Source organism: Netta rufina (assembly GCF_964035555.1).
Source record: "Netta rufina genome assembly, chromosome: 11".
Taxonomy (NCBI): Eukaryota; Metazoa; Chordata; class Aves; order Anseriformes; family Anatidae; genus Netta; species Netta rufina.
The window spans coordinates 6,700,250-6,751,810 of record NC_140134.1 but is presented as its reverse complement, the minus strand read 5'-3'; the positions used below and the strand labels follow the sequence as shown (position 1 = coordinate 6,751,810).

Genomic DNA, 51,561 nt, shown 5'->3' with positions numbered 1-51,561 from the left:
TTGTGCTTTTTATGCATTCTCCTCAGCGTTATGCTGGGGAAACGCTGAAGCATGGAAGAGGAGCGTGCAGGGAGCATGCTGCAAACCAGTGGGGTTATAATTGGCTCGTCACAAGCTTCCATTCTGTTGCCATAAAGTCACTCAGTTTCAAGATTAATTTGCATAAACTAGGTAATTGGCAAAAGCCAGAAATCAGGCACTGTCAGGCCTGTTCAGCTTTAGTTTTTATGGAGTATTCTGAGCTCCTAGGCTCTAAAGGCACAAGGCCCTCCCATGCAAGGACTGCTGCAACACCTTGGGCTGTGATAGTTGTTACTCTCCTCAGGAAATTCAGGCCTAGAAATGACCATTCATTAATTAACCATTTATTTAAGAACTTTTGTTTCTAACACAAATTTGCATAGTAAGCTTCTGCCTTTGGATCTCATTTCACTCCTGAGTAGTTTGTTGCCCTTGGAGTGCTTGTACCCTGTGACGGGGCCATTCCTTAACCATCTCTGTGTCAAGTTAAATAGCCTGAGCTTTCCAAGGGTGTTGCAAAGGTGTATCTCCAGTTCTACAACCTTTCCCATGCCCATGCTTTGACTCTCCTCCAGCTTTTTAGCATCTCCCTTGATCTGTAGGTACCTGAATCAGACTGACAGGTTTTTTCTAAAACACACTCCAGATTCAACAAGAGTTAATTCAGACAGATCCTGCTGCAGGCTGTGGTAGGAGGTGAGTCAATCATTGCAGCCTTTCTTCTGAATTAGTCTCTGACTCCATGTAAGAATTGATAGTTTTTAAGTTTCAGTACCAGCTTCCCTAACAGAAAACATTGTATGTTTATTCTCGAAGATGTTTTCAGTCTTTTTGGGTATAAGATGTGCAAAGAACTCTCATTCAGTTGCTCTTTGACCTAGTCTTTTTCAGATTTCTTACTTCCTGAGCTAAAGACCTCCATCTGGTGAGTAGCTAAGGGTGTGCATTAATTTTTCCTAAATGTCTGACTTAATCTTTATTGTATCAAGCCCATATGGTTTGTTTGGTTTTTGATTTTTACTGAGCAATCTGTACTAGCACCCTATCATGTATTTTTTTGATAGTAATTCTTTTAAGTACTTTTCCCCCGTGATTGATAAAATTATATGATAGTGTAGGGCTGGCCCTCCTTTGAGACACTGGATTGGTGGCAAAATGTTTGATCAGTTAAACACCTAATCTTTTCCAGTAAGCTAAAAAGTTTTGAAAGGGCCTATTTTCTCTAACACAATACAGTGTTTTGTTTTGTTTTTATTTCACCCTTCTTTCATTCTTGATTAAAATTCCATCTTAACCACTTCATTATTTTGCCTATGTTCACAGTACACCATTACCTTCAGTAGTTGTTGTTTGACAGCCTCTTTGAATTGGGGATAAATCAGTGATAAAATAATTTCCAAAACAAAAACCAAAATCTTTCAACACACCTACCTGTTCTGCAGTTCTCAAAGGTTCCATGTGCTTCCATCTATTAATGTGCCAGCCTGCCATTAGGATTTCCTTTATTCCTCATGCAAATGTACTGGACCTAATAGGCAGAAAAGAAGCTAAGGATCAGCAGGGGTTATGGAACTGCTCAGATCTATGCATTTGCTGAAGAGTCTTCTTGACTGATACGACCAGACTAACTGTGCTGAGTATTACAGAAGGAATGGCTTAGAAGAGCACTAATGCTGCTCGGAGATCATTTCTCTTCCCAAAACAAATAGTAGAGATGTTCAAAGAAAATTTCCTCTGAAGCTTAATAGCTTTACATCTGTCTCCATCTTCTGACCAGCAGTCAGGGAAACACTGCTACCAGACAGGGAAGAAGGTTTAGGACTCTGTCACAAGAAAAGAAATCAGTGTGCAACTTGAAGAACTGCAAACTGAGAGAGCTTCCCCATGTAAGAGAGCTTCCTCTATGTCAGACAGTGTAGTGCCTGACAATACAAAACAGTATTTCTTGTGATAGTTTTCTATTGACTTGACTTCTTAAACCAGCTCATTGTGGGGTAATGTGAATACCAGCACTGGCACAAAGGAAGCATTTGGAGTTCAGAAGAAGGGGAGGAGAGTTGCAGGACCGCCTCCCATGTCAGCAAGCCACAGGATCATACGGTCCAGGCACGTTATAAAACATATCCTTCTGATGGGAGAGAAGATGGAGTAATAGCCAGAGAAGGAAGGGTACAAGGGTAGAAAATTATCCTTCTATCTGCTAACCCAAGCACAAGCTGAAAGTAAGTACCTAAACTTGCTTAAAAATAAAATGAAATGCAAAATTAAGCCCTTCAACAGTAGCAACTAAAAATCTTGGTCTGCATGTGGTATGTCTAAAGCACTGTATAAATCTGTTTCTTAAGCAAAATAGATTGCCATTTGAATCAAAAATATTTTGAAATACAAATCCTTGGACTATTTAGTAGAGCTATTTGTGGACATAGCTTTAAATGCTAGTTTTAAGGAATATGGGTCTTTATATATAAGGACATTGTAATATTAAACTTCTCTGCCTGGCTGATTGATGCTGGCATTGTGTTACCTTTATTGCAGTGGTACACAAAATAATTCATCTGTCCTCTTTTTGTATCGATTTAGAGGCTACAGTCATGGAATATGTTCAGTATAATCAGATTTCTGCATCCTTCTAGAGCTATATCAACTCCAACAGTGTTGCAGGAAAAAACAAGGCAGATTAGTTTGCAGAACTGGAATTTACACTCAAGAAACACTTCAGGACTTCCATGGGGAAAGGACAGTAAAGCAAAGTAAGGCAGCTTGTGTTGAAATCTAGCATTGGTTGTCTTTCCTGATTAGCATCCTAACCAAAATCCAAACACTCGGATTCCCTCAGCCTGTGCTAGCTATATGTTTCCTTTTTACTCAGAAATACTCCGGAGGAATACTCAGTCAATACAGAAGTTTTGAAAATAGCATTGTAATTTATGCTGCTCGTCTCTAATCTCTTCTGTAAGAAGATTTGAACAGGAAAAATGGTGCTAGTAAATAATAGCTTCTTTGGGGCCGTACTGTAAAATGGCCGGGCTTTGGGTGAGCCTCCTTCATGGGTGGTTTGCTTGCTGCATAACCACAGAGTCCTCCCAGACAACTGTTACCAGTTACCATCCGTTGGTCTCCTGCTGTGGGGATGCAGGAAGCACTGCTGGTATTACGTACCACTGGCTGCACAGAAAACTGGTGATGGATGCTCATTCTAATGGCATAGAGTGAAAGTCTGATTTGTTAATGAAAGAAGAGGAACTAGCCCACATCTGCAGAGTGCTGATAAAAAGGAATTCTCCTCAGCCTGTTGGCATTCGTGCAAGTGATTCCATTTTTCTTCTGTGGTATTGTTTTCCTCACAGACTAACTAGCATTTATAGTGTTGTGTTTTTGGTTTTTTTTTGGGTAACTTTAGATCCTATTTAAAAAAAAAAAAAAAAAAAAAAAAAAAAGGTACATTAATTTACTAGCAATGTTGTTTAAATGTAGGAGTAGTATCTTTGCTACAGGAAAGCTTTTTACTTCTCTTTTATTTTTCATTCATTTGCATTTTATACAGATGGCTCAGTCAAACTGCATGAGTAAGTGGAAAACATTTCTAAAAAGGAGCTTTTTTTTTTGAGTTCCCATGAGTCAAAAAGTCTAAACCTTGAGATTTGAGATTGATAAATTGCAGGAAAGATTACTCATCAGGTAAGCTTTGCCCCTAGCACTGGAGGGCAGCTCTGTAGCCAGAACAGTTAAATAGGATATAATATACTGCTTATCTGACTCAAATATAATACTGCAAATGTTTCAGTAAATAACTAGCCTGAAAACAACGACAACTAAAAAGGATTTTTACAACATTAAATGTAAGTGCAAACTTGATTTTACTTTATACTTACGTTAAAAAAAGCACAGCTTTCTTCATAACATGTTGCTATACTTTGCAGCTGAACCCTTCTCTAGTGAAGCAGTTACTGATTGCTCAACCTCACTGGAGGTGTTCTCATCTCTCACTGTTCTTACCCTTTATTATTCGATCTTAATTCTTTACTAATCATTTCTGAGTTGTTCTTCATTGCAAATAGTTCTGGTCTTCAGTTTTTACATCTGGCCTGTACTTCCATGGGCTTTTCTTCATGTTCTACTTCCCATGGTCTCTTTGATCAAATCTGTATATCACTGAGTTGTTACCACATTTGAAAGACTCCCTCTACTTTTAGTGTTGCAACATTTTTCTTCATTGCAAAATTTCTAAAAAAAAAAAAAAAAAAAAAAAAAAGTGATTCAGGATGCTTTTTAAAGGAATAATTTGGGAACCTTTTCTCTAGTCTCCACCTTAGATGCTAGGCACAGATAAAGCTGGTAATAGTGCTAAAGGAAGCAAAATGGAAGTAGTCCATAGCTAACACAGGTCTAGAGAAAGTACCAGTCATGTGGGGAAAATGTGTTTTTTCCTCCCTGTTGTAGGGGTTGAGTCTCCCTTGTCCTATTTTGGTGTAAAGACGATTGGTGACAATGGAACTGCACCACTGAAAGTACCTGCACCACAACTGCCAGGTGGGAAGTATGAGCCACAGCTCAGGGGCCTATGTAGCATAAATGGGGAGTACGTTGCAGTTTGCCCTTCGAGGTCAATAATCTAAAAACAAGATAAAAGCCAGAGATGGAGAAGTCAGAGGGACAGAAGGATCCCAAAACAAAAGCAGAAACTGTGGCTGTTTGTGCCAGGTGTGTGTCTCCGGGAGGGACAATGAAGGCTTTGGGGAGAATTGACAGACCTTACAGGGCTATGCCTGGAACTAACAGTAATGTTTAACAAGACTTGCCAAAGGGCTGATCTGAGCTCAGAAGGTGCTGTGAATCTAAGACTAGAAAAGGACAAAAATCAGTTATTACAAATGTCTACCTATATGCAATGTAAGACCTAAGAGAAACCTGACTGGTGAAGCAAAGGCCGTGGTGGCTATCTGAGCTCCTGGGCTTGGAGATATCCCTACATGATCCCTGGCCTCCCTCTCCCTGCCCCATTTTACACTTGCAATTTACACTGCCTGTCTGTGTGGGAAAATGTTAAGTCACTCTGTTCATTCAGGGAGATCACAGAACCACACTAATAGAAAAAACATGTCTCAGTGCTGTGCAGAGTAATAGTGAACTCAATTTCTTCGTTCTACAGCAAATCATCCTCGGAATTATGCAAAGGTTGGAAACTGTTGGAGTGACTGGAATGAAAGCAAAGGAGACCTAGCAAACTGTACCTCTTATGCAAGGTTCAACAGCATGTAAGTTATGGCATGTCCAAGTTCTTTTGAAATTCAGAATCTCACACGTTAGACTTCACCTGCCAATTATAATAAAAACCCTGATCAATTAATTGAAATAAGTAGTAGGAAGGAGATGGGCCAAATGGCAGTGGCTAGTGTAGGACCCAGTTACTAATAGGTGTAAATTAGTAAGTGAATAGATTTACTGCAGGTAGACCTGCCTGCATAAGGCCCTGCCAATGCAGGATGTGTAGGAACAGCAAGTAAGCTCTTTGGTATGGTTAAGGAGAGAACAAGCACCCAGCCTGGCCCCACAAAACCTTCTGCTAACCCTCACGGGTGATGCTGTCCCTTTCCTGACTTCCACAAGTCAGTGTCCATGCTATTTGAAATTACATTGCCTTGAACCGCGCTCCTCCTGAGGCAGATGCTGCCGTCAGCTCCGTGCCTGCCACCTGCTCTGCCCCTGCTGGCTGTTTGGCTGGGAGTTGCCCTGATGCCACCAGGTGCTCCAGCCCCAGGTTGAATGCTGATGAGTAGAGCTTCATGACTGCAACTTATATGCACTTTCTGGTGCTTGTACGTACCACCAGCACGCTAGTTTTGGCACGTGGATAAACATAATACAGAAGAGTTCAGTTAGATTTGAAGTCCAGCTTCTCATCCAGGCCATCAGGACACGTTGTGTCTGCTCTAGGAAGGAACCTGAAGGCAAGCACACAGCACTGGGGTTCAGAAATGACGGGGATATAACTGCAGGGGAAAACTCCTGTGTCTCTCTCCACAGTGCTGATAGGTAACGTTCTCCAGTTAACATCAGTTATGTGAACAGAAGGAGAATCATGAATTTAGTGTGGTATCAGTTGGCTGCAAAACCTATTATTGGCTTCATGGCTTCTGCACAATATTCCGGGAAAACAGAAAGCTGGCAGGAGGTTTGTTTAAAAAATAATGCTTTCCTTCTTTAAAGAAAGCTTTTAACTTTGGAAATTATGAAGAAAAGGAAAGCTGTTTCCAGACAGCGCTCCGTGTGCGTGTCTGTGGGGTAGCCATGGGTGTCGGCGGCAGTGACTCACTGAGTAACCACCTGAGCGCTGGGTGAGCTCCGTGCGCTTATTTCCTGTGTGGCAATGACAGCTATTGCTCTCGGATTGCCTTGCTGGTATTTGCTGTGTGTGGGGCTTAGATTTGGACAGCTGGGCGGTGACTGTGTATCTTACTGCTGATTAAACCTGTACCACAGCCAGTCTGCTTTGCTTTTAGCTGCTGCTGTTCATACAGTGACCTGCTTTTTTGAGGAAATTATCAGAGAAGCCAGAAGCTCATTAGCTCTATCATAAATATCTTATGAATCTGGGCTTCTGAGATTTCTAGACAATACTGCTCTAACACTTCATTATCAAAAGTAATTGGACACATACGAAATATAAATGCTTCAGCTTAACTTTTACTGTATAGTGCTTCATATAATTTAAACGTGGCTAGCAGTGAGTAGTTCAAACACTCATCACAGTCTCATTCACGTCTGCAAACCCCTTTGAAATTAGAAAGAGTATTCATTACAAAAGACACTCTGTAGTACATCATTATTCTCCCAATTGGTTTGTAACTCCTCAGAGCTGACCTCCATCTCCCTGGCTTAGAAATAAACAGCTCCTCAGCCAGTGGGTTTGCAAAGAGGTTCTGTCTAATTAGGGGCATGGGGCAAGTGTTTATCAGGCAGGACAGGTATGATTAGGAAATAATATTAATTCCCAGGGATTTTTCCTAGCTCCAACCCTTCCCAGCCCTCAGTCATGCTTAGAGGAAATGGCAGTTCCAAGTTGAAAAGGGAAATTTTTGTGTGATGCTTCCCGAAGTGAAGAGCCAACTCTTTTTAGAGGCACCTAAGAGGGAGGTACAGTTTTAGGTATTGTTTGACTGCTGCCCCCTGCCATGTTCTGCTGCTGTTAGGTATTTCACACAAATGTTCCCTGTGGTGTCAGGAATTTACAAGCTGGGCTTGGTCTAAAATAAGGTGACCCCTACAGTAGAAAAAAGTGTGTCTAACGGTGAGTGTGGGTTGTGGTTGGGTGGTAAGGAGCTAGTGTTTCTCCTTGGAGGAGAGTGACGATGCCACTCAGGTCTGTAGTGACTGCAAGGTGCCTTGCAGATGCTGAGCAGGCAGGCAAGGAGGCCCTGCTCTGAAGCAGGTCCTGTTTGGAAAGAGATGAGAATTGAAGATGGAGATAAAGAAGAGTGAGGGAAAACTCAGATTTTTTTCTTCTGCAGGCAGTGGTGACATTACAGAATCACAGAATCACAGAATTTCTAGGTTGGAAGAGACCTCAAGATCATCGAGTCCAACCTCTGACCTAACGCTAACAGTCCCCACTAAACCATATCCCTAAGCTCTACACCTAAACGTCTTTTGAAGACTTCCAGGGATGGTGACTCCACCACTTCCCTGGGCAGCCTGTTCCAATGCCTCACAACCCTTTCAGTGAAGAAGTTCTTCCTAACATCTAACCTAAAACTCCCCTGGCGCAACTTAAGCCCATTCCCCCTCGTCCTGTCACCAGGCACATGGGAGAACAGGCCAACCCCCACCTCGCTACAGCCTCCCTTGAGTTACCTATTAATACCAGTTCAAGTCTGTGTTGTAAGGCTGAGGGACGTGAATCTAAACCACTATTATCAGTAAAATAATAGCTGAATTTTAAAAGTATTGCACGTGTTGTTCCATCATGTTTCAGGCAGGTTATTTTAAGGACCTGCTTTTTAATGTCAGAAAATATTTCCATGTTTTGTAGAATAATACAGCCACGCTGGGATGGGTGTTGCATGTGGCTCACGGGGTTTTCTAGCAGATGGCGAGGGCATTAAGCAACTTGACTGTGATTTTTCTCTTACTGACTTCATGCAGAGAGCTGGGCACGGCCCGTGCCAGTTGTTCTCAAGGTCGCAGCCAGCCCCTCCCCAGGCGGGATCACAACATGCTGAGATGCCAGCAGCCTCTGCACAGCTGACAGCTCTACAAAAACATGGCCAGGGCACAGCTGTGTTGTAAAGCTGGGCACTCACTCCTCTTTAATAGCAGTTAAGTGGTGAAATGCTGCCTTCCAGAAATGCTTCCTGTCTCTTAGCAAACACCATGTAACATACAATTTTTACAGTGATTTGTAGCATATTTTTACTCATGAAATATAACCCTTCCTTTCCTTTTTACTCCTCCTTAATCACAGTGGACAACTTTGTGGAGAATACAAATTTTTCCATTCTTGGACTCGAAGCTTGATATTTTCCTTCCTTATTTCCTTCTGCATTAATTGTCCCTCCTAAAAATAGAGAGCTGGAGTCCAAAAATATCCAGCGGAGCCTTAATGGAAGGTTCCTTGCAGGGAAGCCAGCAGCCAGCCCCGATTTCTTCACCCAATCCTGCTGTTTGGGCGGTCCCACCCTCGCAGGGTTCCCTGGGCTCGCCTCTGTTTCCTCAGCCGGGTGATTCAGTCCAGCTGCATGCGAGGGCGCATTAAAGGGGAACCATCCATCCCTTACCCGGTCTTCAGACTTCTTCTTGCTGTGCAGAAGCCTGGCCATGCTGCGGCTGCTCGGAGCCCTCTGTCCGAGGGTGGCTGTCCCACAGGGGTCTGCCTGTCCCCGCAGCCGGCCCTCATGGGGTGCCCAGCGCTGGGCTCACTGCAGAGGTGGTGAGGAGGGAGTGCCAATCCCAAACTAAATTTTCTTATGTCACCTTCTTGACAAACCATCTAGGGGGCTGAAAACTGCAGTTTGAATGGCAGCCCTGTAGTGGGAAAGCTTGGAGTTGTTTTTGACTAATCCCAGAGTCAACCCAAAGGCCATGTTTTAAACCAAACCTCTGTGACTCTGTGATGCCTTATTGTCTTGTAATACCACAGGGCATAAGATAGTTCTCAGCACAGGTTAGAGACAGAGAAAATGCCCTTCACTCGATCAGTGGTGATTCTGCCTTTTGGTATATGAAGCCATGGCGCAGCCTGGGCTGGGGGCAGGCAGCTTGAGGGGGTGCCCATTTCCTTACTCCTCTCTGGGGAGATCACGGTTGTGATGCTGACTTTTAGAAGCGTAGTAGGAAAGTTAGGCTGCAGTCTGTGAGCTTCCCAATGTGGCATTTTGAGATTCCCAAACTGCCATCGTTTTTGCAGAGGGTGGGGCACGAAGCTTAAGAGAAAAAGTGAGGGGTCTTTGAAGTAAAGCGCTTTGAAGTTAAAAAGCTAGCGAATTCCTGATGCAGCTCACTCTCTGTGGAAAAGCCATTTAACTGAGGAGACTGGATACAATATTTACAAGACCAGACTGGAGGCTTGCAATTGCAGCTTTCATGTTTTTAGCTGTTCGTGCAGTGGTGGAGAAGGTGACCTTGATTCGAAAAACGTGCGCCACGCAGCGCCATCAGCCTGCCCTGTGCTTCTCTGCCACTGGGAGGCTTTGAGGGATGGCTGATGTGAAATGCGTGTGGTGAACGGGGAGGGAGGGAGGGCTTTCTCTCTTCCCGTTGCTATTGTTTTGTTATGTTTTGTGCCTGTTCCGTTTGTCTCCAGGATCAGAGCAATGACTCAGTAAGTTATCTCAGCAATAGGAGAGCATGGGAAAATACAAACATCGGGCTCTTAAAGATGCATCGTGCTATTTGTTATGTGCTGGCACAGCTCCGCGTCCGGCCTGTTGGGAATGTCACCGCAGGAGCTATCGTGCTCCTTCCCCCAGACCTCCTTTTGGATCTTGCACCTTATCCCTTTCTTTTTCTCTATGTAAAAGGATACAGAATTGCCCTAACCTATCCTTTCTGCTTTTTCTACACCAGTCTTCCTTCTCTTAATCTCACATTCCCCATTTATTGCACTATTGATCTGCTTCCCACATTTTTTTGTCTCATTCCTCCTGTTATACTGGAGCTCTCTGCCTGGCCAGCACACCTCTCTCTCGGCCTTCAGCTGGCCTTTCTTTCTCATTGGTGTCCTCTTGTCCACCCTCTGGGCATCCTGCACCTTCTCCTTGGCCATGTCCAGGTTGTACAGGGTAGGCCTTGGGAAGGATCCCTGGGTTAGCTCAGAACCAGCCGGCTTGGGTGGTGTAACCACAACTGCATTGAGATGATGCTCTGCCCAGTGAGCTGAGGGCTGTTTGTCAGTCCAAGCAGTGTCACGTTAGTATCGCTGAATCACCTCCGGAGTTAGCTTGGACATCTCGACTTGTTAGACACAGCCTGAATCTAACTCAGCTCACAACAGGCAGGGAACGTAAATCTTATCTCTATTTGCAAAGCACTGCTTAAGTTGGTGATGGCAAGCTTTAAGAGACAAATCCTAGAATGGCAGCACTTCAGGATACCTGTGTAACTCTTCAATGGTCTTTTTCTCCTGCAGTCTGAGGAACATGGAAAATAGGAGTCCGGTTCAGTTGTCCCTTTCAGCTGGCTTCTTGCAAACACAGGTGAGTCAGGAGGGTAGGCTCCAAGCCTTTAGTTCTCATTGGAAGTACAATTGGAAGTACCTTCTGATGTTAGTATTTCTGTGCCCACTACTACTGGCTTGCTACGGTACTTGTGCTGGGGGTGACAGGGTGGTAAAGGTGTGACGTGTGGGCTTGGGGACAGCATGACCCGAATGTCATGCCTACAGACAGCACGACAGAAAGGGTGGTGCCCGGATTTAGCCCCTGCGAGGGAAGCAGTAGCAAGCAGTGTGGTCTGAGGCAGAGGATGTGCTGCGAGCGTGGCTGTGTTTGCGCCAGCCTCCGGAGGCTCCTCCCGGCAGCGGCTCGGCAGGCCCAGGCGCGCTGCGGTTAGGCCCTGACGCAGAGAGCAAGCAGCAGCTCAGCACAGGCCTGCCAGCAGCAGCGCCTCAGAGCCTCTCGGAGCCCAGCCCCTGATGCCAACCCCTCTCTGCCTGTTGAACATTCGTTCCTGCCAGCGGGAGCCAGAGATTGTAACTAACTCCTGCTGGTGCCAGTCGGGTTGGGCGGGTTGGTCCTTTATTTACAATTATGATGAGGCACCAATTACACTGTAGAGCTGCTTGCTCTCAGTGAGGCAGAGTTATTACTAAGATGTAAGCGTTTAGGTTTTGTTTGCAGTGCTCATAGACCTTTGAGGCCTGTTCCTGCCTAAAACCTCACTCAGGTTTTCTCAGATCCCTCTTCCTCACTCTTTTTTTCTCCACATTTGTTTAATGTGCTCTTGCTCTCTGCGCTGCCCAGAGCACAAAGCTGACTGCCACAGCCAGTGTTCATTCACGCTTCCCTTTCCCCCTCTTGCTGCCCAGATGTCTGGGCATCCAGACTCCCCATCCTGGGCTTGTGTATGGATTGAGAAGACTATTAAAAAGTCTCTTGTTAAACTCTTAGCCGTGCCAGCAATGCGCTGTAGCTAGCTAGATGTGTGATTGCCCACTTGAATTACTCTTTGATGTAGGACCCTTTTCTACTGCTCACAGAAAAGGTGCTGTGGTCCTCAGTATTTGGAGGTGCTGCCCAGCCTGGTCACCCTGGAGTTCTTTAGGAAGCCCCACATGTATTCTGGTGCCATGGGAGCCCTTCTGGTCAGCTGCTAGGAACTCTTGGCTTGTCTCATTTCCCTCATCTTTTTTTTTTTTTTTTTTTTTTTTTTTTTAAATTTCAACCTGTCTTCCCTTTCTTCTCTATCTTTCTGTTGATGGTATATTTATATTTCTGTCGCTTTAATCTCTTGCAGTCAAATAGCAAGGCACATCATGGCTGTGTTTCCTTGAGGCGCTGGTGCAAAGAACCTTGAGGTGAACTGCTTTGGAGACGGCAATCATACACAGGTAAACGTGAATATAAAAATCCCATCCTACTTCTAATAGCATTTTCTCTTTTCTTCTGAACTGATGGACTGCTGCCAAGCCTATGAACATCTGATGATGAGCGCTGAGTCATAGGCAAGACAGAAACCCATATATTTAGCAACCAAGAGGAGCAGTTTCTTTTGTGGATGAGAATGTGTTACATGTTTCAGTGTGGGTGTCTGCGTGGGGATGCACGTTAACATTATGGAACCAAGGCAACAGCTCCATGCTCAGACTGAGAAGGCATATCCTTTCAGAAGGATTTGTTTCTACTTTCCTCCTTCCAGAAAGTTCAGAAAATGGTCTTTTTCTGCTCCTCTGTTATCAAACATGAGGTGGAGCCTTCATGTAGGAAGGCTTCGGAAGTGCTATTTTTCAGAATCTATTTTCACGAGTACACAACTCTTTAAAGGCACTGTTTAACCTGTATTTTCAAAAATGTTCAGACCTATTCTTTAATAGAGAAGAGGAGCAAGAGACTATTATCAACTTTTTCCAGCAGCGGTGAAAAAATGCACCTCACCACCTTTCCATCTAGTGCAAACAGTGAATTCAGATGGAGCAAGTGGCCAAAAACTGCGTAGGGGTAGTAGTCAGAAATGTCCTTATCCATAGGAACCAAGTAGCAGAAAGCAATTAGTCTTCTAAAGCAGCTGCGCAGCCTGCCTGCTAAGGGGTAAAAATGGAACTAAGAAATGTGAATGCCGTGAAAGGACAGCCGAGGATGCAAACTCAAGGGAAGGACTGCCAGGAGCAGGGTGGGGTTAATTACTTCAGTTAATCTGAAACTGAAGAAGTTCAACAGTCAGACTGATGGACAATGAAGTACGCACGCTTTGGTATTAGTTTACCAGAATTTTTGCCTAAGGACTCTCATAACCTGGAATTTCCCATTTATACCAAAGACACTGCGAATAAGCAGACAGCAGCCACATCATGCCAATGTTTGTCGAGAAGAATGAAACAAGCCTGTGGTTTTCTGCTGGACACAGGCATTTTATCTTCTGTTCCAGCGAGGTTCGCTAATAGAGTCAAAGCTATCCACTGCCTGCCCAAAGAGTATGGTGTTCCCAGATAAAGATCCCATAAATACTGCATTAACATATTTAAGCATTTATGTGATTTAGCTAGTTCCTTTGTGTAAATTATAGAACAACAGTTGCTCGTAGATACATAGAGATGTACAAGCTAACTGGCGCGTGGTCCAACATAATGAATAGCAGTGACAGTTCAACACAGCCATAAACACATGGGGAAGGCTGCTGTTAAAGATAACGACTCTCCAAGTCACTTGCTCTGAACAGTTTTCATCACCCCCACACAAGAAAACGTATTGATTTTAAAGTAATTTCCACAGTTGTCCCTGGCTTGGTGAGGATATTTTAGCTTTCATCTTTCAATAGTAGTCTACTCTTTCAAATTATTTTTGCAATCAGATGTAATGTTCCATAGACAGTTAATCACTGTAGCACACAAAATTGTTTTCCTGTGGGTGTGGTGTTAATTCCAAAGGAGGACAAAGACATGTATCTGCAATAGCCTCACGTCTTTGAGGAAGTCACTCACTTATGCTTCAATTTCATCGTCTCTAAAATGAGGTAAGAAAACATTTGAGGGCACTATGAGATTAAATTATAACTGTTTTGATAGGACATTGCCATTTGTGGAGAAGGTATCAGAAATTTGCAAGGAACTATGCTTTGAAAGAAAGGATGGTTGACTCTGAGCTTCAATTTGTGTATATTAATCCCGTAACTATCTTGTAAAGAAAAATGGAGTATATGCCAGCCTTGAGAAAGGAATTTCACTATGCAGCTCTAAAATATGTATTGAAGAAGAATACAAAACAAACATCACACAAACTTTTTCTCAATGGTTTAAAAAAATCCTGTTTTAAACAGTAGCGCTGATTGAAATTTAAACAAAGACATCAAACAACATACCAAACCTCAAACTAACAGCAGAAATACTACCTAGTTGATGCTTTTTAACTGATACAGAAAATGAAATTATAGGTAAGGCAACACTTCATATTATAAGTTTTATTTTGGAAAATGTAAACGTCACTAACCATGCATACACGTTAAGACGATGCTTTACAGCTGTTAATTTTCTTCCTTTTTCCTTTTTTTCCTTTTTACTGTTGTTGTATAGACATTATCACAATATATAATCTATGCGGTACAAAATACATAAAAAGTTACAGCAGAGCAAGAATAGATGAGCATATAACTGTACAACTATAATACTTCAATGTAGTGATTTATAGAGTTGAAAAGTGACCATGGAAGCATCCGTGTGCTGTTGATAAAACTGTCCAAGAGAAGATGACACCAGTTTACCAAGGCTGAACGTATGTACGTAAACGTGCACATTTGCACAAATATTGTCACTCACAGAGGCATACACATGTGAATAAGCACATGTGTGCACGCACACACACACACACACGTCCCCCAGAATGCATATATACACAAGTAACTACAGCTGTAACCAGAGATGAAACTAAACCACAAATCTCAAAAAACAGATGCAAACTTTCTAAAGGCAATGGTGTTTGGATCCAGGACTGTGGTTCAGACCAATCGCTAGCCATAATGAAACGGACACCTAGTTTTGCACTGTAGACATCCCTTTGTTATTCTGTGTGTAGTATATGCACACTGCTGTATATTTATGTATACACACACACATAGTATACAATATACACATATTTTATATATATATGTGCATATGCTTATATAAACCCATATATGTATAAAACCTATGCCAGTGGATGGGCTTTTGCATTCTGTATTCTGGTTTATGGGGTAAACAAGAATAACAGTTATTTTCTACTGCCTAAGGCTACAGTTTTATCCCCCAAAACGTTAAACATACAGACGTTCATCATACCATTCACTGACATAGACTATGTGTTAGCACCCAATGGACAAAAAGATGGTGTGAAGGAGTAAAAGAGCACCTGAAAGTCAGTTTGTAGGCATCATGTGGTGAAATTAGTAAATCAAATGGCAAGGGATAGGCAAGCTTTAATACGTAGAGTTCATTTTCCTTAATCTTTCCTCATAAATTATATTCCTCAAAAAAACAATGCATTTCACACTAAAATTCCTAGAACTCACGGCAGAGAACTGCAGATAACATTCAGATGTTTGAATGTGAATAGCTAGAAACATGTAAGCTCCTCAGACAGCCTTTTCCTGTCTGGATGCAAGGAACAAGAAAAGCACTGAACTTCTGGACAGAGGGTAATGAGGTTTTAAAGATGTACAGAGGGCTCACAGAACTCAAAGTTATTGCAAATATCAATGCAGTACAGAGGGGAGGATACGCACAGGAATTAGGTGTTACCATCAAACAGGCTTCTGATGATTTGTTATAAATATATACCTTTGCAGTTATGTAATTTAATGTAAACAAATACCATGCACATATTACAAAAGCAAGGAACAAGTAATCTGCAGATACAAACAATTCTCACAATAAAATCTAGCTGCCTAGATTTCAGGACTGCTTTCTAAGAAGGAGGAATTCATGTGGCCATTAATGCACTTCAGGCCTTTGTTTAGGATGAGGTTAATGGAAGGGGTGAATGAGTTTGTATCAGTAAAAAATTGATTAGCACTCTGGAGGACACTAATACCTTTCATTTCTGCCTGTGTTCATGTACTACAATTAACAACTTGACCCAGTGCAAATATCTGAGTTGACAGTTTGGAGAGATTGTGAGCATCTATAGTTTCAACTGAATGATAGTAGCAAGGTGATGACTTTAATTTGCACCCTTTTTCTACAGCAAGGTAATTCAGCTCAACTCTGAGAGGAAGCTAGAATCATGGCTTGAAGAAAGCAAACTTTCTTAATATTAATAAACCTGCTACTGTGCTCTGAAATCAAAAGGAAAAATAAAATAAAGCAAGTTTGTAGTTTGTGGGGACCCACCTCAACGGATTACATGGGCAAATTGGGAGGCCTATGAAAAGATTTGCACCTTGCCAGAGCAATTATTTCCTGCAGGTGTCGTGCCTGCTGCTAAACCAGAAGATTGGATTAGGCCACACAGCTGGGCGAAACAACAAAAGGGTAAAAATCTGATGTTAGTTTGGGTAAGTAACCAGATTTCAAAATATAATCTGAGCTGTTCAGACTTCTCATATCTGTAAAATTTAGCAGAAGCAATCATGTGAATAGTCTTATGACCTAACTGCTGTTTCTGCTTCCCAGAAGATGCTAGAAACCCCCAAATGCTGGTTTACCATATCAGAATGCTGAGAGAAGTTTTCTTCACATTCAGTTGTGAAAACTACTAGTGGTTTGGACTTCATCTTTGGATCATAGAGCTATCGTTTATTTAACGTTTAATGGAGATATCTGAAGCTCTAGCTAGGATTTTAAAACTTGGTAATTTGACTGTCAGCCTAACAGACTCTGAGGTGCCTACAGCTGAGATGTCAAAAAAAATAATTTAAAAAAAAAAGGCAAATTTCAGAGAATTTCCTGAAAGCATAGCTATGTTGGCTTATATACAGTCTCCCAGCCTTCTTATTAGATGAATTGGCTGAACTGGAAATTCAGCTTTGACCCAGTCGTTTTGGCCCAACAAAGCCTTGGAGAATCATTAGTAATCTCTATGAGGAAAATGCATAAAATGCTTTAGTTTACTGCCTGAGTTAAAGATTAACTAGTTCTTGTCTCAGAATAGGTTATTGCATAACCTTTACATCCCCATAATCCTAGTACTAATATAACATGGTGGGAATATCTTTCTCTAGGCTTTAAAAAAAAAAAAATGTATCTACTGATTCGTGGTGAATATTATGCTCTAAATGGATGGACTGGAGTGGTTCTTCCCTTGCTACAGATTAAATGATGGTCTTGCCGGAGAAGGTGATTTTACACCAAACTGAGGACAAAACACAAAACCTATGATTGCTGCTGATACTAGTGTCCCCTCCACCCCCTTATCCCTCTATTAAGGTGTAATGATAATGACAAATGTGCTTATGATTTGAAGTATGTGCACAAGGCACAGCTGACCTGTAAAAATCCTTTAGCTGGGTATCTTAATTGCCTCTTTCCTAACTACAGCACAAGAACACTTTGATCAGTCACAGAAATGATTGGAATGTGAATTCCTCTTACCTGAATAGCATAAAGTTGTCACCATTTTTTATCTCAGTAGATGAGATTTCAAAAAAGAAAATAAACTTGTGGAAGTAAACATATCTGGCTTTCCCCTACTATGCAGTGGTTAGGCAACTTGCCACACAAATTCAGCAATGCTTGTCTTCTTGCAGCAAAAAAGAAAACTGCAATATTACTTCATTTTTTGTAAATGTGGCAGTAGAATTGTGCCTAGAATGACTTCCAATTCAGAAGGAGAAAATGTGGTTTTCTAGAGGTGGAATCTGAAGTAAATGAACATGAGAAAATACTTAAATATCTGCACTTTAACTGTCTGCAAGTATCGATGCATACAACTATATAGTTAGGAATAAAGTAAATATTATGGAAGTACCCATGAAACAACTCAGGATTCTATATTAGCCTCTCACAGTTAATATACAGTACAAAAAAAAAACTTGCAAAATTGTTATCAATGCAAAGCAGCAATTATGATACAAGTTCATTTGGAATGCGGATGCATTAATTTGATATCAAATGGCACATTTGGCATATAGAGTTTTCTTTCACCATGCTACACTTAACTGAATTTAGACTTTACAGTAAAAACAAGAACACCCCCCTCCCCCCAATTCCAGAATCGAAAGGACCTGAATTTATAACATGCACCATCAGAGCCAGCCATAACAAGGAAAGCATATTTGCTGCTAGTGAAGTCTCTAGTACATCACAATGCTCTGGTCTTTTGCTGTTTTTTACCATATAAAACATAAAGATCTACTTTCTAGTGCTTTATCTTATGCCCAATATTTGAAAATTATTGAAAAACAGCCAAGATTCCCTTTCTGTTTTTAGGCAGTTATTCAGAAACGGGAGATCCTTTCTTTATGCTGGTATGTGTCTTTTTGCAAAACTTGAAGGACTGCTGAGCTAAAATGCCATTTTTTTGTAACACTTAAAAATGCGTATTTATTCTAGTCAGAAGATACCTTGTGATTTTCGCTTCCTTTTATCAGACCATGTCTGTGATGCAACAGGATACAAAGACTGTCTTAAGCAATTTGTCTTGCTAACATACAGCTGTACAGTAGGTAAGTACCTCGATAAAAATTTTGATGGGCATTGGTTCAGTTATGCTATTTCCATAGTTCATTAAAAAAAAAAAAGAAAAAAAAAAAGGAAAGGATAAAGAAAATTGTTCAAGTCAATGTGGTTTGGTTTGAGTATTCTGTTGGTCCCATACTGAGCAGGCAGCGCAGATAGCTTAATGACTTGGCGAGAGAGAGAAGACAGAACGCCTCTGAGATTCCATGCCACTTGCAATACAGTGTTACCCAGTGTAAATGTGTTTCCTCATGATTTAGGTTATTTACTTAAGGCATCACATTTAGATTTTTTTCTCAGAATTTTATCTGGTATAAAACAAAAAGTAGTAGTTTATCAACTTCACAAAGATTTTTGGAATAGTTGGTTTCGGAGCATCTTCAGCATGAAGCAAAAAGGTGACTTGCTACCAAAAGCAGAGGGCAGTTTGAAGAAAGGAAACTCCTCTCTGGGTGCTCCCAAATGTAGATGTATAACCAGGAAAACAAACAATGGAAGAGTCTGGTACTATATTCCAGTACTGGTTTGGTTTTTGTATTGTTTGTTTTTTATTTTTTCCCCAGTGTGTGAAAGAACCCAACAAAAAGCTTCTGAGTGCAAATATATTTACATAATAAGGCTGCGGTTAGGGTGTGTCTTCATTGTAGTTATTGTGTAACATAAATATCCATCCCTGAGAAAGGAGAAGGGGGACACAATCCAACACAGTTGATTTCTAAGTGTATGTATGCTCATGTTGTGCAATCTGGTCTTACAAAACTACTTTGACACCTGAGGTGATTTTTTTTTTCTTTTTTAGATTTTCTCATTTTCTTATAAAGAATAATCATGAGGATATGTTATGGTTGTAAAATGTATGGGATACTGAGACAGCAGGAGTCACTAAGTAGAACATGTAAATCCATCTGTCCATGAGGTTAGAATGGCCACTCGTGTGGTTGGGTAAAGAAAATCTGACTGAAAATTGCAGTGGGAGGCAGCTATTTACTGATTAAAAAAAAAAAAAAAAAAAAAAAAGAGGTGAGGGGCAGGGACAAATTGAGGAGGGGAAGTGACAGAGTTTTTAAAACATGTGCAACACAAACAAAACTCCACATTAAGTATTAGAGGCAAAGTGCTGACATCCAGTGCAGGTAGGTCTACGGGGAACTGGCAGGGCTAATTGTAGGACTTGAGGCATCTGAGCGGCTGTAGTCACTGACAGACCCTGTTCTTGAATTGCTTCCACTTCGCCTCTTGAGCATGCTTGGGTGGAAATTGGCGTGGCGACGGGCATGCTTTGTCAGATGGTCACTGCGCATGAAGCGTTTCTCACAGAGCGGGCAACCAAACTTCTTTTCTCCAGTGTGAGTGCGGTAATGGCGCGCCAGCTCGTCAGAGCGAGCAAACTTCTTGTTGCATTCTTGCCAGCTGCATTCAAAAGGCCGCTCACCTGCAGGGATTGAACATGGCATAATTAGAAGAGACACAGCAGTGTTATCCATGGTTTTCACATGCAGAAGTTAGAACAGAAAGGTTGGGTGTGAGGCAGATGCTACTGAGCACTACATGGATGGAGGTGGAGGCGTTCTCCACCGCAGAGGGAGGCCACTGTGGGGTTCCAACATTTTAAAAAGTGCTGGAGACAAACGATTGATACCTTGTTTAATAACTGGATCTTCAGGGATTCTGATGCTTTCAGGGACGTCACATTCCGTATCTCTGGTAGGCTGCTGGATTTTACTTCTGGACTTTGTATCTGTACTGAGCTCTCTAGGATACTCGGTTCCGAGCTGTCCCTATGCCTGTCTGACTCGCTGTAAAAATTCAGAAGGTGTGATGAAGCCTCTCTCTACAGCTACTTAAAAGCAATTACAGTGAAAATACAGGACAGCAATTCTGAGGCACTGAATGTGAGGCTCTCACCTTGTATCCTCTTGTGTTTTCTGTATCTGCTGCAAGGTACAATATTTTTTCTTGTTCACTGCCTTAGGTCTCATTTAGGTGGGAGGCAGGTAGCACATTATCTCTACTAGGTAAATGTGCCGCTTTGAAGGGAGCCAACTGCTGTCAATAGCTATCCTAAAAAACATGACCTGTGATGCTTGGAGTAGGACCAGTGACCCAGTGAGCTCAAATAAATATCAGTCGGGTGACCTGATGCACTTCTCAGCAGACCTCAGGCACTGGAACCATCTCCCATGGGACCGGGTGCCCATGCACAGCAGTGCTGCAGGTCTGCAGCTGGGCACTGTAGCAGCTGTGCAGCCTGAGAAGGAGAAAAAGGCAGCTAAGATGAATGGGACTGCTTCCAGTTTGCTTCCCTTGAACTAAAGTTTAAAAACCTAGGTCCCCACAAACTTTGTGGAGAATAAAAACTCCACCAACTGGTTTAATGGACATAGTTTTGTTGCTTAAAAAAACATGTAAATCCATTCGGTGTCCTCCTGAGCCTTCTCCTGCAAACTGTCAGGGACTCCTCTCTTGTTCTGCTGATGGAAATGTGAAACATGGGAAGCAAATATAATTTGGCTGTTTGTCATGTATCTAGTCATCTGCTGGATATGCTCCTGCCTATGGTGGGACGTGCTAGTCTGTTGCGCCACCGGATACATCAGTCTTCTCCCCGTGTTTTGGTCATACAACAGACACACTTCTATGACAGGGGGAGGACTTTGGGATCCTTGGCAAGAAGGGCAATGAGACATGGTCTGACTGCTGGCTCTGGCCTGCAGGTTTGAAGTTTCTCATCCCTGAGCAATGGCATCTTTTTTGGTAAGGCAGTGGTCTTTGGACGTTTTTGTTGCCTAAGTTAATTTTCTCCGTGTTTTCACTGCAAACGAAATCAGCAAATGTTCTTCACTAGAAGGACTGCCCTGTGCGATGTCTGCTTTCAGACAAGGAAGGCAAGGGTTAAGATGCAATGTTTTGCTTCTGCTGTCCACAACACCATGAAGCATGAAAAAGTCCCTTTCTGCTGATCAGCTGGCATGGCATCAGTGTTCTTAAAAACATCTAGCATTTGTTAGCCAGAAATAGGCCTAGCAGTTCAGTTCCTAATGAGGGAAGAGGTTCTGGAGCAGGATTATGTAATAACTGCGTTATCCAGCACTACCAGGGAGTTGATGAAGATATTGCACAATCTGTCTCCCCCTCTCCTCACTGCTCATCAGATCTGGCTGGGAACATTCATGTTCATACTCATCCATCTGATTTGATATTTGTGATGGTGGTGGTGATGATTTGGGTTCCAAGCCAAAGACAATGAAGCACTGTGCCTTTCTTACACTAGTTTTCTACTCTTTTCTGTTCTCCTCCTTCCTAGGAGATATATTTTCCCCCTCAGCCCTCTCTAGTCTATATCTTCTTGGAGTTGCCTTTAAATTTCTTGGCCAAGCAACTTTCCCTTCACTGCACTGTCTGACAGCTGGCATCACTCTAGTGGTGGCAGTGAGTTCTCTAGAGCGCTTCCCACCTTTGGTGAGGTTTAGCAACAGCTTCTCAAAGAACAGCCGTATTGTCAGGAAATGCTGAATGTCTCATGTGAAGATGGGAAAGTCATTATTGTTCATAAAAAATGAGCACACGGTCTGGAACGAACTTGCTGCGGGGTATTAATTAAGACAAGACCTAGCTACTGCTCCAAAATCAGTCTGTCATCAGTCTCTTCTCTCTACCAGAAGGGATGTGGTTTTCTGTGCAGGTTAAGTTATATAAATGTCCTTTTACTGGCAGTAAAGCAATCAACAGAATGAGAGATTGTAAGAATCGATTGCCTAATCTCATTAGGGAACACGCAGTCAGAGTACAACTTCCTTGCATAAGCACTAACTCACGGACATGTTGTACTCAGAACTTTGTCATTCTAGAATGACTACAGAATTCGATCCTATAAATTAATGGCAAAATGTTAAAATAAATAAATGAATCTTAAATACTGCAGTGAACATGTCAAGCGTGCCAATGTGTATATTGAGATTCTTAATGCTATGTCCTGGCCGCAGAATATTTGTATGCTTTATGAGTATTAGTAGCAGTTCTCAAAGAGGCAAGTCTTCAAAAGAAAAACTGTTATGCTTGAAAAGAAAGGGAGCAAAAAGAAACTACGGCTTCTTTACTATTCAGAGACTGACAAGAGATGCCTTTCAAAGATAATGAATATTCTAATAAATACTCTTATTTTTTCCAATTTTAAATAGCTTTGGATTTCCATGTTCTAAATCCCCATGAACTGCAACCTTTCCAGATCCTCTGCCAGAGCACATGACATCATATATGTTGTGTTTAGTTATACAACCTAATGGAAAAATATCACACTTGAGAATCAAAATCAACTGATCTTAACTGGAAATTACACAAGCAAGAACATTTTTGGCTTCTTCCTGAACTCCACCCAGTTCAAAAGAAAAAAATGTGCACAGAACTGCATTAAGAAACTCAAAGTGCTCACAGAGTAAGACTAAGTGAGATCTGCAGGTGCACCAAGTCCTGAATTCGTTTCAGTGGCACAGCCCTGGGTGCTCCTGCTGATTGCATCGTCTGCCAGAGCCCAGTGCCAGAGGCACCGCAGAGTTACCCAGACCGTAGAAGCAGCATTAAAAATGCCTCTCTTCTCTCTTGCTGGAAAGAATTCAGAAGCCAGCAGGGCCAATCTGTTCTTACAATGTTATATAAAGGTCCTTTGTATTATTCTGTATTTGATAACTGTTATTTATATTGAGACAACTATATGTAGTCATGGGAAAGATGGTGGAACTACAGAGATGGTGGAACTACAGAAATGGTGGAACCAGATCTGATGTGTTCTGAGCTTGATTTGCTCTGTCCTTTTAGGGTAGTGTTGACTTTACTCTGACCCATATGTTTTAAGGCCTCCCTTCCTGTACAGTGACACTCCTATGCAGTCCCTGGAGTAATGTGCTTTCTGTTTCACTAGCTCATCTGCGTGGTATCCAGCATTTGAACGACAACTAAAAATGATACTAAGTACTGTGTAGGTCTAAGCACGCTTAAAAAAATAACCTACAAATCACTGAAATATCAAAGCAGGTTGTGAGACTTGGGATACAAACCAGTTTCAGAAGTACAGTGTGATAATTAGAAAATAGTATCGGAACAATTGGAAATGTGGTATCTGCTGCCCTACAGAATAAAATGCTAGTAAGTCTAACCACTTACTGGTGGCTATCTTTTCAATTTATCTTAAGTAGTAGCTTTGCACATTATGTTAGCATCTTCAAGCATATGCCAAGGCCATGAAGTAACAAAGAAATTCTTTGTATCTTGGGACTTCTAAGAGTGACTGCAAAACCAGAAACAGTAAGCCAGAAACAAATTGCTCTGTGATCTTTCTCTGTTCTGCTGCTTCACGGAACAGAATTCTATGTTGTCATGAAAACAGACGAGAAAACTGCACATGCCACTGTGTGCTATTCTTACATTTCTACATTTTTATATGCACAATTAAGGGTATATTTGGAAACGCTGACCAGGCTGGGTGGGGAGGATGAAGAGCAGACAGTTAAATAGATGTGCAACTGAAGCACTCTTCCTCCAAGAAAGGAAATGCTATCCTGGGAAAAAAAACATTAAGGAACACAGACTGCTTGGCTGAAGAATGGCTGTTATTAAAAAAAAAAAAAAAAAAAGTCATCCTTCAATAGCACTGACATATTTATGAATATTTTCATTTATGTTATTCTCTTGCTTATAAACAAGCACTTTTGGATATCTGAAAAACAAGCCTTTAACCTTCTGAGTGCAAGAAAGAGAATAACATAGCTTTGATGTTAGACAAACGGTAGTTTCTTTATCTACTATTGAAAAAGGAACCAAAAAAAAAATATCTGAAGTCTCAAATTTCTGAATTCCTATAAACTAAAATGAAGCAGTTTTAAATTCATGATTCTGGTGGAGACTTATTTCATAACCAAACAAGCCAAATGCAATCATGTTTTTTGCATCTGCTTTTGTGTTTCTGTCCAACAGCTTTTAAATGTCTTTGCTAACTTCAACCAAATCTGACAGAAGTAGCAAATTCAGCAGTATTAAGCTCTACTAATTCCACAAAAATTAGGAGGTTCAAGTACTGTTCTCAGTGAAAACATTACTTCTTTTACAGGGTGAGTTTGACTTTCATTAGAAACCAGAAGCCCAATATGGGGGAGTGTTACAAATGCCCAAATCCACAAAGAGCTTTGAAGCTGACATGTTACTAGGCACTGGGACATACGGCTTGCCCCAGGCCTAGGAGACAGAGCACCAAGGAGCTAGGTAGGATGCATGACAGAAGTGTGCGTGTCCCTCCTATTTCTATCATCTGTGGTGTGATGGTTTTTTTTTAGGAACTGGAATTATCAGGTTTCTAGCAGGCATGTACCCAGGCATCTAGTACAAACTCACTTTACGGTGTGGGCATCTTTATTTTAATCTTAAAAACGCAGTCATTAAATCAGTAGGTTACTGGCTCTTTGTATTCTGAGTGCATCTGGAACTGCTGCTGCTGTGCAGGAGCAGCACCAGCTACCGTACCATCATTTAAATCCTTGATTTATTTTCTGTGTCGTAACATTTTCGTTGAGTTGTTTAGACACACGTTAATATTTCTTGAAAGGGGAAATTCATAGCAGCAAGTTTACATTTTACGTTAACGTCTGTTACTGCTTGCTCTCGAAGTGCTTGTGTAATTCCATTCAGGAGCACAGATTACACCCTGTGACTTACCTTTATCAACACAGCTAACTAGAACAATCCAAAACAAAATGATGAACATGCATTCAGATACTACAATGGCAATGGCTACAAGGACAGAGAAATGTAGTGCAAAATTCTTATCCTAACCTCAACCACAGTCAGATCCATCCAAGAACCAAAATAACTGATGTTCCATGCAGCTATCTGATCCTTCTTTAAAATATCACCAGTTACACTTCTGACCACAATGGAAAACATCTTTTTTTTTTTTTTTTAATTACATATTACATTCTATTATCAGTTGCATTCCAGGCCTTTATTTCAAGCTCGCTCAATAGTGTTGGCCAGATCTTAAATCTCAGTTCATAATAATTTTAGCTATTTTACTGTACTGCATGTTCATCAGACACATTTGCATTCTCTTTTCTCAAAGCAGAATAACCCTAGCCTTTTTAGGCTTTTCTTTTCCAGGATGCTCCAACACACTCTTTCTGTTTTCTGAAACATGCATTCCTTGAATTTATTGGATCTCTCTTCAAGGTGGATGCCCAAGACAGACTGCACTGTCTGAGTTCCTGAATGCTTAGCACTTTTTAAATAATTACTTAAAAAAAAAAATACCTTTTCCTGCGTTTTGTTTGAATTAAGAATACGAATTTGAACTTCTCCTTAACAAGTCATTTTCTGCCTAACATGGTAACTTCTGTTTAAATCCTGTTTAGTTCTCACTTTGTACATGTATCTGCTGAAGTGTGGTCAGTACATGAAGCTCTCTGTTCCACTCCCAGCTACAGCCTAACTCCAGACCACTTCATGCACACAATCAGCAAGTAGCTGCATGTTAAAGTCCAACATCTGGAAAATAAATCCTAAAGCAAAACGGTTTTAAAAATAAATTGGCCACAAATTATCTATATCTATATATCTATATAAAAAATGTGTGTGTATATATATATATACATATATATCTATATCTATATATCTATATATATAGATATATAGATATAGATATATATGTATATATATATATACACACACATTTTTATTGTCAGATATTTTATCTCCATTCCCCAACTGGAGCTCTGAATATCTATATCAAAAGGGAACAATTTCATTTGTGTTTTCAACTTCCACTGGGCTCCCTGTGTTTATAAGCACAAGGGATTCTTCAAGACAGCCAGCCAGGACAGGCTAACAACTTAAGTGTAAGAATGATGAAATTTATCCTCACCTTCACAAAGAAGTCTTGGAGTGGATTTTAGATCTATGCTGAGAATGTGGCAGAGAATATGCCCCCGGCACTGCAGTGTGGTCTGTGAGTCTTAGGTGATTCCCTACACTGTAGGTACATAACACTTACTTTCCAGCGTCACGATAAGCTTATTTGGTTTCTTTGTGCATTTGTGTTGCTGAGCTGTTTTGGAAACTGTTGGTTAGTAATGTTCGCACTACAAAATAATACCTTTGCACATCTACAGCAGGACTTTCCTCCAGGATTTGTGTATTAACAAAAATAATAATAATCAGCACTTGCGTCACAGAATCACAGAATGGTTGAAGATGGAAGGGACCTCTGGAGATCATCTGGTCTGGTCCAATCCTCTTGCCAAGCAGAGTCACCTAGAGCATGTTGCACAGGATCACATCCAGGTGGGTTTTGAGTATCTCCAAAGAAGGAGATTCCACAACCTCTCTGGGCAACCTGTGCCTGTTCTCTGTCACCCACACAGTAAAGAAATGTTTCCTCATATTCAGCCAGAACTTCCCATGTTTTGGTTTGTGCCCGCTGCCTCTCGTCTTGTCGCTGAGCACCACTGGAAAGAGTCCAGCCCCATCCTCTTGACACCCTCCCTTTGCATATTTGCATACGTTGATCAGATCCCCTCTGTCTTCTCTTCTCCAAGCTAAACAGGCCCAGCCCTCTCTCAGCCTCTCCCTGTATAAGAGATTGCAGTCCCCTATAACGTCTGGGGGCACGAGGTCGTAAAATTTCTCATCTCCCCCTTGCCTTCTAAAGTGTGCCCTATGGAGTCTCACTATGCGGCTGCAAATAAACATTCCCCTCCCACACAGTTGATGAATTGGGGGCAGAGGCAATTATGTAATATAAAATATAGTTAAGTAGCCTCAGTCTCTTTTTCTCTCTCAGCTAGAGAGTACTCAAAAAATTGGGAAATCCTGTTGGGTAACTGAGAAATTCAATTCTTTCCCACATAAAGGTCATCAAATCCCCTTTTGGAATTCCATACTTAGAAATTCACATCTACGTCTGCAGACCTGGGTACTGAGAGTTTGATGCTATGGGTTTTACTGCACCTTTGTACCAAGACACATAGTACTTGTTATCTCTCATATTAGGCTTTCTCCTCTGCAGCTTCTCAGTTCCTGGTTTCTGAAGAGTTCACACTTTCTCTCTCCTCCCTTCCTCACACAACCCCTCCCTACCTTGTATCTTCCTTCCTCTTTCGAAGTACAGAACAAATCAGTTGCACTAGCCTAGTGGCTTGTGAAGCTCTGAATTCAGTTACACAGAGTATGTCAAAACTGGGACTGTGTAAACATAGTTAAACTTGTTCTGGTAAATTTATTGAAGAGTTTTTCTCTTGCAACACAATCAAGAGCAAAATCACTAAGGTGAGTTCAGCATTCAAGAAAAGTCCTTTCATGATGGGGTCTAGATACGTAAACAATCCTTGGCATGCATCCTATTAGGAGTAGCAGACGTGTTATAAGCCACTTCAGCAAAAAGGCTGCATAAGCTAAATAAAGCATTGAACCAAAGGTGCTTTTATAACTTTTTGAATAATTCATGTACTCTGTCATACGGTCACCACTTAGGTAAGAATGTGTGCATCTGCCAACTCAATTTGTTGCATCAGTAGAACCTAGTGGGACAGAAAAGCCTGCGGAAATACAACTCAGAAACTAAAAGCTGAGAAAGGGAAAGTGAGGGATGGGTATATGTCTAATTTTTGCAACGCTCCTATGGTTTAGAGATTGTTCAGCGTTCTTCTAACCAAGGGTCACAGGCTACCTTCAACTACCAGCAAAATGAATGGAGTTCTTTTAGTGAAGGGTGATGAGAGCATCCTTGTCTTTGTGGTCTTTCCCAGCTTCCCATCATAAAACTGCTAGCAGCCATGACAAGAAGGTAAAGAAACAATATTCTTGTTGGTATCTACAGAGCTAAAATTTAGCAAGATAGCTCTAAATAATATCTACAGTGCTGTGTTTCCATGAAAATACATGTATTTAATGCTTCGTAGCTGATTCTCTCATCTCTTTGTAAGTAACTGCTAACGGTAAGACACAGGTGATAACTTTGAATATTCTGATCAGCTGTCAAAGAGCAAGGTTGTAATGTCAGCATCGTTTGTCTATTTAAACAATATATATTATGTGACCTATTCAGCTCATCCTCATCAGCACTCTGCATGACATGGTTTCACAGGAAGGCTATGCTGTTCCGTGTCAGTCTTGCTTGCCTAAAATGCCAAGCTGTTTCTTTCAAATACAATGAGGTTACGTTCTGGCCTCTCCAAGCAACTAATGATTCTGTAATCCATATCTTCATTTGCATTGTGCCTAAGCTTGGTGAGAACACTCTTGTTTATAAAATAGTGATTTATGTATTGCTTTTCGTTAGTCTCAGCTGTATTGTGTCTCAGGCTATAAATAATAAGTTGCAAACTAGAGAAAAATAGATGACAGTAAAAGATGGTGTCAGACAAATGTCACCATTCCGGTCATCTTTTTCCTCCCTAGTCTGAAAAGTGGAATGGTTAAAAGGTACGGGAAAGTAACAGAAAAGCAGGAAAGAGGCAAAAGGAAAGGGCTTGCAGGTGAAATTTTGTGGCCTTATAGTGAAATCAGAGTAGGCGGTGGCAAAGTATGCCCATGGCCTCCTCTACAAGAACTATGTTTTTAGTACATGCTGATTTGCTGCTAGTAATGCCACCTGGCTTCACAACACATCCTAGAGATGGAAGGACAAATCTTTTCCAGCCTAGGTCAGTGACCAAAACTAGCTGCCATCGCTTCCATTCCCCAGTCCTGGGTAGGGCAGTACTTTGTACGCTTAAAGGCCAGGATGTATTTTCCTCTCCATCTTTACTCTTGCTGATGTTCTTAGCAAAGTGTTTCTGGGGGAGTTACTGATCATATCCAGATGCAGTGAGACCAGTTTTTTTTAGGATATTAGTTTGGTTATTAATAGTTTGAGTGCTATGGTTAACCATATGGTAACCATAGTGCTATGGTTAGCCATGGCAGGTATGAAAGAGACACACATGTATGTGTTCTCCTCACAGCAGTATAATGAGTGATGTTCCAGGTAAGGCTCCCTTCTGATGGCCAGCGAAAATAATGCACAACTTAGCAGTGGCAACTGTGATACTGCTGTATACCTAGATGGTCTTGTCAAGATCTAGATGCGTAATACTTCTCTCAACTCTTTTCTGGCATACTTGCTGTATCTTTTGATGTGATTGCACTGATAGTATACACACATTAAATGCACTGCACTTGAAGTGTACTTCGCTATCTCTTAGCCTATACAACTGTGACTTCTCAAAACTTCAGCTACCTCTTACAAGGGTGATAATCCAGCAGCCGGAGGAAACAAACATGCTAGTAATGATGTTACATGGTTATGAGATGGTGTTTACAATGCATGCACTTTCAAAGACAAGCTATAAATGTTCTTACAGTTCTATATGGATTCATTGTTGTTATCTAATGCTGCTTTTCTGTTGCTTCTATCCTTATTCAAGCTTTACATTCACCATTTCACTCTCTTTCCCTGAAGTTCTGATACGCAAGCAAAATGGACACCTCCCACCTAAGAACAGAGGGACATCTGAGCCATTCGGATACCCACGAGGAAGGAAACTTCTTATCCTACCTAGCAGGGTGAACTTCCACATGTAGAGGTAAGCACGCAGACCAGAACAGACCTCCTCTGCCCACAGGAATAGCTGCTATCAGTCGTGTTTCCTTTAAGCCCCATGGCTTTGTTTACATGGACTTCTGCAGCACCCTATTATAAAAGCAGGTTTGTTCCCCTCTGCTGCTGGAATCTCTGGGTAACAGTGCTCTTTACAGAGTGCCAATGACAGGGCTAACTCTCGGGAAATGAAAGGCAACAGCCTCAGTGCCAAAGAGCTTATATTCTAAAACAATGTGATCTACCAAGCATTGCTTTTTCTATGAAAGTTAGGTCCCTGTAATTGCTGTATGCAATTTCTGTTCAGTAAGCCTAAAACTCGTACTATCTCCTTATCTCTGAGGCATCAAATCCTTGACCAGTGCTCAGTGAAACAGCTGAAATGTCACTAACTTAAAAGCGCAGCAACTTCCACTTGATTTTCTCTCTCCTGTGGCTTGTTCCAAGGATGAAGATCAATAGCTGACCCTTTGACTTTGCACTTAAATGCAGGATAATTAAACTGTGTTACGCTGAAATGATGAATACTAGGGGGAGAGGAAGATGTGTCTTCGCTATATCATTTCCAAACCACGCTGAAGTATCAGTCTCCTCGCATAGTAGGAGCCCCTTGGGACTAGTAGAGCAGCCCTTTAACTGCTATCTTCTTCTGATTTGTTGTTCTACTCCGTTCTATGAAAGTAAGAATGTCAAGTGAATATTAAATCCTCTGTTGTGAATAAAAAACAAGAAACAGTGTAAGTAGAGCTTTTAAACACATCTGGCTATTACGGAATGACAAAACCAGAAGATGGGGATTTTTTTTTCCTTTTCTAATGGTCAATTATACTTTTTAATAAATATATTTCAAAAGAATACCGGGGCTGCAAAAACAAAAACTGTAAGTGCTAATCAGCAGATCTGACCTACCGCATCACCCTGACAAAGGAATTTCAGCCTAGAATCCCTGCCTCGAGCCAACAACTTGTTGAGCAAGGGGCTCTCTTCATTCCTTAGGTAAAAAAGCTTGTGACTTCAGCATAGGTCAGAGAAATCTGGCCTCTTACAGTGTAACAGGAATAAACATCAATAAAGGTATGTGGGATTTTGTTCCTCTTTTTCAGACATGATGAGCCAATTCAAGCCTCTTAAAGTGACAAGGCACTGGAGGAGGGCTCTCCAAGTATGTGTAATACTCAACACTGTTTTTATCAAATGAATCCAGGTAAAATCTGAAAAGTGAAGTATTAACATGAACCCTGGTGAAAATATATGCTGGACTGAGATCTTGTTTATTCATTTACAGTCCATGTTTCTTTTGTCTCAGCATGCCAGTGTGCTGTGTTGTTGTATGCTACAAGCTGATGATTTCAGCTGCTATGATTCGTTAGAGCAAATAAGGTGATTAATGAAAATGTTATGCAGACAGCAACTGAAGCCAAAAAGGAAACTCCCCAGCCTTGATTCTCCCTCCTCCAGGAAGGGGAAAAAAATCAGACCCACAGCTGACACAACTGAACCAAACGTGTCTACAGGGAATGTATATAATTAAGGTACCAACAAAAACACGAGGTTTCCATTACAAATGGCTGTCTGGATCTTTCCTCTTCTGCCTCAGAATTGCTCAGTCATTACCAGTCCACTCTGCAAACTCCAAAGAGCTCCAGACATCTGACTGTTAGCAGTTCCATGGGAGCTCTTACGATTATTACGGTCCCTGGCACCCTCTCTCTCTCCAGCCCACTCTTACAGTGGGGGAAAAAAAAAAAAAAAAAAAAAAAAAGATCCTGTGCTCACTACAGAAGGGCACTTCCCTACCTTCTCCCAGTCTGTGCTACCTCCTTTTGGAAGGCAGGATTATGTACCGACAGAGCAGACAGGATAGCTGTCAAGCCCTTCATTCTCAACCACATAGTCTGTCATGCAGAGAAATTACATGTAGCAGAATTAACCAGTAGGTACTCATGGGTAAAACGGCAAACACGAAAAAAGCAGTGTGGTCATTTCTAAATGTATCAGCTGCTTCTTTGGAGATTCTCTTGCCAGAGTATCTCAGAAGATAATTGTGCTCTTCTTCTGATCAATGGATGGCCTGGCTTCCCTCAGCCATCAATGTGGGGTGTAGGTTATTCCTTGCTCTTCAAAAAATCAAAAGTTCTTCTGATAGCTTAATTAGGTGGTCTTAAATTTTAATGTATCTGAGTTCTGATCACTGTGGAAAGTAAGAACTGAAAAGTCTGACCAAACCTCAAGCCTCAAACATGAAAAAAGCTTGTATTGCAAGAACATTTGAAAACAAATTGAAATGTCACAAACCATCCCTATCTATACCATGAGCACAAAGCTACCTCTGTAGTGGTTTAAACAGTGCCTTCAATGAAAGTTTACTTCACAAATATTTTTGTGGTGCATTTCAAAATGTCCATGGTAATGTTTTTGATCCCTAATACGGGAATTTAAATGTTTTAAGTGGGAGAGCAACTGAATAGGTAATGACAAAGTATATGTAACTGGTATGAACTGTGGGTGAATTCATGTTGAAATTGTGAAACTTTGGCTCCCTGAGCTGTTACCCAGCACTTGCTTTAATAACTGTAAAGAAAGAATCATATGACTCCATGAATCAGTCTTTTCTCTGTTGACATATAAATGACTTTTTATTATTCTATTCTACTAAAAACAGGAAAGTGCTTGTAAAAGCAAAGCTTAACAAATTAATGCAAGGTTGTCCTGCTATGCAAAATAACAGACTAAAGGATTATTCTTCTAAACCGAGATGTGTGCTTTATTTATCTGAATTCTGGAAGATGTTGAATGTGATCTGCCTCCAACTGAAGTCTTTGGCATGAATAGACACCGAGGGTGAGTTATGACACATTACATGCACAGCACTTCCCAGGACTTGGTGACAGAATGAAATCTTATTTTGCTAGAAGCCAAGCAAACAAAAGTTAGTGAGGCTGTCTTTGGTTCTAACTGTGAATTGTCTCTTCGTGAACTTTCAAATTGTTTAATCAACAACCTCACAGTAACACAGCATACACGAAATGTGACACTGATTCAGAGCTTATAAACACAGCTTTATAGCTGAGTGAAATGATCTGATACTCAAAGTTTATTCCAACTCTATGGAGGAGAAAGGGAGTGGGAATTTTATTGTTATTCTGACTCTGGATAGATTGTTGTGCCAGAGTGCAAGGCAGTGCTGAGTGCAAGGCAGTTTATGAGCAGCATCAGCCAATGACCATATAGAGCATCCAGCTCCAGGAAACAGGCAGCTCTGGGAATTAGTTTTATGGGCTGATAATCAAACAGTAGGTCTGCTGCCTGGCACCAGGTAGCTGTCGTTCAAAGTATGCACAAATCTGTTGCATGTACCTCGGAAGATCTTCTTCCCAGACTGTAAAGCTGCACTTCCCATTTAAGCCCAGATTCTGGTTTTTAATAAATGAATCAGATTCTGGGAAAACAGTTGTACTCATGTTCTGATGTGCTCCCTTTTACAGCAGGTCAACCTTTTAGAAAAGACAAGCAGTTCGACAACAAACTCTTGCAAGTCTCATTTATATACGCTATTTCCTGTTTATTTTGCATCTCCCCATCTGATAGTCTCCTTTAACTGTACTAAAAGAAAGAAAAAGAAAGAGCAAGAAAAGAAAAAAATTCTAAGAAGAGCAAGAAAATAAAAGAAAAAAAATCTAAAAGAAAAAAAAGAGCAAGTTACTTGCTCCTTTCTACTTTCATCTTGCTTTTTCTCTTCTCTGTGTGTTATTTCTTTAAAACTACAAGTATGTGCGTAAACGCCTAGGCCTCATTCTCATACATAGGCAGAAGATAACTAAGAGAAGATTTTCAACAATCATCTATTATTTTGTTGTCTTTTAATTTTGGCTATGTTTGTTTATTATCAGTGGAACAAACTTGTAGTTGTATATATACTCAGGTTTCTGAAAATCAGGCTCCTATCCAAGGTCTCAAGCTGCTTCCAAAAGCGTATGTTACCACTTCGGCCATATTCTATGCAAAATAGAAATGAATGGTTATTAACGAGATGTTCCAATGAGATTTCCTTAGGATTCCTCCTTAGATAGGCCTGCAAAGCAGCTTCACCCAGCATCTGTGAGATGTCAGCTATCAACAGTTAACGTGGTGGGGGCACATTGTACAGCAGAGGAGAGGCTGTGGTAGACGAGCATCGCTGCTAGAGAGCTGTTCCTGAGCATTAACACCCACAGTGTAACACGCCTAGGTGCAGCTCAGGTCCTGAATCTCTCCATGTTGTATTTATTTATATTTATGATCATTTTGCTGGACAGCTGGTTGTAAGGTCATACGCTGGCCTCACCAGCTGACTCTGATGTGGGATCAGGGCGTAGGAGAGAGGCAGTGGTGTGTGCTGGAAATGAATGAATGATGTGTTTGTGGAGGAGTGCAAGTTAGGAGCCAATGATCTGAGTATGACGTGACATAACTGAAATGCTAAGATTTTACACAGAACACAGACACATTTCAAAGACAGCTTTGTCAAGGGCATCTTGGTATACATAACTTTGAAAACTTCTCTCTTTACTTTTGAAGAAACCATCTAATCATATACTTTCATACAGGAATCAACTAGATTCCTTTTTTCAAAGTAGTACAGAAAGAAACATCTTTACTATTTTGAAATTTCTCCAATTATATACAAACATAGCTTCTTTGCCAAATGTAACTACTTAACTACTTTTCCTTGCATGCTTTGTTCATGTCTTCATTGCTTGCCTGTACAGAACAGCCTAGCATTAAAATCAGTGATCTCTCAATAAAGAATGGGGCTTTACATATAGGAAGCATGCTAGAAGGGCTCGTCCAGCAGCCAACACTTTCTCTATAAGCACTATAACAGCCTCTTGGATGTTTTTATCTCACTATTTTACTGTGAGAGTGACCACTTAGCAGAGGTTCTGAGCTCTGCAGCTCACATGTAACACAGAGATGCAGATGCTCTACAGGCATACACATTGTAGTAGAAGTTCCCTAAAACATAAATGACAAGTGCCTCCGGTACATTTATTCACACTCTGCTACGCTTCTTCATTTAAGACACTAGCAGGCCTAGTAACTGCATGAAGTTCAACAAGGCCAAGTGCCGGGTCCTGCACCTGGAGCGCAATAACCCCAAGCAGAGCTACAGGCTGGGAGAGGAATGGTTGGAGAGCTGCCAGGCAGAGAAGGACCTGGGAGTGATGGTGGATAGTCGGCTGAATATGAGCCAGCAGTGCGCTCAGGTGGCCAAGAAGGCCAACGGCATCCTGGCTTGTATCAGGAACAGTGTGGCCAGCAGGGCTAGGGAGGTGATCGTCCCCCTGTACTCAGCTCTGGTGAGGCCGCACCTCGAGTACTGTGTTCAGTTTTGGGCCCCTCGCTACAAGAAGGACATGGAGGTGCTTGAGCAGGTACAGAGAAGGGCGACGAAGCTGGTGAGGGGCCTGGAGAACAAGTCCTACGAGGAGCGGCTGAGGGAGCTGGGCTTGTTCAGCCTGGAGAAGAGGAGGCTCAGGGGCGACCTTATCGCTCTCTGTGGGTACCTCAAGGGAGGCTGTAGCGAGGTGGGGGTTGGCCTGTTCTCCCACGTGCCTGGTGACAGGACGAGGGGGAATGGGCTTAAGTTGCGCCAGGGGAGTTTTAGGTTAGATCTTAGGAAGAACTTCTTCACTGAAAGGGTTGTGAGGCATTGGAACAGGCTGCCCAGGGAAGTGGTGGAGTCACCATCCCTGGAAGTCTTCAAAAGACATTTAGATGTAGAGCTTAGGGAAATGGTTTAGTGGGGACTGTTAGAGTTAGGTCAGAGGTTGGACTCGATGATCTTGAGGTCTCTTCCAACCTAGAAAATTCTGTGATTCTGTGATTCTGTAGTTCTCTAACAGTCCTGCTAATTTGGGTGAGAAGGAAGCCTTCTGGCTCCTTGCGATGGCACCCCTTTCTGTCTGCAACAAATTAGCTGAACACACTTTGCTTGCCCAAAGCAGGGGGGCTAATGAAATATTCTGCCAAATAAACAAGTTTACTATTGCCAGGGGTTTTCAGGAGAAGCTTTCTGGATGGAAAAGTTCTGTGAAATATAATAGTAAATACAGATTATTTTAAGCTATTATTGTGACATTCGAACAGGCGATCCCTGACATACAAGCCCATAGACTAGCTCCAAAACCCTATTTTGAGGACGTAATTTTTACTTTGAAAAGATTATAGAAGTCCCCATTTGCTCTTATTTCTGTTTGGACTCTTGTTCAATCTAGTTTTAAGACTGGGAACTACACAACGATCTGAACCTGACTCCCTGTCCATTTTCCTACCCCTTGCTGAGCACAACTCAGGCATCTGTGAGGGATCTTGGGTTGGGATTCAGGAATTGCCATGTGCAGAGCTGCGAGGTTCATAAACTTGAGTAATCAAGGGGTTCTATTACAACAGGCTGATTGTAAATAAAACCAAAGAAAACAGGAATTGCAACTGCACGAGCTATGCTGTACCCTGAGTTGGCTTTGGGAAATAAAGATGATCCGACTATTGCTGTTGCAGCTTGACAGTGCCAAACAGGATGGTTTATTATTCCTACAAATGATGTGTTGTACACAATACTTTGACCTTGAATTTCAGTTAATTTTTTGAAACTTGGCTATACTTTCTTTTGAAAAGAAAACTTTTTACAACTCAAATTTAAGATTGTTACTCTTTGTGAATAATAGACAAATGAGAAAATCTGTGAAAAATACAAAAAATTCTTACTGTTTTTGTACTTGAAATGACTGCACTCAGATGGAAAGCATGCTAGCATAATCACTTCTTCATAAAGGGAATACCACAAAACTCGCAGAACACCCAGGAGAATGCTACAGCCTCTCGACAACTACTTAGCTGAGAAAACAGTTAAATGATAGCTTCCAAATGAGAGTACAGCTCAGTTCATCCAAAGCATGCAATGAAGAAAAACTACGTCTATCCTCATCTTTCTACAAGAAATTCATCTTAGCATCTTTGAAAGCACATCTTTGAAAGCAATTCTTATACTAACACTGGAAAAATGTAGCTTACAGCAAACATTTGAGTCCTTTATTGATATATAGGATCTGCTACAAGCAGCACTGATCACATCCACTTTTCTATATTTGACATATGTATTGTAGTGTATAGCATAGTCTGGACATGTCTATGAGGACACCATCCACGAGAGCAGAGCTTTCTGACAGAGAACTTTAAGCAAGCATAAACACTTGAGTTCCACACAGGTGTCATATGCTAGTAATGCTTCTCCAAAATAATTAGGCTGCAATTCACCAACAAATGCTAAGCTTGGCAGCACAAGGCAGGGTACTGATTATGTATCCTCAGAAAGTGTAGCTGCTTTACTATGTGTTCATTACAAAAATAAATCATTAGCTAGGTGGTATTCTCTTGGACCTTTTTTGTTACCTACTAGATTTTTAATGGCAAATAATAACTTTAAAAGTTTAACAATTTGTACATTTAAAGGGAAGGAGTCTGCTACATGCAAAAATTGAATTATGTTCCTATAAATAGTCTGTAAGAACATCAGTCAAGATAAGGATGAACAAAGAGAAGGAAAAGGGCTCTCACCACAAAGTTTCATGTCAGACTTGAGAGAGGGGAGACTACCCAAAGCCTTATTATGTTATCCTGTCAAGCATAGTGAAAGAGCTGAGCTATGACCTTTACTTTCTATTTTATAGAGCCCTAAAGCTTCGAAGAATTAACAGCAGCCATAAATAAGTTCACTTTAAATGATGGGGCAGAGAAAAGGAAGTACCAAGTCCAAGATGTAGGTTTAAAATAGCTTATCATTATACAATACTTTTGCTTTGATAAGGTCAGTGATAATTGTTTTCTGCAGAGGAAGCACTGCTCAAAACATTCATGTGCAGAAATGCACAAAAACCAGGTGAGTTCTACATGGGTTTCACCAATAAATGATGTTAGCAATAAAGTCTAAAAATGTATAGCTGTTCACCCTCTCGTATCTCATAGTATGAGTCAGGAGAGAGTTTATACTTGCAGTGAAACAGCATGTTTACTTAGTCCAAGCTGCTTATCAGAAATGTTGGTCAATTCCACAAACTGAAGCTACTTTGATAAACAGAATAACAAAATGTTCTTTATTGAAAAAAAAAAAGAAAGAAAGAAAAAAAAAACAGTAACAACAACAAAGCCACCCTTTGGGGACCTCCTGAAACTTTGCTTCTTCCCTTAGAAGCTGCTGCTGAACATCTGTGCTCCGACAAGCAGTGTTTAGAAGCTATTTCTCAATCACGTTTTGTCTCTGCATTATGTAATGAGAGCTTCATAAATTATTGCCTTAATAAGGTGTCTGATAATCATGTTCCTAAACACATGTCATCTGTATATTTCCCAATTGTATAGGTCTGGGACAGGGTTCATGGTAAATCAGTTGTGCCAACCATTGTACAATCTTTGCTTATTTCAGTGAGCACAGCGAGGATAACACTGATGGGCTGCTCGGCCATCCCATCCTCTGGAAGTCATCAGTGAGACCTGTTAATTAAAACAGCTCCCCAGAAGTTAGACTGTTGCTGCCTCTAAACTCCAAGCTCCAAAAGATGTAGGCTTAAATCATGGCTGATTTGGTCAATGAGGTGGTGCCATTAACAGTACTGTCCCACAGCCTGAAGGGAGATCCCAGCACAACAAAATTGACTGAAGCTGGAAGGAAAACATAGAAAAATTGCAAACGATTCCTTCAGCATATATGAAGTAATTATTGATCTTGTGTGGTATCCAAACATGCAGATAAGATGCAAAGAAAATTGTGGAATGTAACCACAGTGGGATGAATCTTGGGTGGCTTTATGTTCCCAAGAAATTCAGCTGTGCTCCCAGTGAACATGTCCAGGCATGGGAAATGGAAGGCTGTACATCCCTGCACAAATGGAAATGCATCTCACTGGGTGAAGCCTGGCAGATAAGTAATTCTTTGGGGGCATCTAAGACACTTGGTTTTGTTTTGGCCATGCACCATTTTAAAAAGCATGCTTTGCAAACACCCCCATTTTTATTATACACTAAGACTAGCCATCTGCCAGCAGCCTAGCGGAACTGCTCGTATGGACATAGATGTGCTGGACAGACATTTCCATTGACTTAGAGGGACTTTCAGTCCTCTGCTAGTTTCACACGCGCATTAGAAAGCTGTATACAATTCACATTAGTCTTCCAAAATATATTGCCAAGACAAACAAGAACTTTTAATGCTGAAGAAATTGTGAATTTAAATTCATTAAGCCCCCACAATACACAAGAGGAATTAGGCAGTGGTTCAGTAACATTTTAGCAGCATCCCTGTTCATTTCTGTTATAGGAGAATCCTACACTATGAGGTCAGGAATTCAGGAAAGCCCAATATACACCGCAAGGTTTGCAACAATCTATAAAGCCCCAGTATAGCATGTAAATTTCTATCAATGTAATTTCATTTATTTAACCCAAATTTATCAACAAATATTTCTCTGATTTATTAACAAACAGTTCACCATTTCAGCAATTTTTTTCAGGAAGCATCTTAAGGCAGACCAGGCTGCCATGTCCTAACCCTTCTCAGCTGGCCCCATTGTAAATTCCCCGTGTGGAGCTACTTCCAGCTGGTTAGCTGAAGAAGCTCGATGGCTCCTTTCTGGCTGCTGTACCTCAGGTGGTCTTACTCAAGTGGAATCAAGTGGTTAGTACTTCTGTTTCTGTCCCTGAGCAGTTTTAAAACTACTGTCAAAGACAGTAAAGGTTACACAGCTATGTGCCCATTCTGCTCATGTCTTTGCTGCCCAGGGTTACTCTAGCTTGCTGCAGGACCAAAGCAGACAGAAAGCTGCGAAGTGCATAGCAGGAACAAAGCTCTTCAGGTGCCTCTGTTCCCAAAGTCACGTAACTGAATAGCAGAGAGCAGTCTGGTAGGCACATTGTGTGCAATAAGTGTAAGGTAGCTTATTAAAGACAGCTGGTCACAAATATTTTGCCTCTAATTCCTGAGAACACTACAAAAATGCTGTAACTGATTACGGAAAATCCTCCCCTTGCATGAGAGGTCATTTAAGGATACGCTCACTTCACTACCATTTGATTTGTGCCAAGTTCCTGGTAAGTAAATGTTTTTTTTATGTTAGGGCTGCAAAAAAGCTTCTGAGGTAGTTTTTCCAGCAGTAGCTACAAAAATGGCACTTTTAAAAACTTTTCTTCTACATTAAGTGGAGGCCATGTAAGATCTTGCTGAATCTGCATGACATGAAAAATACAGGATATGTGTCTGACTTCAGTGCTTACACATAAAAAGCCATATTGTGCAGCTATTGTTAAACTATGTGCAGCTAGAGAATGATCTCACTGCCCATGTGAATCTACCTAATAAAAGCCTAGTGGGTAACAAAGGGAAAAAATGCATGTGTACCTTTAGAAATACTGCAGAAAGACCCTTCAAAGGCTACTTTGCATTTAAAGGCTGTTCTGCAAGAGTAGAATATTTTTGTATCTGTCACTACTGACTTCCAAACAGCTGATCCAAGTTTGGAAGGACGGGGAAAAAATTGGAACATGCTTAAGTTATAAAACAGAACCAGAAACCTCAAGTCCAATATAAACAAGTTCCAGGTTTCTGCTCTTGGATGTGCCATAACCATGTTCAGCTAGACAATAACACAGTGCAATGCTTGTGCTTTAAATAGTTAAAGGCAACTTCTTTTCAGGTGAAATCTGACTGAGTTTAGTTCCAAATGAACTCCAGTGAAGTGAAAGATTTGTTTATGCACAACTCATGTCACATAGACACCCTTTCCAGCATCCTGCAGAGAAGCATTGTACGTGCTACCGCACAAAAATCATCTACAGGTCATTCAGAACACATTTTCTATGAGACTGAGATTAATTTCTAATACAAACACACCTATCCTGTGCAACTCTCTGTCATTAAGAGACTGTTTGCTGGTATACTCTGGGCTATCTGTAAGACAGAATTTGCTCCTGGGAAGGAAAGTGCCAGCTATAGGTTTCCAGGATGAGGAGAGCAGCAGGATGGTGATCCACCCTTACCACTTCCGATGTTACTAGGTGTTATTGTGTTAGACCAGACCAGCACCTCTGTGCTAAAAGGAAGATGGTTTGTGGAAGGAGAGTTCTGTGAACTTTCTGCATGTTTTTCCATTAGGTATCCGAGGTTTGTGCCCCGTAGAAAAGGTGTCCCTGATCACTGTATTTTGTGAATGAGGTTGACTGGAACAGCCAAACCATAGCTGAGATTTATTTATTTTTTTGTTGTTAATTACCCTCTGCTCTCCTAACGTATGATCACAGGTTATGCACATTAGCAACTCACTGCCAGAGCAAAACCTGTCTCAGCAAAATGTGATTTCCAAAGAATTGCAGGAGTTAAAAGTTGTTTTTCTTTCTCTGTTTGTGTTTCAACACAACATAACCCAGCCATGTGTCCCTCCTCAGATTCAAAGCAATGCTCCTTCGTCTTTTACACAGATTGTCATCTTCCTCTTCCACTCACTCAGCAAAAGCAAAGGAAAAATTTGGAAAAATTACAGAGAGAGAGAGAATATTTAGCTATGCTGATTATCCCCGCTTCAAAGATGGTGGCGAAGAGGGAAAAACAAGAGAGGATTTTCTTAGGAGATCCTCTCTCCATCAGTTACAATAATGAGATGTAGAGTTTTGCTTTAAAGGCTTGTAGGCTCCAATACCTAAACTCTGTCAATTATTAGCAACAGCTTTATTTCTGTAACAAGGTTGGCAGAGAAATCTTCCCTTCTGAGCCAGATTTCTGAAATACTTGCTCAATTTGTTTTTTGTTCTTCAGTGATGCAAAGCTGTCACTGACTTCCACGATGATGAGTAAATTCTTAGTAAAACCTGATCTTCAGTGGATATATGACCCTAATGGTAGGACACAGTGTTTTTCAATTCCATGAATTTGTATCTTTATTCCCATTGCAAAATAGAGCAGTACATAGTTTTTGATTTTTGTATGTGCTGTATTATACTTTGGGTTGTGGTAACCAGACAAGTACAAATTCATTCTCGGTGATTCTTCTAAACTATCCAAAACATACATATCTCATAGATAAGAGAACAGCTTTCAGGCCTGTCCTGTCATTAATCATTCAGACACTACTGAATGATTAATATTTCATTAAAGACTGGGGGAGGGAGGAGAAAGATACAAGTCTTTCACAGAAAACCTGTGTAACAGTCAGGAGATTTAGGGCTTTTTTGTATCTAATATTATTCAAGTGTGTAGTAAATACAGCTGTCAGCTAATTGGATTCCCCTCAGAATCAGTTTAACTCTTTTGCAGCTGAGTTGATTGAACTCTATTATTCAATCCTGAACCAGTCAGGTAAAAGGACAGAGCAGCAGCGGTTTTGCCTTCCTGACTTCAGTTCATCTTGGAAAATGTAAGTTTTAAAACCTGCTTACTCCTTCCTGAACTTTATGCCCTGTACTTATTATTTCAGTAATTTCTAAGATTAAAATATTTAGAGCATATATACTGTTTGTTTGTTATCTTCAACAAACACAAACTGTCTGTATCCTGGCTTAGAATCAATGCTCTTAACTAGGAACTTTATTCTTGGAAATTGAGTGCTAGGCTGAGGGCTTTGGCAGTACTGTTTAGGAAGTTGTTTTATGTTTTCAACTATGCTTTTTTGGTGTGTTTAAACATTCTTAGAAAAAGTTAAAATGATTCTCAGGAGTTGCAGAGCTTGTTCACAGAAAACAAAAGTAGCGCTTTGCAGTTCCGTGTTGTTCTTAAAACTGTGGGCTTATTAAGACATTTAAGAACATCAGTTTTCAAAAAGGTGCAGAAACAGGCACTGAACTACTTCTCGCTTATGGATCAGGCTGCAAAGATAACTATTTCACAAAGCTAGCATTTGAAACTGTCCTGAACCTACTTCTTGTTCTAGTCTGAAAGAAAAACCTATGAGAGGTGTTTTTGTCATGCTCAGTAAGGAGAAGAGGTGGAGGGCAGTAGAAAAGCATTATAGGGCAGGATGGCCTTAGAAGTACCCTGGAGCTTTTTGATAAATTGGCTGTATGCCAATGCCAGTGAATTAGGCATCCAAAGCTAGCCAGCCAGCTGTTTCTAACTTTTAATCTAAGTCAAAAACAGGAGGCCTAGCTGCTAGAACTGAGACTGCAGGGTGACGTGGGGAGGACTCTGTTCACTTAGCCAGCCCTCCTGCCCGTGGGAAACCACCATTGGGGAAAGACCTTTCTCCTTTCAAAGGGCGAGACCCTTTTCTTCTGGTGTCATGTTCAGAGTGTGGGCAGTTCCATGCTTGGTCCTGGCATCCAGAGCAGCCCAGCTGCCAACTTAGAGGATGGACTGAACCAGTGCTACCCACACGTTTCCTGCTGTTACACCCAAGCATAACCTGCAGCCCTGTTTTCCACTGCTCATGGTGGCACAGGAGGCATTAGATCAAGTTTCTCTTCTCGCAGCCTTCTCTTGTAAAGGTCTGGTTCTTCACTAACACTGCCTGCCTGCCACCCATGTGCATACGCCCCTTCTGGAGCCACTGTGTGCATACAGGCAAGCTAAAAGGAAACCTAGCTCAGATTTTGAGCTAACCAGCTAAGCTTCTGGTAATTGCCAGGTGCTAAAATATAAGATGAAATTTATTTCACTGACATGTGAACTTGCTTCTCCTTATGCCTGTCAATCAGTTTCTTTACATGAGCTTAGGTGGCACCTTGATTTGGACCAGATTCAAAGAAGTTGTGCTTTGCTGCTGGGCTTTAATGTAGTCAGAACAAAGCAGATTTGTTAGAACTGAAAGTGAAAACCATCATCCTTTTTAAAACCTTACCAATCTAAACAAAGGTCAAATACTTTATTTTTTTCTAACCTAGTTGTTATGCTGTTGTTACACTTGTGAGAATGACTGCTTTGTATTTCAGAAGGTTGCTTTCAAATACCAAATATATTATGAATGTCCCCATGTTCATATACCCCTGTTACGAATTCATTAGAAAAATTCTGCTTATGGAAATGACATAGTAACTGAGAAGAAAGGGTCCTTAAGTTTTGTTTTTTTTTTTTTTTTTTTTTTCTATATGGGTTTCTCAGTGTTGCCCTTAAAATTGTGATTATAGAGACTTAAGATAAGCAAGCAAGTGAATGGAAGTAAGTCAATTTCTTCTACTTATTCAAATTTAGTTAATACTTAATGAATCAAAGTTAGACTAAAAATAATAGATACTAATAACACACCCTTCTTCAATAAAAATAATAACACATCCTTCTTCAATCTAGTTACCTGAATTGGTGCCTCTGGCAGATCAGGCTGGGCTACTGCAAGGTTAAGCAGGCTTAATTAAAATGTCACTGCCCGAAGTCAGTCTGCCAGCTAGAGACCAACGAAAGCCTTGACCACTTTCTCCTTAACAAGCCCTAACCTGACATCTGTGAGCAAGAACAATGCGCCCAGGGTGGCTGCCTCCTCTTCCTATGCCTGGGCAGCCATGGTGAAGGCAGCTATGACAGTTGAGCAACAGCACAAAGGAGCCACTGTGAAGTCACCTGGCCCATGGGTTTGTGTCACTGCCAGGCTCTCCCAGCAATATTTCAGACTGCAACTGGTGGCCACATCTTTAGCATATGCTAATCAGCACAAACACATTCAATTCTAATAATTGGAAACTTGCTCTTGCATTGTGGTGTAGTGGACAGTGAGCAGAATTAGTAAGTTCAGGAAGAAATTTCGCTGGAATTAAAAGCTTTCTTCTGTGCTTTCTCTGCATGTAATGCAGATTGCTAAAAGCTCTTAGAGGTCACAGTGATTTTCGGGAGGGCTGCAACACACAGGATTTTTCAGGTCCCTGCCCAAAATGTAGTCTTTTTTTCATACGTGTTTGTATGTAGCATAATTGAATAAGTTGGTGCCCTCTGTAGCCTCTGAGCACACAGCAGGCCCTGACAGTGCTCTGTGAGGTCCTGGCCTGAGGTGGCTATTAGGCTCTGCACCATCTGTTTCTTCCCACTGGTTTATCAGAGACAACCTGGTTTCCAGTGACTCCAGAGAATTGCCAAACCTTTTTAGTGAGCCCACAATGAAAATCAGCTTAAGAGGAAGGAGAACTTTGTCATGTAAATGGTTTGTCTGATTTTCTGAAAGTTGTTTCTATTTTGAGTTTTCTCAGGAGGGGATTTTTTTTTTTTTTTTTTTTTTTTAACTGGTAAGCCAATGGAACTTTTGCCTCAATGGGATCACTACAGCTTGGGCCAGAGTGCTGCATTTGTGGATCACAACACAGTCTCTGAGGTCCACGGGAACCTCAGTGGAAAAGAATCTGGACTTGACATTACCCACTGACACTAAATATAACCTTCTGGTAAACATTAAAACTTCAAGGGCTTTGTGGCTGATGATCATGTTAAACTCCAGGACATCCAGTGAGAGGGTGGGGTGGAAAATATAAACATGAAAAGAAACCTAGGGGGAGGGGAAGGGTTTGTAGGCTGGGGGGAGGGCTCCAGAGACTTTGTTGACTCGTACTTTCTGCCTTGCTCAAGGTTGTCTTCAGTTAGTAAAGAAGCAGCATTCCGAAGGTTGAGCTAGCTTCACTTGCTAGTGTACAGGACACTACAGTTTGTTCTAGCACATTCAGATCTAACAGGGAACTTCAATCTAAAACCCTGTACTCTGAGCGATGGGCTAAGGACGAAAGGCAGATAATGCCTCCTTGGCTGTTCCACCTCGTTTCTTCAGCTTGAAATAGGATAACAAGCATCCTGTAGACTACTGTGTATGTTTGGCACATTTGAGCATTAAAATCTGGCTAAAACAATCAGATTTTACATGGACCAGCAAACAGCCAGAAAATCCTGCCAGCTTTCAGTCCTTACCAATGTGGACTGGCTTTAACTGAGTAACACTTGAAAGGTTAGGGATCTCTTTGCCACACTATAACCTCAAAAATAAAGTCTGCCTTTGCTCTGAACACAAAGAGCAACATCTTTAATTTGTGAGCACAGTAGCAGACAACAACAAGCGAGCTTCTAAAGCAAGTCATAAACTGCACCATCCAAATACCTCCAGCACTATCATCAGTATCTTGTAGCCTGCAGTACTGTTCTTCAGTTTGCCCCTAATTACTGGCTGGGGTAGGCATACAGCACATGGAAAAAGTTTTAATCCATGGCAGAAGTTCTTGATTGGTTCTTAGTAACTGGGCTTGGGAGTCACTCTGGCAGCTTACCTGAAAGGTTTAAAGTACCATTTGTGTGCTGCTGGTGAGGTGGACAGCCATTACCCGACACCCCTGGCAGGCTGATGCGTATGTGTTACCCAAGTAAGTTTATGGACACTGGAAAGCAGGGGAGACCCAAGACCCTTGTTCTAATCCCGTAAAAGCCACTACGTGTTTTGTAGTTAAAACAAACAAAACCGTCTGGAAGTCACTGCATGTTCTGTTAGCTTTTCCAAGTGTCATATTAACTTTTTTCCAAGCCTGTCACAACTTCTTTAAAAAACAATAACAACAAAAAAGCACAAACACCCTAGAAAGCATTCTGCAACATGAGTAAGAAGCATTTAAGCCTGTTTAAAACAGAATCCAAACAGAGAAAGACCTGTTGCCAGCGAGGAGGAAAACTTGGCAGCTTTGTTTAAAGCTTCCCACACAGACACTGGAGACACAAGAAAACAAAGAAGCTCTAGTCCCCGAGGGTCCTGCCACTCCCAGGGCAAAACCAGTCCCTTCCCCGCTTTTTCTCTAGCTCTCACACACATGGTTCTCTTCCTCTGCGCCGTTAGCTACAGCAAGAATGAATTAAGCCCTGCAGATCTGGAAAAAATACAGGAAGTGAAGAGTTAAAAAAACAGACAACAAAAAACTGAGAGAACCTGGAGGCAAGCCAGTGTCCTCGAATGACTCGGCTCAGCGGCAGCCTGGCGCACGGCTCCCCCCGCTCCTCTCCCTGCAGGGCGGACGTGGCCCAGCCTCCTCTTCATCGGGGAGAGGAGTTCCCTGGCTTGGCTTCCAGTTGGTTTGGGAGCCCAGAAACACGGCTAAGTTTATCTCTTGCTTCTAGGACAATGGCAAAGGCCAGAAATAAGTGCAAAAGAACCGAAAGTCAATGGAGAAAATTCCCTGAGAGCGAGCACCTTTTCTCATGAACTCCGAACAGGCAAGGCACAGCCGCAGAGCGCAAAGCGGGGCAGGCTGCCTAGGGTGCCAGGAACATGCTGTTCCTTCGGCCGCGCCGCATGGGGAATTGTCCATCTATACGCTTAAGCTTGATGGGGCTTTCTTCTCTGCCACAGAAAGCAAACATCCTCAGCTTAGAACAGCTCTTCCTTCATCCTAGGAAGGCAGCAGGAAAAGCTAGGTACGCTTGAAGAGGTTTGTTTGGTGTGGGTGAGGCTGCCGCTTCTGAGCTACGATGGTTCAGGAGTCATTTGTCAGGTGTAGTTCTGAGGATCTTTTCCTTAACGTCCTTTATAAGGAAACTGATCACGGATTTTAGTCGACTAATTTGTTGTCTGAAATAACTCAGTTGGACAGCTCACCTAAGTTTGTTCTCATCTGTGTGGTGCTTTGTCATAGACACTATAACCAGTGTCTCCAGCCCAGATCAGTCTCCTCGGTTTTTGGAGCTCCCTGCGCAGCTGTAGGCCATCCTGTTCCACGACAGAAGGCAGAGGCACCAAGTATGGCACGTCACAGGGCCTTTTTCAATCTAGTACTCCTAACTCTTTCAGTAACTTCTATGGTGCTCGCAAGACTTCAACTTTTTTTAGGTGTGTATGTCTGGTAAGTTACGATAGCAACAAAGAAGCAGTCAGATGAGACTTCACCTGCAAGTGAACACTAATCAGGAAGAGATACTGTTTGCATTCAAATGTGTTTTTTTGTTGTTGTTGTTGAAATCAGTTTTACCCAGTTGCTAAAAGCTTTTTCGGAAGCTGCCCATGTCCCTCTACATTTATGTTCAATATCTCCTTGTGACTCATATTCAGCCTCTCAGCTGCCTTCCTGCCTGCTCTAGCTTCACAAAATTGCCTTCTAAAGAAAGAAACAGAAACACGGTCATTCGGGTGCCTCTCAAACATTTAATTTTAAACTATTAAGAGTACTTATGCTTGTATGGGAAGTGATAAGCGGGTATAAAGGTACTGACAGGCGCACAGTGTTGGAGAAGGTAGATGGGGGAGGTAAGAAGCATTGTAAAGGGGAAGTCAAAGATGAACCAAACGAGAAAAACAACTAAAAATTACAGTGTGGTAGGATCCACACAGATGACCCACGCACTGTTCCCTGTGATATTAAGTAATAAAAGGCAACATTAGCTTTGAATCTATGCCCAGTAAGGGTTTATTCCCAGAGGGCTTTTGTTTTTTTCCAAGCTTGAGTTCTGAAAGATGAAACCGTAATGGTGGCCAAATACAAGTTTGTTTTTGTTTTTCAACATCTTAATTACCGAGCTGTAACAAATAAATCTTTGGCTGGATTGCAACTAACCTGTGTGGGTCCTTAGATGAGCTTTAAGATGGGAAGATTTGCCATAAACTTTTTCACACCCCACATAGTGGCATTTGTGCTTTTTCTGGGGTGATCCGGGGTCAGTCCAGCTTCTCCCGCGTTTGTTCTTTTGTCTGGGGCTTGGCTCAGTTACTGCAGCCAGGCTAGTAGGTGTGGCTGCTTTTCCTCCTCCACGCTTACCAGCCGAAGACACGCTTTCTTCCCCAAACTCCTTAGGAGCGATAGAAATGTGTATTTGTTCTGTGATACCAAAGGTCTCTGTTTTTTCCATTTTGAGAGCGGGTGAGCTGGGGACGTGCTGGTTCAGGTCTGCCAAAATGCTAGCTACCACGAGTAATGATGATCCATTGTCCTTCCCGGTCTCTCTGACCTCCCACTCATCTTCTCCGTTTGACGAAGGAGGCATCGCTGCATCAGCTTGGGGACCGGGCTCCCCTTTGGGACTGTGGATAACAGCACGGCTGGACATAGAAACAAGGCACTCTGCTGCAAAATGATCCACGTACGCCGCTGTTGCCATCTTTCATAAGTTTTAAAAGCAATCCAAACCGGAAAAAAAAACCACTTATTTTTCCTCCTTTTAAGCGCTCAGGCAAGCAGACCTTCCCCTCTCCTTATCTCCGAAGCTCTCCCGGTAGAAGCCAAGTCTGGTCTAGCAGCCATCGACACCCCGCTCCGCCACGAGGCCGCCCGTCCCGTCCCGTCCCGTCCCGTCCCGTCCCTATGTCCCGCGCAGCGGAGCGGGCGGCTGCCGGCGCCGTCTCGTCGCGGGCGCGAGAGGCGAGCGGAGCGCGGCGCTGCCCGCCCGGCCGCGCGTGGCGCGCTGACAGCCGCCGGGGGCGGGGCCGCCGCACGCATCTGGCCGTGACGTCACCGCCAGCACCCCCCCTCCCCCCTTCCCCGCGAGTGAAAGGAAGCGCCCGATTGGCTGCCGGCCGCGCCGCGGGAGCGCGCCCCGGGGCCGCGCCGCGGGGGAGCCTCGCCCGCGGGGGTGGTGCCGCACCGGCACGGGGCTGGTAGAGTGTGGAGGGCTATAAACGGGGCGAGGCTGCGGCTGGAACAAGTGATGGGGGAAAAGAGGGAGAGTGCGCCAGGTGGTCTGCGAAGGTTTTAATAAATTGTGACAGGTTGAGCTGCGTCCCTGCGAATAATAAGCCGTTGAAGTCACTCTGTCAAAGCACTCCGCTGCCCCTCAAGTGTTTAAAAGTACAAATGGAAATCGCTTTTTATTATTATTCTCATTTATCAAGAGATAACAGCTCAGCCAGTTTGTAGAGGTTAATGCCCGAATGAATAAATGGGTTGTGCTTGACCAGCTTACCAAAACTGAAAGAAATGCATCTGAATTCAGGTCTGAACACAGTTACTATGTGGTGCTTCTTACCTTTGGTTGGATCACGTTCTTTCTCTAGACTAATTCTTGTGAAATTTGTGTCCTTAGTGCAGACGGACCCTTCCCCTGAGGCAGAGCCAGTCAGAAACCAGGAGGGCTTTTTGGAAGCCTTCCTGGACGGAAAGTTTTGGAGTTTGAGGGGGCGTGGAAGGAAGCGAACATCTGTTGCAGAAACTCACATAGTTGTGGTGTTGAGTAAAAAGTTGGTTTCGTGCATGTGAAAACGCCTTATTCAGGAGCAACGTGTGCCAGCACTACCACTGCGCTTTCTAGGCGCTGTGCTTTGGGTTCTCATGCACTGCTTCCCCTCTAGGTCAGACCTGTTGGCAACCTGTGCCTATTGTAACCCTCCGTGTCTGTCCTGTTACCCTGCGGTGCTCTGCGGGACTCAAGTCCCCGTAGCCGAGGGAGGCCCAGGGCACGCCAGCAGCACAGGAAGATGTGGTTTCACGCCGCAATGCGCTACAGCAGTTGATGCAGACGTGTCGTACCATTTGTTCTGCTGAGCACGGCTACAGGAAACGCTCACACGTTGCCAAATAAAGGTCGAGTTTCGGACTCCCCCATTTATTCCTAAAGGAAATAAACCCAGGGAAAACCTTTTCATGAGGAGACGTTGGCTGAGGGTGGCTGCAGCAGACCCACCCGGCAGCTCCCCACAAGCAGCAGTCACCCCTCTGCTCCCCCACCTCGAGGAGAAATGGGGCGAGGAGAGGGCAGGGCTCGGGCCCAGGTTCTCCAGGAGAAGCGGGGCAGGAGTAGGGAGCTGGGGGCAGCCCCAGCCCCGCGGCGTCGTCCTGCCACCATTTCATGTTGGCCGCCTGCCCTGAGGGGAAACCCCTGGAAGTGAGCCGGGAGGTGTGATTGGCTGCCATGCTTGGGCGGGCTCCAGAAAGAGGCAGAGCAGCCAATCAGAGAAGACCTTACATGCTGCGTGTGACTCCCCACAGTGGAGGTGGCCCAGGGCGCCATGTTGTGTCGGGGGCCCCTCGAGGGCTGGGGGCTTCCCTTGGGTGCTGTGCGGTGCTCCTGCGGGGGAGAAGAGGGAGAAGATGCCGAGTCACAGCACAGCTGGGCCTGTGGGCAGCAGCAGGATGGCAAGGAGGTGGCGGCTGGCCGCAGCTGGTGGTAAGGAGGGGTCCCAACCTTGTCTTTTATTGACAGGTCTTTAGCCTAAAGCCTTGTCCTGGTAGCTGCTCCTGTGATATAGTGCCTCTGCTGTGACATTCATAGTCACAACCGAGTCCCCAGTGGGCTGCATGAACTCTCCAGTGCTTCAGCAGCTCTGTGGCTGGGACGGGGACCGTGTTCATGAGAAGCTGCTGCTGTTTTTGGTTGGGTGAGCCCGCGGGGTGTGCCTTCCTTCTTTGGGAAGGAGCGGTGTGGTGGTGGTTGCTCATACCAAAACAGCTTTTTAATGTGAAAGAGAAGTTAGTCATATTGAGAAGATGTGTGTAGCCAGGTTAGGGGGTGTTGTTACTGCCTTGTTAAAAAGCAGGACTAAGAATAAAAACGTGTCTCTGCCTTGGTAATAGCTGACCAGAGGACAAAAACAGTCCCGCCTGGAGCACTTAACCTGGAGAAGTTGCTATCTCATTGCACGTACAGGAGCAGGGTGTGGTGTGTTTGTCATCTGGATGTGAAAATGCCAGCTGCCCAATGGACTTGTCGATGGGTTTTAGTGCAGGGTTGCAAATCTGA

General features: G+C 42.3%; 1 protein-coding gene across 1 annotated transcript; it reads right to left on the bottom strand.

Moving 5' to 3' along the window:
• Positions 1 to 19,294: 19,294 nt before the first annotated feature.
• Positions 19,295 to 49,114, bottom strand: KLF13 (KLF transcription factor 13). The gene is made up of 2 exons (XM_084293109.1): positions 48,447 to 49,114; positions 19,295 to 19,748 (listed from the first exon to the last, which is right to left on the bottom strand). Exons 1-2 carry the CDS (start codon positions 48,985 to 48,987, stop codon positions 19,456 to 19,458), a joined length of 834 nt encoding a protein of 277 aa, XP_084149235.1. The 5' UTR covers positions 48,988 to 49,114; the 3' UTR covers positions 19,295 to 19,455.
• Positions 49,115 to 51,561: the final 2,447 nt, after the last annotated feature.

What these genes read in the sequence shown, in the direction of transcription:
- KLF13 (XM_084293109.1), bottom strand. Translation starts at nt 48,987, where the DNA reads ATGGCAACAGCGGCGTACGTGGATCATTTTGCAGCAGAGTGCCTTGTT. An exon ending in TCATCTAAGGACCCACACAG is followed by an intron (nt 19,749 to 48,446) that starts GTTAGTTGCAAT and finishes CAATCCCTGCAG; the next exon opens with GTGAGCGGCCTTTTGAATGC.